The following is a 62,056-nucleotide window of genomic DNA, read 5'->3' as shown; positions in this document are numbered from 1 at the left end:
GGGCCGGGCCGCTGGGTGAGGAGGGGCCGCTGTGATGCGAGGGTGCGGGTTCTCTCCCGGAGCGCGGGGGTGGGTTTCCCTGGGGCATCCCGCGGGCGGGCTGTTTTCCCGGGAACCGCAGCGCTGTGCGGGCAGCGCGGGGAGTGAGTTCCGGGTGCCGGAGGCCTTTCCCGCCAAGCTCCCTGGCGCTGGGTGAGTCAGTCGCTGCGCTCCCTGCGGGGCGCTCGGCAGAGGGGTCGGTGGTCGTGTCGAGCCAGTTGCGGGGCTCGCCTGGGGAGGGTAGGCTTGCTGACCCGGTGTGAGGCTGCTGCGCTTTCACCCGGCTTCGAACGCTTGGGTTCCGTCTCATTAACGCTTGCCGTAATTTATAACCGAGAACGAGTGCGCTTTTAACAGGCGTTGAGCGGTATTCCTCACTTCAGAATGGAGGAGCTTTGGGTGGGGAGAGTAAGTTTTGTACAGAAACTGCTCTAGCAGCAACACCGGTTATTTTAAGGCTGAACGGGAAAGATGGGCGTTTGAGAAAACACTACAGCAGTTCGTGCCTCACAGCCCCGTTCGTGTGTGGCACCACGGAATGCGTGTTTTACAGCTCACCTAATGCAAGCAGCTCGGTCTGTCCAGCTGCACTGAGCTGCACGTACTCTCTGGTTTGAAATTCTTTAAACTTTCCTCACCACTTTGGAGCAGTGAAAACTCTGTGCAGTCATGGCACGTGCAGAAGTGGATGGAAAGGCACAAATTCTGAATACTCTGAAAGCTATACCATGAAAGTGCAGCATTGAAAGAAACTTCTGTTGCTTAAATGGTTGCTTCTACACTACTTGCTCTCATATTTTTCTTTTTTTTCACTCTGACCATAAGCTTCTTTTTTTAATGATATGTGCGGGTTCGGAAGGATCTCAGGCAGGTGACTTCTTGTTGATTTTTAAGAGCAAATTAATTGCAGCTGGCAAGTCTGTAGTGGATAGTGACGTCAGACTTCTAACAACTCGGTAACTGATGCATATGCAACAGTGAAAACATACTTTTCTGTACAGACTGGATTTCTACAGCTTTCTAAATATTTTTGTGTAGAGAGGCTATGGAATGCATTTTACAGTTTTGCTTCTGTCCCCTAGGCTAGGTATCTCTTTGTTTTGCTATGCATCTATGTGCCATAGTGAATTAAAATAATGTCCAAATGTATTGACATGGTCATCTTTATTAACTGTTTTATTCTGATAATGGGTTTTATATATAAAAATCTTGGAAAAAAAATCTGCTTTCTTTGTTCATGAGTTTCCTGTTTAACATCAATAATTTTGTTGTGCTATTGGAGCCTGTTGGTTGTGAAACACTAAGCATAAATAGTTGTGAGTGAATGGAGGAGACGTGGTCTCGAACTCTTTGGGGATCACGGTAGGTCATTTGGAAGAAATGTTTGTGGTGTTAGCTGTTGCTATAAAGGTACAAACTAGTGCTTCTTCATGATGATTGATTTACTTTCTGAAACATGATAGAACTGAGTAAGTGATTTGATTCCTATTGATTATTGGTGCAAGCAGTTATTCAGATATAAAAGAATTATATCCTCCCCCCCCAGTACTGGAGGTGAAGCAGAATCCTACTGTTATTAATTTTGATAATGTGTATTTTCTACAGTATATGTGAAGAGCTCCCCGTGCACCGAAACATAACTCTCACTGAACATGAACATCATAAAACCTTTTGCTTTGTCTCCCCAGATTCCTTAAGAAGAAGCAACTAGAAATACCCTTCTAGGAAAGGTGTTGTATTTATTGAAAACCTAATGTTAGTTTGCTGGAAGACAAAATGCCTATTTACACAGTTCCAGCCAGAAGCCCCTCAGAGGCACAATGTACTGCTACTTTGCAGAAGGCGTCTTCACACAACGCCTTTACCAGCAGCAAAGCATCTGGTCAGCAACTGAAATCACAGGTGTTGGAAGAAGAAAAGGATAGTCTACTTTCATGTTCTCAGAATAAGACTGAGGAAATAAATAGGACCTACGTTATTTCAGCCTGTAAGAAAGTGGGCGACGCATCAGCTACATTTAAACCTGAAGGCAGATTAACACTTCAGCGGAGAACTGGAGCAAGCGAGAAATCAGTGTCCAGTAGTGAACAGCTACATACAAACACAATGCAGAGCATGGAACATACACAGATGGAGAAAAGGCTTACTCTGCAGAGGCGCATGAGGACTGGCTCCATAGTGAAGGGTAAAATTAATCAGAATACTGTGCTCGGAATAGAAAATAACGACACTGCTGCGCAAAGAAATTACAAGAATGCACTTCTGCCAAATATGAATACTAATGATACTCGTGATGTTAAGCCAAGCTTTAAGTTAGCTGAGGGTCAGTCAGATAAGAAATTGCAGTGTAACCTGAAGAGCAAGGATTCCTTTGTCTCTGCTGATGGTCTTTGTGAATATAACTGCACGGGTTTAAAACACAGGTCAAGCGCTGCTGACACAACATTTCAGAACAAAGTTCCTAAATCAGAACAATTAGTTACCTCAGAATGTACTAATATGATATCAGGAGTGCAACTGAATGAAAAAGGTGGTATAACTAACTTAGCTGGAAAGCAAAGGTTGCAACATTTGATTATAAAACATAACAGTTTGGAAAGACCAAGGATACCAACGAAAGGTTCAACAGAAGGATTTAAACTTACACCAAAGAACAGCACTTCTCAGGATCAGCCACCTCTGTCCACTTCAAATAAACGAACACCTCATCTTCAAATTTTAGCCAAGAAGAAAACTAGTGTCTCCAGCTCTCCTTCTGTGAGTAGATGTTCAGTACCAAAAAAGAATGCAGAAATTGTAGCTGAAAGCTGTAACACCGAGAAAGATGTTATCAAAGTGGAAAACAGCAAAGTGATTGTAGCTGTGCGTGTGCGGCCTTTCAGTAACAGGTTTGTGTCCTGGACTTAGTTCTGATGCGAATAGTAGCTTTTGTAGTGGATGTTGATCACTGCTTTGTATGTTTCTGAATTGTTTAATCATTGACCCATTAAGGACATAATACATACTTTGAAATTAGCAGGTATTTCATACAAGATCAAGAGATTGAATTTGCTTTATAGGCATTTATGGTTATTTTTTTACATATTAGCTGAAGTATTTTGAGCTCTGTATTTTCATAAAACTTTTTTTTTTAACAATGGTCACTAAACTTCTTATTTTCCATAAGGCAATTGATTGAAGTAAGTGCCTTATAAAGCCTAAGTTGCATGTTTTAATTGTTTTTATTTCCCTCCCTTCTGTTCAGAGAGAAAACTGAAAACTCATTCCCTGTGATCTCCATGAGTGGTTCGGAGACAGCTGTACGAAATCCAGCCACAAACCAAGTTTACAGCTTCAGTTATGACTTCTCTTTCTGGTCTTTTGACAAGTGTCATCCTAATTTTGCAAGCCAAGCAATGATTTATAAAACTTTGGCAGTGCCGCTCCTAGAAAGAGCTTTTGAGGGATTTAATGCTTGTCTCTTTGCTTATGGTCAGACTGGTTCTGGAAAATCATACACGTAAGTTCCTAATAATAATTGTTAAAATTCTGTGGGAGCCAACTATTATGCAATGTAATGCCATGAAAAAAGGTAATATGGAATAGATTTGATAGTTATGAAATTGTGTTAGAATGTTTCTGGATGTTTTAAAAATAATTAAAGCAAGGTTCATAATAATTAACACAGTTAGCTGTACAATCTTTTATGTATCTGGCACCGACCTCTTTCTGCTTCTAGTGAAGAAAAACCTTTACCAATGCTGACAGCTTCTCAGACTCTCCCAGTGCTATTGTTCACCTGTTTGTCATTCTCTGTGTGAAATGGCATGTTTTTTGGACAAGACCATTAAGAGATCAGTCTAATTATAGTCTTGACTGTGTCAGAACTTAAATAAAAAAACCACAGGTGTTTGGCATTGCTCATTTGAAATCTAATCTTTACATAAAACAATCCTAGACAAACTTTGAGGGTTTATAACCAATTTTGTATATCTTTTATATGCTTTGCAACAGAATGCCTAGTGAACTGTTTTGTTTCCAAGCATACTTCTATTAAAATCAGTTTTATGAGCTTTCTAATTTCCCTGAGGTACTATAGACACATATATGTAGCTGAGGACCAGAAATGTTTCTGTTCAATGTATCACAATTTGAATGTTTCTATTCAATTTATAGTAGATATAGAACTTACATGGAGGTATAGTATTTTCCTTTTTTAAGTGGGAACTCAGTTTTTACTTACAAGGTTTATTTACCTTGGCCTAAAAGAGAGAGATGCTCTGTATTAAAATTGCTATCCTTTTTGTAGGTTTGTTGTTGTTTTCTTTTCCTCTGCCTTAAGGTAAACAATTACTTGCCTTCACCCCTTTGTATTTTAAGCAGGGCTGAATTTAATACCAGTAATAATTGTGTCCTCAGGTCAAGTGTACAGAAAAAACTTCTGCTGACAGCTGTGTTGTGCAGCTGTGTGTGTCTCTAGGCTGTAGCTGAACTAGTCCGGTACATGCATGTTCTGCAGTGGCAGAACTAGGCAGGAAAAAACAGTGCCAGAAGTTAGGGGCTTAGATTACTACACTGGCAGTGTGCAGAGAACAGAAAAAGCATGCATCTTGGGATATGAAATGTCTACAGCTTTACTGTTTATAGTATAACTTACTCTTCAGTTGCCTTGGGGTTTTTGTGATGAATTAGAAAACACCTCTGGACATCATCTTGTCCAACTCCCTGTTCAAACTAGCACCAGCTTAGGTCAGCTTTATTTCTGTTGCTTATTACCTCTAACTTAGAAGCATATGACATTTCAACTTCGGAACTATCCAGTTAATACTAAAACTAGTTGTAGGGTATTATGAAACTTAACTAGCAGGTTTTCTTGTTACTACAGGATGATGGGATTTGATGAAGACCGAGGAATAATTCCCAGGCTTTGTGAAGATCTTTTCACTCAGATAGCACAAATGGACAAGCAGCAGGCGGTATGCTTCTGCTATTGAGCTTACACTGCATTATGAGCAAACGGATACGTTTCAGTGTTTTGAGATTTCTTTAACTCTTTTTGTACCTTAGTGCTGATCCATTTATTAGTGTCTGTATTCTTTTGCTGATTCAAATCTTTCTTCTGCGAGTAGCTCTAACAATAGAGTTCCCTAAATAGTCAAAATTAACAAGTTGTCAGTCTTTGGTGGCAATAATGTAAAAAAAAATTAACCCATGAGCATGGTATTTCTGATGTGTTGCTAGAATAGGCTTCTTTCCTCTAGATACCATGTCTTACAAGACTGGTCTTCTGAGAGGGGGTGGGAATGTGTCATCTGATGACAATGTATTTTGATTTGAATTCCTGTCCTATGGTATCTGTGTGGATTTAAAAACAACAAAGTGGTAATCCCTTCCAGAGTGTTTCAATGAGAGGTTACGTTCTGTTTCAGCCCCAATTAATTAGTGTAGTAATGGTAAATTTAGAGAATCTTAACTGAAGACACAATTAACTTTTTTTTTTTTTAAACTATTCATTTCCTGTCTTGTAAGATTTATGTAAGGAAAGGTAAAAAGAATTCCTAGTGGATTCCCTACTTAGAGTGGAGGCATATAAAATAGATAAATCCATATTTTTGAGTTCTATCTTAAGAAGAAAAGATCCAAACTTAGAATGCAGGTATGCAGGAAATTTGTTTGTGGGAATTCTTCAGGATTCATCTGGGAATGATGAAATGGAATTCCAATAAACTGTAGTCTTGGCAATAGCAGATTCTTGCTTTTAGATATCCTTTCTCTTGGGAAGTTGCTTCAGTACAAATGCTTGTAACATTGCTGTAACAACATGATCTAGTAATCTAGGCTCTTTTTTTAAACAGTATGATCGAAATGTTTTGTGGACTATATTAATAACTTCTGTTATTAATTTTCTTAGGTTTTGTATCATCTTGAAATGAGCTTTTTTGAAGTATACAATGAGAAAATTCATGATTTGCTTGTCTTTAAAGATGAAAGCGGACAGAAGAAACAACCAGTAAGTTGCTCGCAGAAACAAGTATATACATAATCTCAAAGTAGTGGCATGTGTTCTGTAAACAGAAATGCTCAAATCGTCCATGACAAGTACCTTAGATTGCTGTGAATAATGGGGTTCAATCAAAAACAAAAGTCTCACTATATGACTTCAAGTAAAATGCTTGGCACTTCAGAAATGCTAAGCAGAAAAAAAATCTTGCTGAAATAGAAACAAAACGATGCACTAGAATCTCTCAAAATTAACATCTCTCCTTGTCTGCAAAATGAAGATGGCCTTTTCAGCTTTTATAAAAACTCTTACAATGTTATTTATCTAAATTTCCAGATTACGTTACAAGTCTTCTGTGCAATATACTTTGAGTTACAATCTTGTAATTTTGATGTAGTTCTAAAATGGAAGTATGATAATGACACTTCTCATGGCGTTTGAAGGGAAAGAAAGAAGAAAAAATATTTGCCTAACTTTATTTGATCCATCAGTCTCCTCAGTTCTCAGTGCTACTGGAATGTCTGTTCACTTTCTGAAAACTGTGTGTTGTTTATCTACTGGGACGCCCGTTTGCCCTGGGATGGATAATATCCTTCAGATTCTTTGCCCTGGGTTATTCATAGGTTGGAGCCATGGGATTCTCAAGGACTTCCTTTGTTTCTGTTGATTGTTTGTTTCTCAAGAAACTGGAGGGAATCAGTGGCTTGACTAACTAGTTAAGGATCACTAGTTAAAACTAGTTTAGTTGGTTTTTAATGCTTGTGCATTAGAATATGTAAAACCATAAGTTAAAGAAATTTTTTGTTAAGTAGAGGATGTAGGGAAGGATTTTAACATGTTTGGTTTATTACTGTACTTTGACATTGAATACTATATTGTCCACTTGTGTGTGAACTATGAGTATTAGTTTGATAAAGAAGATATACTACATTCAACTTGCTGTTGAAGTAAGTCCTGTATCCTAAATTTGGGATTTGGGTTGACTAGTTATATAGAAGGAAAGACTATACTGTCTTGTTCGTAGTATGAGTGCTTTCATCTGGATTTTGTCAATGGTTTTGAGCTAAGCTATGTAACGTGGAAACATAATAGTCTTAGGTTGCAGAAAATATTTTTTTTTTTAATGTAAATATCTTATACGAGATACATGTTCTTACAGTTAGCTCTGTGAGCAGTGGCTGGAGAAATTCAGTTGTAGGTATTTTCCTGAATATAATTGTTCTAGGTGATTCACGCTAAATTTTTTTCATGATAAATGTCATATGAAGGATGTAGATAGAATTTTTCTTAATTTTAAGAGATTCCTGCGTGTTAGGTCTAACTAAAACACTCCTAATAATAACTTTTTATTTAAAATTATTCTCACCAGCTTCGTGTACGAGAACATCCAGTGTCAGGACCCTATGTAGAAGGCCTAACAGTGTAAGTTTTAACTGTTCTCATTAAAGAGTGTGCTAGTTATCTTGAGCTCTGTGAAAGCTTGTGTTGCAGTAAATTAGGCAAGATCTTAGTATCACATGGTTTTACAAAAACACATACCCATGTCTAGCTGGACTTGACATATTTCCTTTAGTGTATTGCTTCAGTGAAATAAGTTTGTGGAAGTCTCCAGAAAACTGGAGCTTTTGAGGTATGTTTGCCTTTTGTCTGTGTGCTAGTTATCTTGAGCTCTGTGAAAGCTTGTGTTGCAGTAAATTAGGCAAGATCTTAGTATCACATGGTTTTACAAAAACACATACCCATGTCTAGCTGGACTTGACATATTTCCTTTAGTGTATTGCTTCAGTGAAATAAGTTTGTGGAAGTCTCCAGAAAACTGGAGCTTTTGAGGTATGTTTGCCTTTTGTCTGTAACTAGGGAAATGTTTCAGAACTCGGGCAGCGGGAAAACTGTAGGAAGAAAACAGTCTGAACCAAAACTTTTCTTTTTCCCCCACCCTAGGAATGTTGTCAGTTCTTACTCTGATGTACAGGTAAGAGTTATTTGGTTATTAAAAGAGAATACAAATACTTCTACTTGCTCCTTTGTTGTGGAAGACTAAATTCCATGAATGGGAAGAAAATGCTTTACAGACTGCCCAGTAGTCTATGATATTTCAGCTGACCTTGTAAAAGGATAACGAAAACTAGTCCTATATAATGGATCTAAGTAGATGCATATGGGCAAGTCTCACTCTCTTCACATGGCTGTCTCTTAAATTTAACTCCTCCCTTATAGAGTCATTATTTGTGTTAATAACAATTTAATCTTCAGTTAACTACCCAAAGTAGGTTTTGGTTTCACACCCTGGCTCTTATGTCTTACAGAGTTGGCTTGAACTAGGAAATAAGCAGAGAGCAACAGCTGCTACAGTACTGAATGACAAGAGCTCTAGGTCTCATTCTGTCTTCACCCTTGTCATGACGCAAACCAAGGTATTGCGGGGTGTTTTACATCAGTTCAAATGGGGTAGTAAAAACCTCTGTGTGCAGCCTAGAAAACCGCTGTGAGAATATGCTTGAAGATGAGTCAACCACAGGTCACTTAACGTTACTTTTTTTTGGTGCCGTTTCTAAATAAAACGGCAAAACATGTTTTATTTTACATGCTTTGAGTAGATTCTGGTGTCTCTGTGCTACGTATGTTTACAGCAGCAATATAAATGTGTCTAGACTGGCAGATCAAGGAGTAGTTCCAAACCTCTGAATGTGAGTTTTGAGGTGTAACTGGAATCCAATTGAGGCCAGACCTAATTTTACACTGCTGCCAAAACATCTTTAAGCCTCTGAGCAGGTTGTCTGTGCTGAGTTCCCGCAGGTGATGAGCTGGGACAATGGTAGGAGAGATACAGTTTCTGTTCAGTTTCAACATGGTTCACTGGGTAAATGTTTCCTTGCTTCAGGATGCCTCTCTCACCCGTATGTCCCCGGGATACAGGGACTAACAACTCCTCATCTGATTTAAGAGATAAAACCTGTGTAAAAAACCTTGTCTCTGTGTAAGAGACAAAACTTGGCTTGGTGACATGAGCCTGAAAACAGAAATTAAATAGGTAGAGCTCCTCAGAAGTCTACAGACTACCAGTGCAATGCTTCTACAGACTATCAGTTTTCTCCGTTCACAAATAACATGGGTTCTGTTTGTGGTGGTGTTTTTTTTTTTTTTTTTTTGTCCCAACTCCCTAATCTCCTTCCTTCTTCCCCTCACTATTCTCACCACTAAATTATTTCTTTTCTCCATCAGAAGTAGTCCTGAGTCTTTTCCACTGACTACTTAACTGATCTTCATTGGCCTAAGTCAGTAACAGCTTACTGATTCATATGGTTACTGGATAGCCGCAATAGTCAAGCTTCAGACCCAAACCCATAGCTTGTTGACTGGTGTTTGCAGTTTATGCTTCTACAGTTATTCAACCTCAAACGATTGATACTATGGTTAAAAGTCTGAACTTCACCCCTCGAAGGAGACTTACATGAAGGTATCCTGTCAAAAAGTGTCAATTCTTCATGTATTTAAAGTGAACAGCTTGTTAAATTTTTGCTTGTCATCAGGCTTTTTATTTTGGTTCGAATGCAAACATCTCCCTTTTTTCCAGGTAGAGTTTGTGGATGAAGAACAATGTGACCGTAGGCTTACCAGTCACATAAATCTAATAGATCTAGCTGGCAGTGAATGCTGCTCAGCAGCTCAGACCACTGGAGAAAGGCTGAAGGTAAACAAAGACTGTAAATCTGCAGAAAAGGATTGACTTAAAGAATACCCTGAAGCTCCAAAGCATCCTCACCTACCAGGACTCTTGGGCAGGAACTGTAGTTAAGAAAGGATGCGGAGCCCTTTTCCTTAGGAGCATTGCACAGCTCTTTGCTAGTGAGGGTGGATGGCCCTCAGAAGCTGTTTTGACTGTGCAGTATGGCAAGCCAGATCTTGCACAGGACATCTCTCCCCATGCTTTGCAGACTTAATGATCCTTTAGAAAGCATGAGGAAAAAAACTGCCCACATGACTTTGCAAATTGTGAATTGGATATTGCACGGAGTTGAGGATTGCCTCTGTTTTTTTGGCATATAAGTAAATCAAGTTTCCATTAAGAGACTTTCTTTTGAGCCGCCTTCATAGGTTTGTTGGTTCGTAACACCTTTTATTTTAAAGCCACGGTCTCTCCTTTCTAAATAAGTATCTTCTAGGCTACTCTTGAACCTGACAGTTTTTTAATCAGTAACTGTGGCATTTAATATGGTACAGCTCTACCATACATTGAATAAGCACGATTAAACCAACAGTACAGTCAATAACGTCACACAAAAAAATACAGCTGTATTTTTATTCTTTCTTTGTGTAGGAGGGTGTGAGTATCAATAAATCACTGTTAACTCTTGGGAAGGTTATTTCTGCACTTTCTAAACAATCCCAAAATGGAAAGAAAATGTTTGTTCCTTACCGGGAATCTGTCCTTACTTGGTAAGTACACTTCAGAATTTTTTTTTAAGGGACGTAAAGGTTCTTTCTCAGACTGTGGATTCCTTTTCTATTCAGGAAGCATCACTTTCTGTCCTTCCTTCCCACACTCAAATGACCTATGGAGGGAAGAAATAAGCCTGTTGCATCAGCTAAAGAACAAACAGGACCTTGGCTTGATTTTAAGTAGCTAACACTCACCCTCAAAATAGTAGCAAGACCCTAGGTATTTTGTGTGTAATCTGTTCAGATTGAGAGGTTTAATTTGTTTTTCAATGTGAGGGTTTGTGGATTGACTCCTACTCTCCTGTAAAACAAAGGTTGTTAAAGGAAAGTCTTGGTGGAAATTCCCAAACTGCCATGATTGCCACAGTAAGCCCAGCTGCCAGCAGTACAGAAGAAACACTCAGCACTCTTCGCTATGCAAAACAAGCTTGTTCAATTATCAACATTGCTAAAGTAAATGAAGATGTGAATGCCAGGCTAATCAGAGGTGAGGTTGATATCTGCACTGTTTGAGGGTTTTTCATTTGCATGTGTGTTTAACTTACTGCTCCATAAGAGTTGCTACTGCTAACAATCTATTGTGTTGACTGACCACTGGTCAACTAGCCTAATACCAACCCAGTTTATCTTACTTTTAATACTTTTCTTCATGTGCTCCACCCCAAATTCAGATGATACCTTAGGCTACATTTGAGAACCTGGAATGGGGAAAGGTGTTTAATTAAATAACAGGATGAATTTTTAGTGTTGTACCTAAGTGTCTAAACCCTATTTTGTCTTCATGTTTTGTGTACTGTGTGTCTGGTTTGTAATGTAGAATTGAAAGCTGAAATTGAAAAACTGAAGGCAGCTCAGAAAAGTGCTCTGAACACTGATCCTGAAAAAAACAGACATTATTTGCAGGAAATAACATCTTTGAGGGTAAAATTGCACCAGCAGGAGAAGGACATGGCAGAAATGCAAAGGTCAGTCTTACTTTAAAATGAAATGGTAACATTTATATTCTGTAATTTTTCTCCTAATGTGTTGTGTTATTTTCCTCTCATATATTAAGGGCCTGGAAAGAAAAATTTGAACAAGCAGAAAAAAGGAAATTAGAAGATATAAAAGAATTGCAGGTATACTTGCTTTCTTCTCTTCCCTTGCTATAGGAGATAGTACAGAAAATGTAACATCAGCAAGCCTTGCAGAAGAATTAGAGTAGTTGTAAGATTTGGTTGCCTTTAATGATATTCTTTTAACAGACTACTGACTTTTTAGAAAAAATTAACATAGATATTAGAATGCACAAAGTAAATTGGTTTTTTATGCAGAGCTCTCTTTTTATCTAGAAAGCAGGAATTGCATTCAGAATGGACAATCGTTTACCAAATCTTGTCAATCTCAATGAAGATCCTCAGCTTTCTGAGGTGCTGTTGTATATGATCAAAGAAGGAGAAACTACAGTTGGAAGATATACACCAAATTCGAAACATGATATCCAGCTTTCCGGAGTGTTAATTGCTGATTACCACTGGTACGTAGTTTGTTTTTATACTTGAAATGAGACCCAGCAATATTTCCTCTCGCCCTTACTTTTCTTTTGGAGTCACTCTTTCTGGCAGTAACAAAATATGTTGTTTCTAAGTAGGAAAATACTCTTTAGGGTTAATTTTTGTACTGTTCTATGATAAAGGCAAATTCCTTCCGTTTCCTCTAGAAATCTGTTAACTAAGGTAGTTTATTTTCTTTGTTCATTTCATTAATTTAGTAAAATCGTGTATTCATGCAGAAATACCGGAGAAAGATCTGATAAAATGTCTCTGATAACTACTACACTAAGCTCAGTGGAAAAGTGAAATGTGACAGTTCTTACTTAAAACTAAAAGAGAGCAACTTGGCTATATTGCAGAAATACTGTGTGAAGTGCGTTCCATGCATATGATCCTAGACAAGATGCTGAAAGAAACTTAAATAATCAATTACTAAAAACATGGAAGATGTGGGTGTGTTGGAAAATTAAGCATTATCCAAGAAATGCTCAAATGACAGGGTATTGTAGTATTTTTTTTTTAGCAGTGGATTCTTTTTAGATTTAAATACCAATTCCATTCCAAAATATAGGTTGTCACTCATTAATTATGTATGTTGTAACTAAATAGTATGAAGACAATCCACACCTGGACAAACAGTAATAGACTAGAATTCGTGCTTTAGATAACTGTCCTATTAAGAAACGTAATTTGCAGTTAACGTGAGCTACTGATATTGCAAATGTTTCTTGTTTTTAGTGTTATAAAAAACATTGATGGCAAAGTGAGTATTATTCCAATGAGAGACGCGAAGACATACATAAATGGGAAATGCATTTTGGACCCAACGGTTCTGCATCATGTAAGTAATGGATTTGGCAAGAGTAATGTGTGCACATGTGGCTGTCTTAGATTTGCTAATACTGCAGCTTCAGACTGCAGGGTTTCTTAGAAGGCTCTGAAACTATACATGTTTCTCTTCCTCTTGGATTTCTAGCCCCGCCTGTTATGTTTTAAACACTGTACATTTGCTTTTAAGTTTAAAAGGTGTAGAACAAACTCTTTCCTCCCTTTCTTAATAGGGTGATCGAGTAATCCTCGGTGGAGACCATTATTTCAGGTTTAATCACCCAGCAGAAGTTGAGAAAGTTAAAAAGCCATCTTGTGGGACTATGGTTTTGCATGATGGTCCAAAAGATTTTGAATTTGCAAAGAATGAGCTGCTTATTGCACAGAAAACGCAGTAAGTATTGTATCTTCCTGTTATAAAAAATACAGTTGTTAATGCAACTGTGCAATAAGTTTAAGAAATAAGATTATTAATTATTTCACAATAAGGAAAAATTGGAGAATAGCAAGGTTATTGTTAGCTCCATTTATAATGGAAATGCAAGTCCCAGACTTAGCTGAAATGTGTAACTCTAAGGGGTGATTACCACAGTCTAGTCGGGTTGTCAAGAACATAGACCACTATTAAAGAAACGCTGAGCTCCAGAGATCCTCCAAGTAGTGTGTCTTTTCCATTGCATTTCCCTCCAAGCACATACTGAGCCTGAAATTGGCTTTTGATGTTTTAGGGAGATTTGAAGGCTGAAGAGCAAATGCCTTAGGAAAATGAGAAGAATCTAAACTTATAATCTGGGTTGTCTTTAGTGGTGGAGAATTTGAGACAGTAAAGTGTTATTTTACTTGCTTCATTTCTGGGAGTTATTAAACTGCAAGACTCCTTGACTTAAATTTTACTTTTCTGCCTCTTACTGTGATTTAGTGAGTTTCTATTACAGTTCTTAATTTTGTGAAAGGTGCATAATAAAATAAATGTGGGTTAAATCAAGTAGTTCTTAAAATTCTGAAATGTCTTCTGTCTTTACCAGTGTCTACATTTTCTCTGTGAAATAAAAAGTATCTAGGTGAATTATAAAAGTTATTTTTGAAGAAGCAAACCAGACCCTCATATTGTTACTGTTAAAATTGGAAGCGCCTGTCACTATAGAAGGAAAGATGATAAATTCTATGCAGCCTGTAGGAGACTAAAGCCAGCAGTCTAAATGTGTGATACTTCCACCTGTAGGCTTGAATCAGAAATTGAAGAGGCACGACTCAAAGCCAAGGAAGAAATGATGCAGAGTGTCCAAATAGCCAAAGAGATGATTCAGCAAGAACTGGCCTCACAAAAAGAAGCTTATGAAAGCAAAATAAAATCACTGGAAGCAGAGGTGGTAAGTTGATGCTGTATCATTACATGACAGACATCAATAAAAAGCTGTAGTATGGGGTTTCTGTTGGTGTTTTTTGGTTTGGCTTTTTTTTTTTTTGGTCTTGCATATTATAGCAGTGTCTGGGGGAATGGTAAACGTCATTCTTTTTGTGTTAGTAAGGCTGATTGTTATTTATTTTCTTTTTCTTTTTTAAGAGCTACAAAACAGCTAACCCTTCTAGGGGTTTAGGTTTACAGAATTAGCCAGGAACTACAATGTTCATCCAGTGTGAATTTGATGAGGGTGTAACCTGTACGTGAAGAAAAATCTCTACAAAACCTATCTTTGAGATATGTTATCGCAGTATTTTAGTTAATATGGCTGTGTTTTCCTTTCAGGTTTGCATACTGCTTTGTTGTTAGTCTTTTAAATCCTTTTAGCGTACATAAGTCTACATAGAATAGTAAGTACATAATGGTAAAACAAAAATAATGGAGTATCTTATTTCTTAAATGTGCTGTAGAAGACAATGTGATGCTTGTGAACTGGGCTCTAACCTTTTATTACTGACACCGGGCTGAGTATTCCCCAGGAGCTGCATGTTTTAAATGTATTGAAGTGAAAATAAATCTTAATATCCGCTGAAGGGGTGGATCAGAAATGCTGTAGTAGTGGAATACCTCCTCTCATACCTCTTCTATGATTCTTTAAAATTTTAGAGAGAAGAATCTCGTAAGAAGCAAATCGAAGAACTGAATAACCAAAAAGCTACAACTAAAATACAGGAGCTGGAGAAGGCAAAGCAAACTCTTGAGCTGGAACTGCACTTCAATAAGAAGCGTTTAGAAATGGAGACCTTAGCTACCAAGCAGGTAAATTAAAGCTTTTTTTTTGGTGGCAAACTGGGTTTTGGTGGTGTGTTTTTGGTGTTGTGTGGGTGTTTGGTTTTTTTTATTTTAATAAATCATTGTAAGTGACATGCTTCTGAAGCTTGTTATTTTCTTCTACATGGTCTTATTCAAAAGAACAGATGTTTTGATTACACTCTGAATGTGATAGTTTATCCCCGAGTTTAATGCAATAATGCTGACCTTATTTCTCTGATAACTTGGACTATTTTGCTTGTCTACCTAACTTCAGCAACCATTGCCTGTGTCAAAAGTTACGACTCCAAGCATTAATACAAGTAATGAATGATTTTTTTTTTTTTTGGCTGGTACTCATATATATATATATGACTGCTGCAAGAAATATGACTTAAGTTTTTTAAGAAATTTTAATTCCATTATTTCCTTTAGGTGTGTCAATATCTAAGCAAAAACAGACAAGTGTCAGGATGTGAAGATGAAAGGTTTAATATTGATATGGCAGGTGTACAATATAAATTTTATTCTGTTCTGAGTCCATAAATGACAGCAACAAAAAATTTTGCTTAAACAGGAATAAGAGTTTAGGATATTTTTTTTCTTTTTTTTTTTTTTTCTTCAGGCTCTAGAAGATCATACTATTCATCATGCAAAGATACTTGAAGCTCTGGAAGCTGAGAAGCAGAAGATTGCTGAAGAAATACACGCCTCTCAGAAAAAACAAGGAAGTGGGAATAAACCTATGACTAGTATGTATATACATAATGTTGCAAGGGCAGTGCTGACCTGGAACAGGGTGCCCAGAGAAGCTGTGGATGCCCCATCCCTGGAAGTGTTCAAGGCCAGGCTGGATGAGGCTTGGAGCAACCTGGTCTAGTGGAAGGTGTCCCTGCTCATGGCAGGGAAGTTGGAACTAGATGGTCTTTAAGGTCCCTTCCAACCCAAACCATTCTGTGATTCTATGACTTCTCTCTTGCTTGGTGCTCTTAGATGTCATGGATATGGATCCATCTTCTTCTCTTCCCCTAACACTTCTCTAATGATCCTGAACAAGAGCCTTTTAGCTGCTATGATCCTTTCCATTCATAGCCAAATATACCAGACAGTACTACAAGCTCTGTTTTAATCATGTTTGGGCTGGTTAGCTGGATATACATATCATCTGTATTTACCCCGATTACTTAGTTCTTCCCCAGTCTAGCTGAACTGGTTAGGCATTAAATCACTGGGGAAGCTGAAGTAATAGAATTAATGGTTTCCTATCTCAGATTAGTCTAATATATATAGTGCCTGGTGTTATGCCTCTATTTCTGGAATACCTTCTACCTGACCTTTATAAAGGGTTATCTTGGCTGGGAGAGTCATTCTTTCCAAATGTATTGGGAATTCACAGAAGTGTTGTTGTTTTTTCGTTTGGGGTTTTTGTTTCTTTTTTTTTAATCCTGGAGTTGTTGCATCACATTGTTTGATCCACTTAATCATATGTGCTGTATTCTTTATTAGTTCCACTTAACTGGAATTCTCTGAAGCTATCTGTGATGATCAAAGAGGCCAACACCATTAGTAATGAACTGGGGAAAAACACTGTCTTCTATAGGTAAATATCTGAGTTAATTATAGGGGAGTATGTATAATATATATAAAAAAACCTGTGGGGTGGATTCTGGATGTGCAGTGATGACCTGTTGGCTTTTCTTTTCACAGTTCTGTTGAATTGAACATGACAAATCACTTTTCCAAAATAGCTTCAGTTAGGTGTGTACTTCAGCATTATTAGTTAAGAACGTGAATTTCTAATTTTAAATCAAGTGTGTCTACAGACAGTTTTGGTTCGAATATGCTTTGGAGATGAGTCTTGTGATGCCCATGTCCATCTTGCTTTGGTTCGCATATTAAACGGCACTAAAGCACACTAACAGCATTTCTCTCGGGCAGAACTAAGCTGGGGAATTTGTGCTACCCACTAGGAAGTGTTTGTTCACAGAACCGGGAGAAGGTAGCTCGAAGGGAAAACCTCAGAACGTGCATAAAGTGGTCTTAGGTGCTTGGGACGAGTTATTTCACAGGTCTCTTGCTATGCCATGCTACTTGCTAGTCATAGCTGAAGAGTGTTCTAGAAGTGGAACTGCGTATTGGTCAGCTATTCATAGTGTGAGCAGAGATGTTAGTGCAGAGGAAACTGTAGCATATAAAAAAAAAGCTTCAGTAAATGCAGGTAAGCTGGGACTTTATAGTAGGTGTAAGTACTGCTGTGTTTTTCAGATGTTGTCTTTTCATATCCTTTAACAAGAACTCTGCTAGTAGAGTTCTGTAGCATACGGGTCCCAATCTTGAGAGCCAGGAATTTGTATGCTAGTATCTACTCCTATCTCTGAATGCAGGGATTCCTTTTTTCTTTATAGGAAAATAACTGCAATGGCTACATTAATGTATATTTTGAGATACGTAATGTCTGAATCAATTTCTGTGTTTGTAATCCAATTTTTATTCACTGTATAATGCTGTTTACAAGTACCTTTTTTATTCTTGCAGTGTGAGTAATGGTTTTGTCTTTTTCTTTTTTTTTTTGAACTTTCTCATTCTTAGGCATGACAAAATTAATGACAAAACAGGAGCAGTATCTTCTGTTCAGGTGCAGGTTCGTAACATTAGATTGGGGATAGTAACTTTCTGGAGCCTGGAGAAATTTGAATGCAAACTAGCAGCAATGAAAGAACTCTATGAGGTCAGTAGTAACAGAAGAAAACCCACCAACAATCAGTAATATCTCTGTGAAATATAAGATTTTGATAATCATACAGGAGGGAAATCTTGGGATTTTTTTGTTTACTATCTCAAACACCAAGGCACATGGTTATTTTTATTAAACACATGTACATGCATTTGTCCAACATACAGAAAGAGGACAAATCAATGACTTTGGGTCATTTTGTGTACAGAGGGTGAAATAGTAAATCAAGGACTGCTTTGTGGTTCTACTTGGCCGTTCAGATGCTAATATGTTCTAGAGGAAACCTGATGCTTTAAAGGTATCACTTGAATTTTCATTACTACGTTGTTCCTGTTTTTTCTTTGGTTCTGGTAATTTTTTTTTTTACTATTAGTTACTTTTGTCTGTATGTGCTTCAGTTTCTTCAGTGGGAGTTTTCAAGGCATTTTTCATCTTTTTTTGTTTAAGAAATTGACAGTTAAGGTGGACATGAATCCCTCTAATTACATTGCTTTTAATCTGACAAATTGGATATTTTTGTACTGTACTTCTCTAAATATGCAGTACTCTTTTAAGCATATCATACTATCTTTTGTATCGAAGAGGAGGATGTAAAATAGAGGAAAATGAGAAGTGGGAATAGCACCTACATTTGATTCTGTATCAACCAAAAAAAACCAATAACCATCAGCTAGAATCTTTGTAACTACACAGAGTGTTTCCAAATTATTGAATACAGAAAAGATTACTGTATCAGCTCTTATTTGCTGGGAGACTGATAGTTTGTTAATCTTATAAAGAGGGAAATGTCAGGAGAAATGGATTTATCTTTATTGACTCCATGTGAGCATTGTTTTCATTGCATTCCACTGCAGTTTTTATTTTGTTCTAGAGCTGAAGGCTCAAGAGGTGCAACAATTACCTAGAATTCTTTTTTAATCAGATCAGGTGGCCCTTAAAAGTACCTTCCTTTTGTTAGTGGTGATAGAGTATTCTGGGATTTTTCCAATTCCCGTGGCTGATCATTGCATCTTATTTGTGTGTTTTGGTTGGGTTCTTGTGTGTGTTTTTGTTTTGTTGCTGCTGTATGCATTCAAAGTTGTTTTAGACTGTAGTGATATAATGAAGGGTAAAGGAAGGAAAGTTCTGGGAGATGAGAGAGCTGGCTAACATGAAGGAAGGATCCAAAGCCATCCAGTAGAACCAAAATGATCTTGTATTTTATGCTATACTACTTTTGTTGGGGTTTTTTTTGTTTTGTTTTTGTTTGGTGGGTTTTTTTATTAATACATAAAAAAATATAAGACTAAGGTTTTAAATGAAGAGAACAGCTTGTCTGTTTGTTCTGTGCTTGAATTTGTGAATCTCCTGATCACACAAATTCTTTTCATTGCAATACCTGTATTTTGAATACCTTGGAGCAGTATTAAAGAATGAGTAGAAATTATTGCAAATATTTACTTGATGATTGCCATTTCTGAATGCAAGTCATGTTCTGGCATAAATAGCATACCTGAAGTTTGCAGAGGAAGGATTCTCAACTGTTGTATCACTGAAGGTGCTGGTAGGGAAAAATCTGAGAGCTTTTTTATTTTTTTCCCTTTCTTTAGAAAATAATTGCATCTCATGAAATAATCATGTTTTGTTTGAAAGAATAACTTAGTCATATATGACTAGATATGAAATAAATATTTTGTCCAAAGAGAAAACAAGCCACCAAAGAAAAGCCAGGAAAAAAAGAGGAAACACTCCTTTATGATACAGCTCTGTAATATGCAAGTATTTCCAGTGACAGAACAATATTTCCATAGTTATTATTAAAAACTGTTCAGATCTTGGCAAGATCAGAGACTGGATTCTGTTTCCTGTAGAAAACTATTGCTAAACTGTTAGACAAATCCAGATGCAAAAACTGTAAATTATATGCCCAGGTTTATAACAAATCTGGCATGTGGAGGTAGCTGTGAAAAACTTCTGTCCCTGCTGTTCCTGTATTTCAGATGCTAGGTGTCTTTGCTAAATGTTTAGCTTGTTTGAGTTTGTTTTCAAACACTTACATCTCCAGTTGGCTGGCAGTCAGTTATCTTCTAGAATATGTGTATGCTAACGAAAGAAAAATCGTTAAAGCTACTGTTTTACCGTTAGAATGTGTTTTCATCCGTATGTTGTATGCATCATTATGACTTTGTTTAACCCTCCTCCTCCCCATGTTTGTTTTTTTTCAGAGTAAGGATAGCAATAAAGCTGCTGATGTATTTTATGACCCTGCTGATGAGTGGGAACCTGACCTTTCAGATGCCTCAGTTTCCTCTGTTTCCAGAAGAAGGTGACACTAATTTTGTAACTTTGATCTACACTTAAAGCAAAAAATTTGTGCCATTATCTAAACATGCTTCTGTGCCATGAGTGTAGTCTTACTTATTTTTTTTAACTTACTAAAATGTACTTCGAACTTAGATGAAAATTAAATGTAAAAGTTATGTCTACTTTTGCAAGGAGGGTGGAAAGTTTAATTAGGCTGCCTTACTAAGCTTTACTGGCTTCACTTATGGAATGTGCCCTCCAATCTGGCTTTCCAAAAGCCAACATGTTTGCTTTGTATGGTCCAAGTAGGTAGGAAAGAAATGCATTTTGTCTCTAGTTCTGGATAATCATCCAGTAATAAGAGTAGCTTAAAAATGGGAATGTGGAATGAAGATCCTGCTCTAAAGGAGCAAGAGCCAGAGGAAAGTGTAGGATCCATCTTCCAGGCTGTATTGTCTTGCTTTTCACTCTGGTTTAGGTTTTTTGTTCCAGTAATTAAAAGTAGATGTCTGTGTTGTTTGCCTGATGTGTGTTAATATTCATTGAACTTTCAGGGGATGTGGGTGGAGAGATATTTTTTTTTTAAGTGTTTTCATTGTATCATCCTTTCCTAGAAGTAGAAGTTTTATGAAGAACAAGAGAATTTCTGGATGCTTGTCTGGGATAAAACTACAACCAATTCATAATATACACACTTCCTATGTACCAGGTACTTGCTGTATGGCAGAACACCTTTCATAGTGAGAATTTGAAACTACTACATGTATAAACTATATGTACTTCTAATAGTCGTTAAGAAAAAAATGTACGGGTTGGAAAAGAAAATGAAAAATGTCCTGTTCAAGTTCATGATGTCAAGCTGTTAATAGGAGGTTTTCTTTGTGATTTTGATTACACTTCTGTAGAGCAAAAACTTTCTGGCCAGCACTTACGACCCTTATTTAAGAAAGTTATATAAAACATTACTCCGCTTAACTCTGCAGGTAACTGGAGAAAGACGATGGTTCATGTAACAGATTGCCAGAGGCTGAATCTTAATAAAACAATTTGGAGACTTTGAGGTGTTGCTATTCATTCAACTACTGAGGTTCCCCCAAGCTTTTAGTTAGGTTTCATAAATATTTTTTGCTGTAATACTAGTTTCCTCAGTCTTCCAAATATTTTTATGCATTCAGTTATTTTAGATGGTTTAGCTTATATTCTGTCTCTCTGTAGGTTGATTACTGAAGAAAAATGTATTCATGTTAAAAGAATTTCCATATGGAATTTGTCTTCATACTATGTAGAATGTTGTACATACCTTTTTTCCTGACTTGCTATCTTGAGTAGTTGATCGTGGCTGAATAAACAATCTAAAATAGTCATTGAACACCTGCTGACTGCTTACTCCTGTCAAGAATTTCTTGCATGTATGTTTTGTTTTTACATCTCTCAGGTTCACAAAATAAGTCCAGCATATGTCTAAACTTTTCTGAATCACTTCTTCCGGGAATTTGCAAGGAGTCTATAAATTCAGCTTTAGATTTACTGGAACAGAATCATGAAAGAGGAAGGAGCATAGCAGATAGTCTCCTAACCGATTTGTTTATCATTTTCTCTGGAGTTTCTGCCCTTTCAAAAGCCTATGAACAACAAGATGAAGAATGTCAAGAAAACTGTAAGTCTCTTTTTTTTAACAGTTTAGAGTAAACATTACTAATGACTTGTCTTTCAGATGCACAAACATTCATATATTCGCATATCAGATGAATTAACATTCCTACTTTCATTTGTAAAGGAGACCTGACAGACTTCTCTCTTGTAGTTTTCTCTCTTGGTCATGCTGCTCAGTCCTACAGTATCAGAATAATCTCTGCTTTTGACCAACTTGTGGTTCTAACCAAACTCTGGCTTAACAATGTCCAAAAGTGCCCTGGATCTATAAAAGTTGAAGAAGAAATAAAACAGGAAGTCAAGAACTTGGGAGGCTATTTACAGTTACTATTGCAGGTATAGTATATTAAAGAACTCATCTGTGTACATAGAGAATTTCTCTGTAATATTTACTGCAGACTTGTTAAAAACACTTAAGTGTCCAACATATGCAGTGACAAATGGACACACCTAAGGAAGATAGACAGCAAAGGGTGCATTTTTCTTGTCTGCAGTGGTACTTTCACATGCTAGTTCAAAGTTAATGCAGATCTTTCTGACAATAACATAGGATCTTAAATATAAAAGGGGAAAATAGAACATGCAGTGACAAGAGCAAATGCCAGTTTAGGTTGTGAAGTGCTATTGCTTATGAATTTATGAACCAGTGGCTAGTGAATATTACTCTTCATGCTAAATCCTTGTAAAGAGTAGGGTGGTGTTTTGTTTGTTTTCTTTTTGGGGTTTTTTGTGGTTTTGTTTGGGTTTGTGGGTGGGGTTTTTTTACTGTGTAAGTATAGTGGTATCATTCTTACCTGTGATTGCAAGGTGTGGTCTTTTAGCTGTGGTAGATAAATCATTGGAAGTAGGAAGACATAAAGCTAAAAACGCGTCGAACTACTGTGTCTGTGTGCTACCAAGTCTTGCATTATAGACAGCGTGTGCTCTTTAACCAGAGATGCTTTCTAGCTTCAGTGAATGCTATGCTATTATTTCTTAGGGATGTTCTTCAGATATACCCTCAATGGTAACAGAAGCATGGAGCAAAGTAAACCAAACAGTAAAACAGACAATGAAATGCATTGGTCACTTAGCTGTAGTCACAAGAGCTGATATTTCCTTTACTGAGGAGAGCAACATTCCTGCGACTAGTCTACAGGTGAAAAAATGCTTATTAGAAATAATAATTTGCATGTTGACATCACACTTATTTTCATTAACTGTGCTCAGAAGCCAATTGTTATATGTAACAATTTGTTCAACTGAATTAAGTATGTTCAGAGTTTATCTAATAACTCATTTTTATGGTGAAAATGGATATGTGGTAATACCCTTGATATTACTGTTTTTTTCCTTAAACTACACTTTAAATCTGTATAACTTTCACATGTAAAGACAAACAATCCTGCATAGTGTTTCTAACTGCACTGAGGTTCTACAAGTCTACATATCACTGAAATTCAATACTAATTTTGGTAATCTGTGTTTAAGTACCACATAACATTTTCAGAAAACTGAAAGAAAAGAAGGTTGAAGTGGTGAGCCATTGTGATCCAAGAATGACATGAAACTGAACAGACCAGCACTGAACAATGTGCTCCAAACTATAATTATGCTTCTAGCTCACTATGGAAAATTTGTTTTAATTCAAGGCTGTATCAATTTCTTTAATGACTGTTTTGAACTTTTATTTTAAAAGGACTTTGTGCTTGCCATTTATGATGGAGTGGGCTCAGGGCTGGAGTTTCTCATTGATACTGTACAGGAAAAAGCAAGAATGATGCAGAAAGAAGTCATGAAACAATATCCACGAAATGAGGTGAGATGACAGATTAAAACTAGCTACTGTATCTTAGGGGCAGTTGATCATATCATCTTATTTTTCAGCAAGTTTCTCTAGAAAGCTTGTAGTAGGCATGCAGTTATGACTACTGACACAGGTTTGAGATGGGTGGGAATATTGACCATAATCTTGCAGAATTTTTTTACAGTGTCTAGCCTTTCACCCATACAGACTTGAACATTTGAGTGTTTTACTCAGAATGATTTCTTTGTACATGGGAAGGCATTTCATGTAAAATTTCGGAGTGTAACCTTGAAAAAGAGAGAGAATATGAGAAAGTGGTGCAAAGGAACAACTGGACCTCTTATTCTGTGTACTACTGTTGAGTTTGTTTTGTAAAATGATGGCATATTAAATATGTAATGCTTTATGGTCCTGAAAGTTAGTTGTTACTTTATATTAATAATGATCACATCTGCTATTACTACACTCTCACTGTCGTCGTCAGGAAGATTATTAGAAAGTTTGAAGACTTCATTTTGTCATGCATTGTTCTTACTGTCTTAGTCCTAAACAGTATGCTATCTAAATATGAAAATCGTTCGGTGTTACATTTTACGAGCTAGTTTTCTCATGTGCTTAATGCTTGGGCTATGCTGAAGCTCTTTCATGCCCTTGGCACTTTAGAGGGGAATTGCTGATTAAAGTAGTATTTAATAGCACAGAAGTCAGAAATGTCCTGCTTGATTCTGTGTCGTTGCAGAAATCTTAGCTGTCCTTCTAATACTTTACAGCTTGATAAGCAGCAGTGGTGTTTTAATTTGAGCATCTTCTTTATTACAGTTTATAGGAAAGTTACAGCAGGTTGTTTATATTGTATTAATGAGTTGTTAGCATCATCTTTCAAATCTATTGTAACAAGAAAAGTAATTAGGTCAATGGGAAACATTTATCTCTTACAAGACCTCAATTTAATTATTCTTGTAACTTTAAGAAGAGAGATTCCTACTACCTCATAATGAACAGAGATGTGCTTACTCCCCCTGCCACTTAGAATGACAGCAATACAAAAATTACAGGACCGCCTTTCTTTAGCAAATACTTAAATTTGCTCATTTGATCCTCTTGTATTAAGTGTTTTTTAAAACGTTGCACATAGTTAACTTCTACTAGCTAACATGCAGTTTTTCAAATTAAACGTTACGTTGCAGAAAACATTACTTCAACTGTTGAGTGTTTTTATCATTAGTATGTCAGTGTTCGTTGTTATCCTTCTAAAACATCAATGTACTTTTTACTTTGTCTTGAATCAAGTGTACAATGTAACTTGAAGTTTCTTTGTAGATTCAAAATCGAATAAAGGATAATGTTGTGGCATTAGCTAGATTCCTTGAAAATAACATCTCTTATTGCAGAAAGGTAAGAGAGATGTTTCACAAAATGTGTTCTTTGAGATAGGGCTTTAAATTTGAAGAAGACTACCTTCTGTATGTTTACAGTTGCATGATAACAGTTCCTGCCTCAGTGGCATTCTTGTGATTGGAACATGAACTCTTCTGGCTAGACCGTTTCCACCCAAAATGACTTGATTTTAATTTTACTTAACGTATTTCTGGAGGTACTTGTATCTGCCTTCTTTTCGTGTTCATCATGACCAGTCTAACCACCTGTTTTCTTATCTTTTAAGATGAAAACCTCAAGTTCAGTAATGCAAGTATAATTGTGTTATAACTACCGCAAAAGCTTATGGCCATATTTATTGGTGTTCTGAATTAAAAGCTAGGCTAGTTGATTGAATCAATCTTTGTAAGAGCCAAGCCTTTTCTGGATTTTACAGCCATTTGTCATCCCTCCCTCCCTGCCCCTCTCCCTTTGTGCTCCTGTCAACAATCTGCACTTCTTTCTGCAGCTTTCTTAGATTTTGTAACTTGACATCACTTTCATTTTGTGCCTCAGCACTGGCCTGTTTTATGTGACTGAATCCATAGTAGACATATTTAAATATGATGATGAAACGATGGAACCCATAGTAGACATATTGAGTCACACAAAACATACTGTCACGTATTTGATTCTTTTTAAATTGCTCTTTATTAATACAGAAAGAAGTAGAATCTCATTTACTAGAAGAAGAATCTCTGTATCAGGAAATAAAGAAAAGCACTGACATTGCTGTGAAGTGTTTGGAGTTGGAGCAGTGTCTAGCTGAAGTCTGTCAAATTGTTTCTTCTACGCTACAGGGTATCTATCTGGGGTTTTAACTGTCTTGGTAGTAACCTGTGGACTACCAGAGACCTGTAAAGGGAGAGGGGTGGGGGTTGTGGGTGGGCTACTGGGTCTGTCGTGGCAACATGCTGCATTTAATTCTTCATGCTCTTGTTTTTCACAGGGTCGTACAGAAACACAAGCCCTCTCAGGAGCTTTGCAGAAAAGATTTGTGTCGTAGCTGGATATTTTAACAACTACTTCAGTTTATTTCCTTTGTTTCCTACCTCTGCGAACAATCATATCCAGGAAATACCCATGCCTTTTATGAACTTGGATGAATTGGACTCTCTGGTTGATTCCCTTATTACAGATTTTGAACTTGAACAAGGACAGCCATCACTGAACTCTCAAACTCTTCGTAATGAAACTGCTGAGACGCGGGGAGGACAGGTTGAAACGGGTCAAGTTGAATTTGCTTGGAAAGAGAAGGGGATTCCAAAACACTCTCAGAAACTCCTATCTTCACGTCCGTTTCCTACAGAGCTTTCACCTAGTAGGATACAATGGGTATAAAATGCCCATAATATCAAGAAATTTGAGGAAACTCTTCCCCTTCACACGAAGGGAAAGCGATGTAGCACAAAAATCTAAAATTTATTGCTGGTGTTACTAGTAAGTGGTAGGAAAGTAAATGACGCGATTGTAGGAGGAGAAGTACCTTAAATTTCACGAGAAAAAATGGAATTTCCTGAGGAGGTGTTAGCCTTCTAAATATTGTGCTTTTTGTTTTTTACTAAAAGCATATTATTACCTAAGCCTATAAGAAATACTGTATTTTTTGTGGTTTTGTAAAAAAAAAAAAACCACACAAAAAAAAAAAAAACCAAAAAAAAAACCTTTTGGCGAGAACATGAATGGAGAAACAAAAAACTGGTGAGGAATAACAAAGAATCACAGTAAACACTTGGTTGGACATTCATATCTCTTCATCTTTAACCTTTGACCTAACTCTTGTGTAACAGTGGAAGGAGATTCCTTTGAGGGGTGTTTGTAATGTAAACTTACATGTTAAATACAGCTGGATAAGAAAACTGCCTTTCTCTCTTAGACACTTGGAAGATAGATCATGTGGGTACCAATTTTTTTTTAAACTGTTGCTTCACCTCTGTGTTCTGATGTAGTAGTGCTACTGCAACTTAAAAGTGTGGTGTGGTTTTGCTTTCATTTTTTTTAAAATGTCAACCTCAATTTTTTAAAAAAACAAAGCAAACACATTTATTTTTGTAGGGGAAAACTAGGAGATGGTAAAAGTACTTTACAACCTTATTTGAGTGCTGCTTTTAGTGGTTTTGTACTCCTCTGAAAAATCTCAAGTGTCAGTGATGGTGCTCTTCAACTCAGCCTGAAGTAAGGTTGTATTGAGTGTTGTTGCTAGTGAATGATCTTTTGATTGCTCGAATTATTTTCAGTACTATTCATAGGGGATTAGAAGCATAGCTCTTTATAAATAACATGTAAGTCATCCTATGAGGTTGTAGAGAACTTTCCTGGCTAACTACTACTTTGTGCTTTTTATTGTAGTCATTGTTTAAACTCTTACATTTAGTCTGGTGGCTGAAGCCCATGAAAATTGATACTAAGGCTGAAAACGGATCTGAATTTTTATTCTTTAATATTGGGTTATAGGAGGCCTGGACCTAGAGCATTTTACTCAGAACTTGATAAGCTAAAACCTAAGCGTTTTTTTCCTATGTATCAGAGTTTACAAGCCAGATTTTCATAGCTATCACCTTTTCCTTCTGGAGGAAGATGCTCAGCACCTTAAGAACTTAAGTCTTTGAGAACACATTGGGCTCCTAGAACTATTTTCTGTAAAAAGACTACAGTAAATGAGAGTCAATCATCCTTTTCCTCTGAAAACTTTCACACTATAGTTGCAATTGGTGCTGTTATACAGTGATTTTTCTGATTTGGAGGAGACAGCAAAAGGTAATTATACTGAACCAGTAACCCACATAAGACGAGTATACCTTAATATATTGTCAAAAAAGTCTTGCAGTGCAGTCCTGCCTCAAAAATATTCATGTTTTATCACAGCTAATAATTTCCTTCCTACACGAGGAAGGAAATTAGCTGCTTATTCGCTTTCCTATGGTAAAGGCCTTTACGAGTGCGCTTAAGGGTTAACAAAGTATATTCAGTTGCTCAGATTTTTATGCTTTAAAAGTGACGAAAAACCTGGCATTATTTATACTTCTGTAAATTTTGTATTTGGCTGAAAGTTTTAAAAATATAACTGGTTCTTCTGAATTGTGTATGGAAGCATGAGTATTGTAAATAGTGAAACATTGTGAAGAGTGAAACAAGATCACGTAATTTATCACAAATTTTAAAAACGTTAAGTGTAAATTCCTTGTCATTTTTCTTCTGTATATAGTTGGTTTTGAGACCTTCCTTTGTACTGCTTCCTTGCTGAAAGTATTGTGGTGTAAAAATCTGAAATATTAGTAAGAAGTGTTTTCTGTAGCTCACAAGTAAAACAAACCAAACGACTACCTAGGTTTCTCTTCTCTGTTAAGACACTTAACAGCACCCATTTAGAGGCTGAATACTCATGAACTAATTTACACTTATTAATGTCAGAATACTCAATCCCTTCCAATTTCCGCTAATAAATATTGTATTATTATGCCAAGTCCCCATTGCAGAATTATTCAAGTGGTACTGGTGTTTCATCTGACTAGATAATTAATCATGTTTGGGTTTTTTCTTGTGTTTAATGAGAAGCATTGCTCAGAAAACATCTTGGGTTTTGTATTTCTGTGTGTTATTACGAGAACCTTTTCTTTACAAACTTGTAGCTCAAACTGACTTCAGATTTTTAGCCTTTCTGAAACTTAGGAGAAAGACCATGCAAATAAATGGGTTTCTGATACACTTCTAACTGAGGTATCAGGTGAGCATCCTTAATTGTATCAAACTTAGCTTTTGCAGGATGAGTGAAAATGCTGCCAATGGCTTCCTGCTGCTTAGACGTTTAGGTGAGGGTGTTTTGTTTGTGTTGTTCCGTCCGCCCCCCCACAACTAACCATGTCTAACCAGCCTCTTATTCACATTGCTGTTACTCTAAAATGGGAATGTAATATGTTAACACACCCAATTTGTGCTATTGTTTTCTTCAGCCTTGTGCCCTTGTTACAGTTACACATCATTGGAGTACTTCATTACGATTTACATGGTTGACTGCACATCGTCAGAGTGAGTTAGTGCACTCGTAACATTGCATTAATACATCAACAAGCCTAGCTGAAGTTCCAGTAATCGATTAGTGTAACATACCATAAGGTAAGGTGTAACTTTAGTCTAGGTCAGCTATAAATTATGAATGTCAGGGAATTGGGATCACAGCAGGCAGATTTTGGGGTGGATTGACTTGAGGTGGTATGTAATTTTACTAGTCCTTCCAAAGAGTTGGAGGTAGGTGTGAGTTAAACCCACATGTCAGCAGTGGAACAGACGTAACACATCTGCATCACCTGCTAGGCAGAGTGGTGAGGTGAAGTAGACCCTGATATTGCTGAAAGGGATGTGCAGTATGGTCCAGATGTTTTCACCATCTTGTGTTTTTGCAGATCTGACTGTGAGGTCAGGGTCCGGATAGCTTCTGGCACATAGCAGTAATACACGGAAGAGTCTTCTCATAGTAGTACTTCTAGAGTTTATTCTAAACCATGAAATAAGACAGACACCAAGACAGTGCAATTTAAGTAGAGTTTTTAATTCGGTACGTCACAAAGTTAATTACATCTGTGGATATCTATTAGTGTAAATTCCTCTGATGGGGGAATTGAGATGAAAGTGGGATTGCAACCACTATTTATTAGAACCTTTCATTAATTAACTGTTAATAAAGTTAAGATATCTACTTCCAGCAGATAACTGTTCACACAGTACATTCACTTACTCTTTCAAGCTTTGCTTGCCCACACGCATAAAAATCTCTCATAGCTACGAGCCTGGAGCAAAAGCTGTGAGCTGCTGACTGAAGTGGTTGCTCCTGTTGGCTTACCTGTGAGTCTCTGTGCTATACCCCTGAGCATGCGTGCTTCCTCTCTTTAGATAATGTTTTCTAGTTACTATTTCTCTATCTGCAGCCATAGGTACACTTGCATTACTGGGGCTTTTATGGCTTTGGTTGAAGCTTTGTTGCTGTAGTAGCTGATGTCATGCTTCTGCAAAGAGCACTAAATAGTTTCCTAAGCAATTTTTCTCTAGGGTTCTCAAAGCTGTAGTCTTCATCTCTGTCCCTGAAAGAAATGTGGAGTGAATGCTCAGGAGCATGCGTGGGGCAGGAGTGGGAAGCGTTACAATGAAATGTTGAGAGACCTGAACGGGACGTATTGTTTCCCAAAGTTGTGATGGCTTTAATTTGTTCTATGTATTGATATAGTTTTTGTTTGTGGGTTGGCTCTTGTGGTGTTGCTTTTGGTTTTGAGTGGGGTTTGGGGTGGTTTTTGTTGTTTGTTTCCTTTAATGTCCTCTCTTACTCCCTCAGGAAGATATTATTTGGTCAGATTTCAGGTAAAAAGTAATTAGAACTTTATTTACTTGACCCATGTATTTTATTCTGTAATAAAAGAAAAAGGAAAACTTTTGTTTTGATTTTAAATATGAAGTGGTGAGTTGGGGTATTCAGACTTCTGCACCCTAGTTTAATTTGAAAATACAAAACTATGAAACATCTATTGAATGAAATAAAATCTCTTTATAATACAAATCACTTAAGAAATGGCGATTTCTTTAGTTCAGTACTTCATTTGAAAAATAGTACTACATTAATAAAAATACATAATGATTTTGAGAGTACTGATCTGCTACTTTACTGCTTTTAAAAACTCAGCCTCTAGTTTTATTATTTTAATGGGAGGAAAATAAAATACACTTTTTAACATCATCCAGCACATACATGAGGTAAACTACTGGGGGGAAAAAAAAAAAGTAAATAGATTTTTGTTGTGGAAATTGGTGAAGCCAATCAAAGTAGGTGTGATTAGGCAGTGAACTGTGGTGGTTTTTTTTTTTATCTCTAAACCCAAGTAAGGAACATGATAAGGATAACATCCAGAATATGAATCTTGCATTAACTGAAAAGCCTTCAAACACCGTTAGCCCATCTTTTTTGAGACATGTTCTGGGTAAATGCGGTTTTAGAAAAAAGTGCATACTAGCTGTGCTTTTTTAAGAACATGTACTGGTGTTAGAAGCTAAAGGTAAGTAAACTCTTCTAGCACTCATCAACTCATGAGAATGCTCCAGATACAGAAAAACAAGCTGCAGCTTAGATGTAATTTGATCCAGTAATGGCATCTACAGGCAGAAGAGGAGACTACCTCTGCAAATACAAGCTATTATTTTTGGACAGGAAATCTCTTCTCATTCTTTATATAATCTAACATACTGTGATTAGATGAGTCCTGTTGCTTTTGTGTATTTTGAAACTTTTCATGGTAAGGTGGGTTTTTGGTTTGTGGGAGTTTTATTTTGGGTTTTAGGACTTGAAATCAGTATATGTAACAAGATGTGATTACTCTTGACTTGTTTTTTCTTGCCTGTTCTTATTTTGTTCTTGTTTAGTATGTCTATGTTCACAACAGTACTGGTTCCTAGAACAGGAGATGGTGCATGTCATCATCTAATAAATAATTTGGTTGTTGCAGTGAAAACAGAATGAAACTAAAAAGAGGTGTCTGAGTTAACATTTCATCAGCAGCAAGCGCCACAGAAAGATACTTGCAGTGTAATATTTTTTTAATCAGAGTTACTTTTTAATCTCTCCTAATTAAAGTAGATCCAAGTAAATTGTAATCAGAAAAATGTATGAATAGTTGAGGCGAAGGAATGGAAGTATTAAAAAAAACCTTAGGGTAATCATCTGCAATTTAAAAACAAACAAACAAAATCCCAAACAAAACAAAAAAAATCCTCCACCAAACCACAAATAAAAAAACCTAAGCCACTCCTCTACCCGTATATTCATATGGAGTTAAACTATATTTGATGTCTTCCATGCAGATTTCTTAAGCCTATTGCAAGCACTACTTGACTAATCTTTACACGACTACAATGGCTTAATAAAAAATACTTCACTTGGGTTGGTATATGCTATTGCCTAAAGAATTTGATTTTTTTTTCTTTTTTTTTTCTTTTTCTCTCCTATTGGGTACATATGGCTGTTATGGTAACCAGGACAATATCTTGGAGGCAGACTTCAAAGCTTAAAATAACCCAAACAGATTAACTGTACTACTTTGCTTTGTTATTTAAAAAAGTTAAGTCTGTGGATTCGTTAAAATATTTTGTAATGATTTAAATACATTTAAACTTGTAGTTTGGCATTTATTTTAACTGCTACAGTACTAGTTTTGGTCTCATGGGCTACCTATGTATTTGTACTATATATTGGTATAAACCTTTTCTACTAAATTATGTTAAAATGTGTGTTAATTATCTATGGTAGGAAATTACATTGCATTAATGCATCTCTACCTCTCTCCCTAATGTGCAAACAATGGTATTGATAGAGATTGTTTATCTTGGCAAAATGAGAAGCTATGTTGTATGCTGACACGGTGTACCAAATCTTGCACTCAAATGTGAAGCTAGCTAAATATGTAAGTATAGAAAGCATGTTTGTAAAATAGTAAAGGTGCGAGAACCCGTCATAGTTGTGAACTAAAATGTTTTTCCCAGAGGCTGAAGAACAATTTTTGCTACTTTGAGCTCCTGAAAAGGAAACAGGATGGCTAATGTTCTGTACATCTTTGCTGTCGTGATATTTGAGCAACCTGGTCTAGTGGAAGGTGTCCCTGCCCATGGCAGGGGGGTGGAACTAGATGGTCTGTAAGGTCCCTTCCAACCCAAACCGTTCTGTGATACTTATGTTATACTTTTCTATCACCTAGTTGTGTCAATGAGTGTGGCTGCCTTCTAAGGATTTGTTCAGGCTTTGGAATTGACTTTTTAGAGAATCTTTTGAATTTTTACTTTGAGTGTATGTATTCATTCACATGAACGCTTTAATGGCTTTCTATTAAAGTCTACTGCTGCTTTTTATTTTAATGGTGTATTTCATCCTCATCCCTAGTCCTGAGAACCTGTTGTGCCCTGTATAGACTGTAAACTACCTGTGCTAGAACAAACTGGTTTGGTAAACTGCAATGAAACTTTGATCCTCTGCTAAGACTATGTGCCACTGCAATAGCTTTTACTACAGTGTGTTCCGTCAGGTTTACTAGTGACTAAGGGGAATTTCTCTGTATATAGGAATAATCTAATGCTAGCGTCCTTCAGGTATCACGAGCGCAGTTCTGAGATGGAATTCTGAATTGTATTCTTGAAATAAAATATGAAAGTAATGATAGAATATTTTTAAGAATTAAGGTTTTTGGTATTTTTTTTCACGGAACTTGGGGAAAATGCAGTAAATGTGTAAAATGGGTAAAATGAAAATCTTATTGCTTAAAAAAATGAATGTACGATGACAACTAAGTGTGGGTTTTGTGAAACATCAATATTTGTTCAACATAGGAGAGGGGAAAAAACCACGTAAATCAGCTTTCTAGCACCAAACTGGATCTGAAATTCTGTACTGGTAGTTTTGTATCATAACTTTGCTATCTATTCATGTATACAAGGAGACAAAAAAAACTAAGGTGAAATGATAAAATGTGAAATTGAAATGTCTAAATCATATTTAATGTTAGATACTTTGCTTCAAAAGCCGTCCCAGAGTATGCTGAAAGTAGGTGTCCTAAATGCCTTTTAAAAGAGCACTTGACAACAAGGGACTTGACAAAGCCAGAAGGGTAAGCGTGACATAAAACAAATGCTCTTTTTGACCCATCTTCAACAGTGGATCACAAAGTTGATAAATAGGACAGTTTGGTCTTCTGTTTTGCCTGTCCCCTTACAAAAATTCAATCAGTTTTACTTACCTCTAAAATCTCAAACTATATTCTTAAAAGCATTTGTTTAAATATCTTTTATGTGCTCTTACAGCTTTTTCTAGGTGTTATGGACCCCTAAAATACTGTGTTGGTGTGCTGCTGTGTTCCACAACTATTGCAGGAGATAGCCGGGGTGCTTCCCGGCTTCGTTCGACCATCAAATTAGATAAAATCTGGTTTGGCTATAGAATTACTGAATTGGCCCTGGCAGCAACAATCTGTCATTTATTAACACTTGATTCTCATAACTGTTTTAATTCTGCTACTTGCCAGCGCCGTCCCTGAACAGCATTCTCTGAAAAATATGGACAATAACAAAAATGTCTAGACTCATAGTTTGGATTTTTTTATTTTACTTTATTTTAAAGTTCTGCTGTCTTTACCCTGTGTTTCCATGGTTTCAAGAGGATGGGTATATGACGTGGTGAATTCCATCCCCCGCTAAGGCGGTAGGAAGGCTTGGTCAAATACTAACCTTTTGTTAGAGGGCTGTTTGCTAGAAGGTGGTGTCAACTGGTTGTATTCCCCGTCGCAATTCCTTCGGCAGTTAACTCGTGGCATTCCCGTTGCAGCCACTAGATGGAAGTGTTTGACAAGAGTGTACTAGTTCTGCGCCCTTTCGGCAGCCCCTCCCAAGCAGGCATGGATGGAATCTCATTGCCACTTCACGCTCATGCCATATTCGTGAAAAATTAGTTTCTACGTAAAAATCTGTTTGGGGGATCATGTAGTTTATTGGGTAACAGTTATATGTTCCCTTAAGTAGTTTTATGATACCCACTGTAGCTGTAACGATGCAGATAGCTGTTATCGCATGCAAAAATATATACTGTCCTAGACATTTTTCACTTTGTTAGTTTAGCATTTTCAGTGCCTTAAAGTTACTATTAAAAGAAAGTAATTTTTTTCCGTGCAAAATATAGTCCAATAACTGTTTTTGCCAGTATCACAACTATATTTCTAAAATAGTGGGCTTAACTACATAATTGATCTCAAGGAACGACTTTTCCTATGATGTTCACACGGATAGCACACATGGAGGGGGAGATGGGGGGAACCTCAGATGTAATGTTAGAAACTGTAATGCTAGGAGGGATGATGGCCCAGTGAAGTAAATCTTATGCCTGTTTAACTTCAAGTTCATTCTTCAGATGCTTCTGATCACCAAAATGCTTACCAAAACCCTAATTTTTTGCCTCACAGGAGTTTGGATAGCTCCTTATTCCTCCTTGTCTGTCCCACAAGTCATGTAGTGGGTTGAGGATGGAACTTGGAAATGACGATGTTTCCTGTTGTGACTGGTAGGTAAAAACCAAAAGATAAGCTATTTTTTAACAGGTTAACTTTGTAAACAGAAGTTTTAAATGTGTTCTCGTGGTGAAACAGAGGTTTATTAAGGTTTGTATTTGCACTGAATAAGATGGAAGTATCATTAGGAAAGCCTGTCAATGTCTTCAGAGAAGCTCAGTACTCAAAAATTGAGTAACTTCTTTTGTTCCCTGTTTAAAATAATCCCTGGTGTTGGTTTGCATGCCTTACACTGTATTTTCAAGTTGTATCCAAATGTCTAAGAAGACCTGATATATAAACTATACTTGTCTTTCACCAGCCTTGGAGAAGTCTATGCTGCTTGTGATAATGAGGTTGTAAATTGGGGGGGAAGAGGGGGGGGCTCTTCTTTGAGAAGGAGATTCTTTGTTTAATGAGCAATCTGTATTTACTTACAATCCCACCACTCCAATATAAGCATAAAACTCTGCAGGAAGCAATCCAATTTGTCAGTTACTGTGTTTGCAAAAACTCAGACCGTAGGTTTAGAAACTATTTTATTTACTGTGTTTTGGTAGTATGGGATTCTTCCCAAATGTTTTTGCCTGCACTTTAGTGTCATTGCAATAGAATAAATGAATTAAGAAAACCAATGAGTAGATTTAAAATGGATGCAACAATTAAACCCAACACCCCTCTCCTTCCCCTCCCCTCCCGCCCCCTTTTTAATTTAAACTAATGTAAAATATTAAATATGCATTTTGCAGAAAGATCAGTAGTGGATGTATCTCCTGATGTGTATATATCAAGTCATGAACTTAAAGTTGGGGGTTCCTTTTGGTTTGTGGGGTTCTTGTTTTTTTTAGGAAGCCGGAAGTAGGTACATTTCTTGATCAGATACAATTTAAAGACAGGATTTCTCTTTGCAGAGTACTAATGTACTTGGATCATAATAGCTGTGGTTTGACCTCTCCAAATTCTGATGCTATTGAGTCATTGTAAAACTATCTCCTGATCTGCTGTGACTGGAATTGCATGAAAATCTGCTGTGTTTCTCATCTAGTAGATCTCAAAGTGCATTGCAAATGTGAGAAACTATTTCTTACTCAACAGATGGGGGGTGAAAGTATTCAAGTAGCTTAGGTGGCTCCTCTGTCTTGGCTGCAAAGCAAACCAGTGGTCTAATTATATTTTTCTGAACTGTGTTTCTTTAAGAATTCATTTGTTAACTTCAGGAGGGTCTGCTGAGGTGGTATTTATTAACTTTCAGGGAATGGCCAGTGTATTACTTGTTGCAGGAGTTTAATAGACACTTAGGGATACAGTTATCACAGAATCATAGAATCTTTTAGGTTGGAAAAGACCTTTTAAGATCATCAAGTCCAGCTGTTAACCAACTTTACAGCTGGTTTATAACTTTACAGTTAGCATAGTAAAGGACCTTAGTTAACCGCAAACCGGCTGTAGACAACATCCTTGTATACAGAAACAGGTGAAGCAGGCTTTATCACTTGAACGGAGGAGCACCGCATGCAGGCAAGCCCTGCCGTTTCCACTGCCTGTGCGTTTTAATACGTGATGTTAGATGAACGTGTGTGGCTGTTCTTACAGCACCTAGAAACACAGTGGAACCTGCTTTTTCATCTGTTAGTTCAATGGCCCCTTTTCACTGTGCTTGAGACTGGGCTCCCATGCTGTCAGTTTACGGCAGGGGTCTAGGACAGATGAGACTTCAGTAAGACAGACAATACACAAAGCACGCTTGTGACACGTTGCGGTGGCAACACTGTATTGGTAGACTGTGATGTCCAGAGAATAAAGATTGTGCTGTGCTGCACACTTTAACCAAGAGATGCTCTGTCCTGAGGGGGTGTTTACCAGCATCCTCTGCGTGGAGAAGTGAAGACATCAGTGACCTGTTCCTCACAGATGCACAGAGGTGCAAAGCAGCACAGTTAGCTCTTCTCCCGTTTCTCAGATAATTGGAGCTTCAGATTAAAATAGAAAGATATAAGACGACATCCTTGAAGGAATCTGTTTGTGTAATCTAAAAAACTGTCTTGTAAACAGTACTGAAAATCACCGCAGTATTTTGGAAACCTTGAATGTTGCATACAAGCAGTTAAACCTAAACATGGGTGCTTGTGACTAGTACATTTAAGATCACTTAAATTGGAAAGTTTCTTTGAGGCTAAAGGCATAATGTGACTCTGAAATATTTTTCTGCTTTGTCTAGGTGTTAGAATGTGGAAGCCATATATTTGCAGGATGTTGACACTTTTTACAGTTATAAAGCAGTAGGGTGACTCCTGCTTAAAAATTGCCCTGCCACAAAATGTTTTTATTTCCTAGGTCTCTTGTGAGGACGGAGTCACCTGCCAGCATTTTCAACAGGAACTTAATAATTCAGTAGGCGGTGCAGGTGTACCAGCTCCTTCTTCCATTTCTGTTTGGGCTGTATAGTCACAATAAATAGTAATAACACTTCTGCTTCTATAGGATTGAAAATATAACTTTGAAAGCACAAAGTTGGCTTTTGGATCAACTAAGATTATTTCTGTGGTCTCTTTTTCTGATTCTAATATTTGAGTATTTGTTTACATAAATCAGGAATTGTGCACATTTCTTTTGACAGCTTATCAATGCTCTTTTATGATCAAGAGGTCAATAAAAGCCAAATTAATGTAGAATAGTAATTTATGGCTGTGTTATTAGACTTCTGTTAAGTTCTTTAAACTTGGTATGTGATGGATTGTGCTAGTTTGTTTTCTTTATTTATGAAGAGTAAGTATATTGCAGCTTTCCAGTACCTGAAGGGGCTACAAGGAAGCTGGGGGGGACTTTTTGCAAGGGCCTGTAGTGACAGGACAAGGGGTAATAGGTTTAAACTGAAAGCGGGGAGGTTTAGATTAGATATCAGGAAGAAATTCTTCGCGGAGAGGGTGGGGAGGCACTGGAACAGGTTGCCCGGAGAAGCTGTGGATGCCCCATCCCTGGAAGTGTTCAAGGCCAGGCTGGATGAGGCTTGGAGCAACCTGGTCTAGTGGAAGGTGTCCCTGCCCATGGCAGCGGGGTTGGAACTAGATGATGTTTAAGGTCCCTTCCAACCCAAACCCGTCTGTGATTCTATATTCTTATGTGGAAGCACATCTGATATTTTCTATTAATTTTGTACTCTCAAATGTCATGATATTCAGAGCACATCAGTATATTCCACCTTCATGAGATGCAGACCTCTAGGTTGATACTGTCTGTGGTTTCTTAGCCTGTGCTTTATCTGCTGGAAGCAATCTTTCCCCCTTCAGTTTTTCTTGTTTATTTTTACATGAGAAATATATAGACATTTCTATTTTAGAGCAAATGGAAAATTCTATTGTAAAAGTAGTTTGAAAAGGGTGAAGCTTTTTTAGTTTGCCACTGCAGAGGCTGCATCAGGAATTTCCTTAGGTAAAGCTATATGTTGTTGTTTAGATTGTGTAAATACTCACTGTTTGGTAGGCATTTTCCAAATGTAGGGGGAATCTACGGAGTTTAGAGCTCAAAATAAGTGTGTGTGGGGGAAATTATAGCAGGGCCCAAGAATCAAAATTCCTTTATATTACACAGGTAACATTTTTACTTTATGCTATTGTTCCTAGAAATGCCATCTAGAAGAGTGAGTTGTTGCTCGTTTTGAAGGGAGGTCAAGGAAGGAAAAAAAAAAAAGAAAGAAAATCCTTAAATCTCCAGTATGATGAAGGTGACAAAAGGTAGGAAGGTAATGGATGTGAAAATGAATGGCAGCTGTCATACTTCCCATGTTTTTCATAGGGTTAGAAAAGTCATCACCAATACCATCACTTACATTATTTGGTTGTTAATCCAGAATTACCCGAGCATGTTTATTGTGTCCATTCTGCAGTGCCAATGCATACAGTGTAGTTATCTATTTGTAAAAATGATTTTAATAATGAGCGTAAAAGTAAATCTTATGATATTACAAGTGATATTACATAATAATATCTATTACATGAACAGCATAGAGGATCTCCCACAACTTCTTCTTGGTAATAAGAGCTTTAAGTCTATCATGAAATATCTCTTTTGACACTTTGATTGATATAAAATAAAGGAAGAATACAGAAGTTAAGCGAATTGCTTGCCAGTGGTGTGAGCCACTGCTTCCTTGAATGACTAATATAAATTTTGTTGTTGTACAGCAATTATGCCAGGCTCTCTTTAGCTTGTATATCAACTAGAAAACTGTTGATGCTGTGTAAATAATAGCAACTCTCTGCAAATACGCGTGTTTTGAAGTCCTGTAAATTGCATGCACTTGTAATGCGGTGTTCAGAAAATACCTGTGCCGTTCTCTGGTAATTAGTAAAATTGCACAAATGTCAAAACAGGCATCTAGTCTTGTAAACCCATAACGCTATTAAAATACACACCTTTTCATAAAAGGGTCGAGTACAAGTCTTCCATGACATGACAGCTGCATAAATAAGGAAGCTTTTAAAGTGGTGTATTGTGATGTTTTCCAAAACCTGCCATGCACTTTCAGTGCAGATATACCACTAGACAGTAGAGGGACTCTGGCTTGTAAATCTATTTGGTTATTCCAAAAATCTCCTTCCAAGCTTTAAACTGACACTGCAAAGAGATCGACAAAGTGAACTTATTCCTTCGGAGTGGTAGCTTTAAGTAGCCAGGCTTCTGATTAAGTGCTTTCTTTGATGACCAGTTGAGCTTAAGCTTCTGGCCTGTCAACACCAGGCTGAATTCTCTGTAACAGAGAAGCAGCGAGAGACAGAAATTCAGGTGTCTCCACTCCTTTTTCCAAGAGATCTCACTCAGGCGGGTTTGCCTTCTAGATTCTATGGAAAGGGGTTCCCGTGTTATCCTTTAGCATCTCGTGGAACTTGCAATCGGTAGAAATATTTCTATTTGATCTGCTTTTAATTAATTGATGGAATATTCTCTGAACCTGTAACTTTGTTTTGGTGTGGACAGACCTGGGGTCAACAAAAGCAGGAACTGTAAAATGCATTAATGACTAGAAAATTAGTGATCAAGCAAAGAAATTGCAGAGCTGGTTACTCAGTTGTTCTAGTGAATGCGTATTACTGCCATTTATGTATTGAACAAATGAGACTATTCCTTCAAAACCTGCAGAATTTGCACATCCAGGTGAGCAGGTGATGTGTGTAAATAGTGGGCAGTGGTGTCCCTACAGCCATTTGCTCAGAATACAACTCATTCATGATAGCTTTAATGTCAGTGGAAAGTACAATTATTAAAACCAACTTTAAAATAATAGGAAACCTGTCATCAACTAGAACACATCTAATTATGTTCCAATTAGTGCAGTTTGGGGCATTCTGTGTATTTGTGCATTCGGTCATTTTAACTGTAACTCTAGTTTTAATTTTTCTCATAATGAAAACTGTATTTAAAGAGACCCCTTTTAAAGGATAGGGTGGAAACTATAGCTTGTTTTGAAGATACAGACCTATTGATCTACTGTTGACCTAAGTTCCCTAAAATTAGTATCTATGGCACGATTTAGCAAAAACAGAAGGAAAACAGTTTCTTTTCACTTACTTGATTTCTTTAAAATTAAATTTTTAACACTTTTGGAAAGAAAGGCCTGTGGATATATTTCAACTGTGGCTGGATTAAAAAACCCCAAACAAACCCTAAATATAATAGAGACTTTTAACATAAAGTAAATAGCACGGTCCCTCTGACACTTTTTCAGATGAACAATTTTCAGGAGGATTACAAGGCTGAGTAGTCAGTTTTTGAGAGGTGGAGTATGGTGTAGTTGGTGGGCCTGCTGTGATTGGAATTGATTAATGGGTGTTGTGATAAGCATAGAAACAGATCAGTGGCAGCTTATCCTGCTCTCAGCTGTCACAGCTGTGCCTCTTCACTCTTCTTCTAGCCCTATCAGACTCGCTGGCAGCCTTTAAAGTACCTCCTTCCCTGTGGAATTTCGGCAAATAATTTACTCAAATGCCAAGATACCATAGAAGCAGCTGTTTCTGAGGAAAATTTGTTACATATTTGCTGTGATAAAGAATATTACATTAGCGAATCCTTTCCTACCCCACTAGGAAGCAGGCTGTGCTGTACCCCGGGGGGGTGGGGGGGTTAAACAATGGTTCTGATGGGCAGGTGCACTCCTTACTCAAGAACTTTCAGCCCTGGCTCGCGCGGTGACACACTTTGCAAACCGGCTGGCTGAATGGTATTACCATTTCTGCTTGACAGTTGCAGTGAATAATCACTGATTGTTCATTTTATTGCTAATGGCTTGGTAAAAGCAGTGCTACTGTGTGTTTAAAATCCTGGTAGCTGCCTTTTTTGTTGTCATGTTCTGTAGGTTTTACAGACTTTTAGAAATGCAAGTTTTAGAAGTTCCGAATATGTTGTGAAGATACTTCCCTGGTTTCCTTACTAGGATCTGTCATCTCCAGCGTGATCACGCACGCAGCTAGGTAGGTTGATAAGAATAATGCCGTTTTAACAAAAAAACAGAGGCATGTGGATTTTATACGAAATTAGGGCTGGATCCAAACTTTGTAGGTGACTGTATGATTTTGAGGAGGACTGCCTAGTAATGAAATGGTTTGCAGGATATAGGAGACTTAATGTTCAGTAAGATCTCTCCTATTAGTTACAAAAACCTTATTTTTCGTTTTATTAGAAACTGAATAAGCCTAGAGCATGAAAATAATTGTACTATTATTTCTGGACATTCTCTAGATTATGATACTTAGGTGGCAGATAGTCTTTTTATGAAGTCTTTGGGTGTAAATCACTGTTGGCTTATCTGTAGGCTTTAAATGCCCGAGGCAGCTGCATCAACATTATTCATAAATAGTAAAAAAAATCTTGATCAAACTCAGGCAAATTAAAGCTAAATTTAAAAGTAAATGATGCACACAAAGTCCCATCTTGGGCTAAATCTGCAGGATGTCTAACTGATCCACTAAGGCAGTATACAGTTTGTGGCAGTCTGAACAAGAATAAGTTCAGACGATTTTGGAAAATTAAGACATACAACCGAAAAGGTTTGTTAAGTTTCTGTTATATGTGCATGTACAGTTCCTGTGTTGATTAATTAGAGTGAACTAAGTCATTAGTGGAAAACTACTTCTTAGAGGGTTTTTCTAAAATCTTTTTTCTTTCCATTTTTAAGTATATATTACTGAGAGGAACATACTGAAGAACCTTATTTTGTTTTAAAATCGTGCTATTTATTTATTCTACAATTACACTGCGTTTCAGTTATATCTTGTAATATCTTCTGTCATACAAAAGCAAACAAAGTCATGTTACGTTAATGACTCATCTGAGATCATATGACTGCCTGCCTATAATTCCATGCTCCTTTGCTATAGAAAAAACATGACCCTGAATCTTAAACAGGTTTTGAATAAGGAACATACAATTATGGTATGGTAAAAGGTTCATAGTGTTTATGAATTAGTTATTTCAGTTTTCTCCTTTTTGGTGGCTTTGGCTTTAATTTTCATTTGAATGTTATGCAATTAAAAAAAAGGCATTTCGAAAGCCCTACTCTTCTGAGAATGCTAAAAAAAAAAAATAGTGGACAAATAACACTTACAAACTTGTATCTGTGCTTACCCAACTTAGAATTAAGTGGGGTCTTTCTCTGTACAGTATTTAAGGTATTTGAGTTCAGCACACTTTAAACATGTTCTGTTTGTTGTTATCTAGTGCAATGGAAAATGAAGATTTTAAGTGAGAAGTGATCAATAAGAAAGTGTAGATATGATTAAATATTGTTCACATGAGGTGTGGTGGTGGAGACTCCCACATCTTGATTTGCTACAGGACTTGGTGATCCAGCCTGCGTTTTGTCCTTGCAATTTCTGATTTCAAGCTGGATAGAGAAAGCATCCACTGCTGTATCATTTCATTCACTGCTAACAGCTTTTATTCTCTTCAACAAGTGTTTACAGAAAAGTGTTGATGCTTATTAATCTGTTTCTTGTCTTACAAATGTGCTTATGCATGATTTGTGGTAAAACTGGCATTTCTGACAGCTCTCAATGTGATCTGCATAGCACAAGGCTGTTACATTGAACAGATGTGGTTTGGAGTTGTTATTCTTTGTAATTACCATCATTAAGTGAAAGCATGTGTCAATCAACTTCGTGCCTTAAACACACCGATCATTTGCAAGACATGCATCTGCATTTCAAATATAAATATGCAATATTTTGTTTTGAAAATTTTCTGTTGTTTCTATTTAATGTAATAGTCTGTGAAACACAAAATGACCAAAGATGTCAAAGCAATAGATTGTCAAGTTAAAAAAGGCTTTGCTGGGGGAATCATCTGGATACTTTTATACATTTTTTGTTTTTTGTAAAAACAGACTCATCTTCCTTTTCTGATATAAAAGGTGTTTAGGTTTAATTTTATATATTTTCAAAGTTTCTATGCTGCTTTGATCTTAGAATATGACTTTCTTATTTGAGGGAAGGAGGTCTTCAGAGGGAGACCCTCACTAATCATTTAGGATAAGTTAGGTTTTCTGGGAGTTTTTCCACCCCGTGCTGCAGCATTTCTTCTCAGTGCTAAGTAAGATTAACCTGTATATAGGCCACTAAATGTAGATCATCATAGTGAGATGGAATGGCCATCAGTCATTGAGGGTATTTTAGCCTGTAATTTTACAGTGGAAGTGGTGGTTCTATGTTGAGTGGGTTTTTTTTGTCACAGTTTGCCTTTTTTTTCCCCCCGGAAAAAAACTATGTTTTTACCCTTCAATTTCCACAGGAATGGATTGTTTTAGAACTTTGCCTGCTGTGTGAGTGATGATTCTGGTATCCTGTATGTGCTGTGTGACTGGAATTTGCCTTACCAACAAATCAAGTATTGCATAATTATCCCTTGGTATCTTTCATGAAAGTACATTGTTTAGATCCTGCTGGTGGCACTTAGGTTTTCATGTGGATGTTGATTGTTTTAGACCTTAATCATCTGAATCTTAGTGAGTCTTCTGCTAGAAGTACTGAAATAAAAATTGAGGAAGCTTATCTGGAATTTAGAAGCCAGACAAGATACATCCTTGTTAAGAATAAATGACAGAGAACTGGAAAATAACTGTTCTTCTTAAGGAACTGAGAAGAAAAAGATGATGTTTGCAGACCAAGACTAGTGTGAGAGATAACCAGAAAAAATGTGGAAATTACACAGCAGTGCAATCTGACAGATGCTGAAATGTGTGTTATAATCTCAGCCCTTTCAGATACAGAAGAAAACTTGTGAAAGCAACTTGCAAATTATCCAATAGCTCTCTAAAATCATTCATGGGGACACACGATAACCAGGTCTACTCATTGATTAGTACTGACATGGTCCCTGACAATTCTGAGGTCTTTCTGGGCAAGGAATGGCATTTTGGCAATTCTGTGCCTTTACTTTCCCCACCTGTTAATGGGGATAATACCTGGCCACTTGGAGGTTATAACCATGCTTGCAAATGGGTTCAGAAGTGTTAAAATCCACACAAATGCATATTGCAATCTGCGGGCAGAGGAAGGCTGTGCAGCTTTAGTGACTGCTTTGGATAATTGTCCATTATACTTGTAGACTTCCAGCTGCCCTATGGAAGTAGCTAGGCTTCCCTTGGAGCAAAGTGCTGTGAAGATCCACTCATATGTTTTAAAATTAATGTAAACACAACTACTTTAAATGTGGATGCACACACAAAGTACTCTTCATGGCACCTTCTTTGTAATCCTCAGTGTTCAGTGGACTAAACCTAGAAAATTACCATCCATATTTATAGGAATTTCCAACATACTCACCGTTTGGACCCAGAAGTGCTAAAGGTAGTAGTAAAGTACTCCTAAAGGTAGTACTTCTGAGCCAATCTGCAGTTGAAGAATTTCACAATCACAATGATCTATAATACTCAGGACTAGCAAATTCAAAGGGAGTGATCCACAGTCACATTTTAAATAGAACCCACTTTTGCTGAAAGGAGTGCTTTGGGAATACTTCCAACTATTGATACTTGTACTCGCTTTCAGCCAAAGGATAGGACCAGAAATATTTAACTGATTGACTTAGCGGTGTTGTTGATTGTGTTGTCAGATGCACATATGCAAATGCATGATTAAATATGAGATCAACATGTGTAATTAGTGAACTTTTTTTTGCTTTGTGTTTTGGAATAGTGGCATCTAACTTGGATGCATTATGGAGAGGGGAACTGAGTTCATGGGATTTTTGTGTATTGTTTTACATCACAATTTGAATTCCACTATGAACGTTGTCCCTTCTGTCTAGTACACTAGGCCTGCAAAAAACCTGTACCCTGAGGTAAAAATTACTTTTGTAAGTAAAAAGGCCCTTAGAGGTATGGTTTGATAATAGAATGGGCTCACTGGTTTTGATTGCTAATGAAGCAGTTATTAAGGTGTCCAACCACGAGTCAAACATCCATAAAACCCGGAAGTTGATCTTTGCTCCAGAGTGTCCCTGGATATTCAGACCTTGTCTTGTATATTACGTGCCTTTAACCTTCCTCTTATCTCACCTATGGAGGGGTCCATGGAGACAGGCAACACTTTTTAAAAATTCATTGTTAAACACAATTTTGAAATAATGCACTGGTGTGGTTCCCAGGCTGATGGGGAGGCTTTGCGTTGGACCTTTGCTCAAAATAAGGAATTGAACTGTTGTGAGTGTTGGAGTTGGAAATTCTTCCATCACTAGAAGAACTGTTTCGTTACTAATGCTAGTAACTTAAGTGTTGATCTGCGATGTAAAATACATCACTGAGGAAGAACTAAAGCATCTTGATGTGATCCAGATGTATGAATTTTAATTTTTCTTGCGGGGTGCCAAATAGTGCCTGTAATAGACCCAGCTATAAACTGACACTTGAGGTGACAGAGCAGCTTAAAATGCTGGTGTGCTAATCACATCGCTCCCTTGCATGATGATGGCTGCAGAATCTCGTATGTTCTGATTTATCTGCACCCAATCCTCTGGGCTAGGAAAAGTCAGGGTAGATGTTTTGATGTTTCTTACCTGAATGCATTGTCTTTGAAGTTCAAGTGGAATATAGGAATACTGAAAACTTCCCACTTTCAACAGTGTAAAGAATTTTAGATGTAATACCATATGAATGGCAAATATCTATTATTACTTTTTTGCATATTGTCCTGCTAAAAGAAAACTTGTTTTCAATTAGAAAACACTTATTTCTAGTGCTTTTTCCTAATCAGTAGTTTTCTTGGTCTTAGAGGTCCACGTAGCACCTCTTTGTTGAAGACTGTAGTACATATACTTCTGTTTGGTTGGATTTTTTTATATATTAGAACATCTGCTTAGCACTCAGTAAAGAACTGTAGGACTGAACCCTGCAATACACAGTATGCAACAGACATAGTCTGCTTCTGTGCTGAACCCCCAACATCTATCTAGATTTCCCGTGGGCACACCTCTTCTTTAGCACATTGTTATTTTAATTGTTGGACTTCCCAAGAAACTCGTTTTTTGGCATCTCTGCTGCCTGATACCAGCTTTATCTTACTTGTTCTAGCATGCATTACTTTCCACTAATTGAAATGTAAGGAAATATTACATAAATGATAATTATCTTTAAACAGGGGCACATACATTCTGACAGGTTTGATTTTCTTTTGACAGTTTACTTAGATTTCAAAGATAAGTTTAATTTTTTTGCACTCTGCTTCAGAACAGGATGTTTTATTTCTTGAGGTTTAGGACCTTCTAGTTATTTACATGTATAAAATAAACAGTTGCTTGAACAAAATGTTTGCTCAGAAAGAAACATTTTCAAGGGAATGATGGCAGAAACGTGAAGAGAATAAACTAAATTTCATACTTTAAATGCAAATGGAACAGATTTTCAGTACAGGTTTTAACATGCTTCTATTTTTGGGAGGTTTTACTGTTTTTCAGCGAAGAGAAGGTGGATTGTAGATTCTTGAACTGGCTGAAATGAAATATTTCAGTGTATCTGAAAAGATAGGTAGATTTCTAGCCTTATGACCGTTGAGTTCCTCTGAAGACAAAGCTACATTATGAAGAAACCTTTTCTCCAGATGTTCCAGAAATTATTGTTATTTAAAACAAGTTGAAGGCATATTTTAAAAAATTTTTGCTTTGGGTTCATAAGAAACACTGTACTACAGAGCTATATTTCATAAAATTCCTGTGTCTGTATGTCAACCCAAAGTGCTTATAGTTTGGAAAAACAGTTAACACTAAGATCCAATATTTGATAATTTAGAGCTTGGAAGAATAAAGAATGAAGAAAGGTTTCATACCTTCCCATGGAGTTTATATATCAGTCTAAGTTGCTACCTTTTTTGTTAGATAGTGAAGTTTTTAATTCTATATACTAATCCTGGTTTTTTCCTTGCTATTGTATTACTTAAAACAAAAACCAAGTATGTTTTCAGCTGCCTTTATCCATTAAAGGTTAATATCAGAGTAATTTATCATACTCTACCTTAATTAGAAGTGATTAAAAAAAAAAAAGTTCTTTAGCCGGGGACTTCTTATTTTATCATTATCTTGGAAATTACTGAGCTTATTTGCTTTGCAAATGACAGCAAAAGAGAACATAAAGTAGTATCACTTTAACTTATTTCCAATACATAAAATTAAGAGGCTGACAGTAATTTAATTTACTCCTATCTTCTGAAGCTATACAGGCTTAGAAGTTAAGGCAGGCATAGAAGAAGGATGTTTGTAAAGATATTGCTCTGTTCCTCATGTGCTCAGAGACAGGCTGTTGCAATCAGAGTCAATGCTATTAGTTTCTCTTACACATGTTTTATTTATCTCACTTTTTAATGTACAACTATAAACAAATTTAGCAGTAGCTGTTTAGGGATGTTGTATGTCTCTAAAAGGGGATGTGTTTGAAATCTGGAACAGGCATATGTTGTGTTGAGAATAGTAAATTTCTTGTAACAAATCAACATAGCAGGTCATTTTCTTCTCCTGAGGTGCATATATAGTTTTCATAAATGTTAATGAGATTTATAGAACTGCAAAGGAAAATGTAGACCAGAGTATATGTTCTATGTATGATATTAACATCCCATACGACTTCTGTACTCTCCTTTACATGCCATAGAGCCCAGAGATACACAAAAGACTTTGAGGTTTTGTTTGTATTTGGCACAATTGCCTTTGAGCGTAATCAGCTACTTTTGACAAATCTGCTCCTGTCCTACTATGGCGGTGGTCTAGTTATTTATTGATAGAAGTATGGGTAATGAACATCAGTTGCTAAATCTGAATTGACAGCTGAAAGAAAGCTGGCTTTCCTGATGGTTTATGCTGGGCTAAATGGGCATTAGTAATTATTTTAACTCTACGTTGAAATTTAACTTTTTGTGTTCCCATGAGTTTAGCTGTGCTTTGCTTGAATACTAGAAGGATCTTCGGCATATCCATCGAGTGCCTTGAATTCTTCATTCGCTAGCTATCACTCAAACAGTTCTGCTCGGATTTAAGATCTATTCCAAAATGTGAAGGAAGCGCTTTAGCTGTGGCTGATGATATCTGGCAGCACCTGAGCTGCAGGAGGAGATGAAATCACTATCTATAGAAAATAATATTTTTTCTACATATTCAGGTTAAATGTGTGCACATCCTGGTAGCTGGAACATCTGTTTCTAGCTTGCTGTTCCTCATGGCTGCTTCTCAATTGGATTTCCTCAAGCAGGTCCAAAGCTTGTCACCTTAGCCAGGGTCTGTTAACTATCACCACTGGCCCCACATTAAGTAGGAGGTTCAGGGCTAAGCTAATAACTCTCCTGCCTTTCTGACTGATCACAGTGATTCTCCCTGTGGCTACTTATCATGCTGTGCTCCTATGGGAGGGTTATCTTCTTTGTCTGTACTTCAGCCGGGAATTGTTTTTGTTTCTTTCATTCCTAAGTTTTCAGGTGGCTATGCTGAAAGCGTTGTTGCTTTCTGCAGCAGCTGCTTGATTACTGTCCATTATTTCTCCCTTTCCAGTTTAATTTATGCTTTCTCACCTATCTGAATTTTGCTGCTTTTCTTTTCTCTGGCCACAAATGTAAGTGCTGATTTTCAAAGCAGAGATTGTAATATTTTAACGCTTCTTGTCTAGCACATTAGGCTGTACCTGCCATGCACCTTTTAAGAGACCTCAAGAGAGTTGAGAGAAAAGAATCTGTGAAACTTCTCACCTACCTATGGTCACTGACTACCTCTTAGCTTCATGTAAAACGTTACCGAAGTGGAACATTTGAAATTGAAATCTATAAAAATGTTGTGGTTGTCTTTAGTGGGCATTGAATAAAGCCCAGAATTAATGTTAGGGTATTCAGTGGAGGCTTGTTTCTTTTTGACAATTTTGAGAGAAGATGGTGGCAGTGCAGGAAATCCATGCATCTCCCCTGGAGATCCTTCTGTGGAATTGAGACTGTTGTCCTTAGAGTAAAGCTAAGATGACTGAAAATAACGACTTTACTCAGATTTGAAAAGCGCATCAAGCTGGATGTAACCTGCTAACATTTGGAGAACATGGGCAGTTAAACCTAACTTCTGTTAGTTCTCACACTGTTGTCCGATGTGCTGTGTGGCTTTTTAAATTCTTCCTTTCTTAGATGTGATGCTTTACCTCACTGCATTAACTGTTCAGCCAATAAATGGAAGAGACGCTGGTGTGAAATGTTTGAGGGGAGTCTGAGTATCAGTATGGGAGGGAACCTGTGTGGGAAAGAGAAACAAGGTTGTTATCTTCTGGATTTAGGTCTGCAACAAAAGCATCCTCGGACATGAATAATACCATGGAAGAGCTGAAATGTTGTTTTACTGAGTGAAAGTAATCTGTCATCCAGTGCTCAGCTTTGGGTTTTGTTAGTATGTGGAGAGTTCAGCACAGAACTAGGGTGTGCCACCACAGTGGTAGCTTTTTGAATTGGAAAAAAGGGTAAACACTGAATAACCCTCACACAATTGTCTTTCTCACCTTTTGTCTTTTCTGTACTGTGGGATCAGTTAGTGCATAATCGTAAAACTTGGCATAAGCGTGGATGTGGAATACCAGCAGCTCGGCCGACAGCTAGTACTTGATCCTACTGGGATCTGCTTGCTTTTGTTTTCTCATGCCAGTAATTGTGAAGTCTGAACTAAGTTATTAGGTGCTCTTGAAAGACTGTAATGATTTAAAATAAAATAACATCTCTCTCCAAATCTATTCAGCAGCAATTGTGTTTTCACTCCGTGAGGAAGTATGGGTGCGCTTAGATGTCTTTCAGGAGACATGAAGTGAAGGAGAATCGGTGACTGCAGCAGCCTTCCCTGAGACACAGGAAGCAGCAGATGAAGATAAACTTGAGTTGAAATGGAGCCTAACCAGGAGTGATCCCCAGACTGACCATGAGGCGTTTTGCAAAGTAGTATAGCTTATGTCAGAAGTAGTTTGAAGTGAACACAAGCGAACAACAATGAGAATGACTGCACTGGAGACTAAAATGTGAAGAAAATAAAGGCAAAAATGAATAGAGATGACTGCAAGAAGATGACAGGAAGAGGTAGGGATGCCTGGGAAATATGAGAAAATATATAAACAAACTGAAAACAAATGAATGCCCAAACCTCTGTGTGATAGTGCACTACAGACAGATGAGGCAGACACTAGGAGAATAGAGTAAGGATTGTTACTGTAAGAATTCTCTTGCTAGTTAACAAATTCATTAATTTATTCCTCACCTAAGGGTAGTAATTTCATAGAATTTCATTGTTTCTTACTGTCTTTTAGCCAGTGTCCTTTTGAATCTCACTGTTCCTGGCCTGTCCTCTTTCTGTTCTTAATTTTTTCTTCTATTTTTCCCCAGATATCTAATGCTCTATTCTTTAAACACCTTATTTGGGTCATAAATGGTGTGAAAACCTTGAACTGAAAGGGGTAGTGGAGGAAAATTCTTATAAGATTTTTTTAATTAATGTTCTAAATATTTAGAATCTTATGTAAATATAAAACATTAATAGCCAAGTTCTTGTTATAACTTGCTGTCAGTCTTATTCCTAGCAATTAAATTACTGCAGTGATCTATGTGGTCAGCTCAGTTGAGCACCAGTAGATGTGAGATTTATTATTTCAGTCACTAAAACTTGCTGGAGAATATAGTGAAACTCCCACCCAACATAAGGGCTGTACTTCGGTTTAAGTTACAGGTAGTGTTATTTTCTTAACAGGAAGTCTGAATTAGACCACTTAAACAAAATTATGAAGCTGAGAAGCCCACATCTGCAACATCAAAATAAATTTAATAGGGATAGATACAGCATTAAAAGCTAATAATGGAAAAACAAAAATATTCTTTGTCTTTCTGTGGTACTAGTCTGTATTGTCATTTAAGCAAACAAAATACTCAAAAATACCGTTCAGAATAAAACAGAATATTGCTTTTTAAAACATTTTAATTCACGCTACAAATATCAAAAACGTGACTGACTATGTAGAGGAAAGCAAAGAAGAGAATAAAGGTAGAGAAGAACAGGCAGAAAAGTTATTAATAGGTCTGTAATGATAGGAAGTTTATTCTAAGGTTGAGGTAAAACTTAATGGTTCATAAATAGCAAATTCATTATGTTTTTAATACTCAGGTTATATTAACACTATATAACATCTTTATGGTACCATTAGTACCACTTAATCCTAAAGTCAGTTTAGAAATAAACACTTCAAAATCTTTTTTTCATGGAACAATTGGCTAAATAAATTATTTTTAAAATAAATATTGTCTGATTAGTGCATGGGCTCATTCAATCATAAACAGACTTATAAATGTTTTATGTCAACTCTTACACAGAGTTCTTAAACGTTAACAAATTAATTTATTTTAAAGGCCATATCAAGGTGAAAACACCAGGGCCCTAGGCAGCAGGACAATACATCACAGAGCCATTTCTCATTCAGTCACAGTAATGGCAAAGGATATGTTAAGGCATAAAACGTGATATGGTTTGTTAAATATTCATTTATAATTTGCATTCATTATTAAATCATGTGTTAGAACTAATCTTTAATCTCAAAAATACATGATGTGTCATAAAGTCTATTAGAAAACATAACAATAAATATTTTATGCTTTTCATGTTGCTTTTTAAAGGTTGACTAGAATATACCAAAATGCTTGTCGTTAATATCGTTTAATTATTCCAAAGAGATTTGGTCTACACTGATGCTGATTTCAATAATTTATTTCAACCTTTAGGTCAATATAAAGTAAATACCTGTTTGGGAGATGGTCCGTTCTATGATTAATGACAACCCAGCTCCCCCAGCACTCCATGGCAACGCTGTAGCTCATTGTCTGAAACGTTTGCGGCGCAATGCCGTAGCTCCAAGAGGCTCACCTTACAGGGGTCCCTAACAGTTTGCTTCGTGCTAACAGTGACGCTCGCTTTTCTACACCTCCGATTTCGTTGCCTGCGATTGCTGGAGGTTTGTTATATGCTACAACAGCTTAAACATTTTCACTGGTGGGAGGTGTACTGACTAGAATGTAGTATTTGCTGAGTTTCCATGGATCTGCTATTCGATTTGCATTTTGTGCCCTGAGAAGAAAGGCCTGTATGAAGGGGCTGAGTGTGACAGAGAAGTAATTTTTGTTGTAGGAAACTCAGAGCTACTGAACAAACCATATCATTAAAGTGTTTATGTGCTTGGCTGGTTAATGCAAAGAAAGTTCTATTGCAGTCCGATAGAACCCCAGTAACTTCAGGCTGAAGTCATACCAATGCATTTGTAATAATTCAAACAAATGCCCAGCTTGGGTTAAGAACCAACAAAAAACCATGGCAAGAAATGGTATTCCTGAAGTCTGTCTTCCTAAACCGAAACACATTTTAGCATTTAACTTCTACAATTACAGAACTGCCTTACTTAACGATTTTTGGAAAGAGTTACCATCTGTCTAGATTTTCCTGGATCTCTTCAACCCTGAAATGTCTGTTAGGTCGAACCTGAGGTGTCTGGACACTTGCTGAATCGGCAGCACTTGTGCCTGAGGCACACTGGATATATGGGATGCGCTTCAAGTATGTCTGGTGTCCCATACGTGTGCTGTACACCTCACTTTGTATACAGTTCTGGGAGAACTGGGGTTATCCTATTTTTGAAGAATACAGTAAAGATAGAAGCCAAGCCCCTGAATTATATTTCCCATTGAACTGTTGACCTGTCCTATGAGTAAGCACTCATCTGAAAATCAGGATGTCAGTAAAATGGCCTTTTGTTTGGTTGGTTTTTATCTAGGCACAGCAAGTTACTGAGAAGGTCCTGAACAGACTGCCACTGGCCTAGTTAGATGCTATGGGATTAATATTAATAAAAATAAACCCCTTGTAAAATAGTTTCCTGCTGCCTGTCAGAGAAAGCTACCAAGCTACAATTAATTCTTCCACTAGCTTAGCAGGCTACTAGCAAGGAGTGTCTGCCAGGAAGGGGACATCCTGGAGATTCTCCAGAAGGTGCCAAGTCGGCCTGTGTGTGAACCCTAAGAAGAGGAGGTGGGCCTGTCTGAGAAACCATGCTGGGCTACCTAAGGATGTAGGAGGAGTTGGGTGGTGCCTTTGATTAATAAAGTAATGAAGCAGACCTCCCTCCCCTAAAAGCAATACCTTAGCTGAACAGTGGGGAGTCTACTCTTATTACTTGTGTTCTCCTGAAAATAGTGGTAAGAGAGGAAAGAAATCTCTTTGAAAGGCATAGTTAGAGCAAACCCCTGATTGCTAATCAGCCACATCCTCTCCCTATCCTTCTGGAGAATATGTACCATCAATTTCCCCATAAGATGAAGGGGAGGCAAAGCAATAGTTTAGCATCCTATGCATTATCTCTCTTTTTATGATTACAAATAGAGCACTTAAGTTCACTGACCCATATCTCATACCAGACATCAGTAGCCAGGTCCGGATTCAGGTTATTGTTCCAGCGCTGGATTAGGCCATGCGATCAGAATCCAATCCATCTACCAGGATCGCTTGATGGTGACATTTCTTACGGGCACTGTGTGTACACTCGGCCGAGGCTTGAAGGCATAAAGCAAACGCCCCAGTCCCGAAAGAAGAGCTGTCCTGCTGTTACCAGCCTTCAGAAAGGTTGAGGAGACAGCCTCGTTTGGATTTAATTAAGCTGTCTTTTTGCATGCAAATTTAAAGGGGAAAAGCCAGTTTGCTCCCCATGCGGCTTTTCCAAACTCTTTCAGATGTAGCTGCAAGCGTAAACGACCTGCAGTCCTGCAGCCTATCAACTTGATGTCTATAATTGATCGCTAAACATTTTTTACAGACTGTTAAATAGTAAGGCTGCAAAAAAAAAAAAAGGTAATACACAAATGTTGATTAAAGTGCTTTTGTATAGCGGGGTCAGAGACATTAGCGAGTTGAAAGGAAAGTGTGGGCTCTGCTGTGGTACTTCTAACCCGTGTGCTTTATTCCACATAATTGATCCCACATGCCTACCCAAAGGTGTTGGGGTGTTTTCTGTCAGATTTCAACGTGCGAATATTAAAATGCATTTAGAACAGAGTGCGCTTCAGTAAGGACACTACGCAGAATGCTCAGCAATGTAGATTGCTGGTATTAAAATGGCAATGATTATAAAAGGAATAACTTAAATAAACACAGTAGCTTATAATTGTGGGGTGAAGTAGGAGGGGAGAAAAATCAAGGTGTAATACCTCAGAGTAACAGTAATCTGAAACGGATTAAGATAGACATTCAAATGATAATTGCTGGTAACTTTGTTTTCATTATAATTTGTGGGTGTTTTTTTAATACCTGATATAAGACATAATGTATTTTTCAGGGTTCTATGACTGCTAGCCCACAAAGGGAACCTGTCACAAGATGTTTGCAGCTCCTGTTAGTGAGAAAGGTATGATTCTGTCACAAGTACAGACTGCGCTGAGTGCACATCCGTGAGGATTTTGGCTTGGTAATGTAATGGCTGGGTATCTGCAAAAGAACAGATTGTTTATCTGTTTGTAAAAAAGCAGCTGATAAATCCTCGTTCCTGTTAGGGAAAGGCGGCCTCGAGTGTAATACGTGTAACTTTTTAATACCAATACCATATTCCAGATTTCTTTCTTTAAGTCATTAGTACTGTTGCTAGAGTTGCCCTGCCAAGGTCGCTATCCATGAATTTCATAGGATAAGAATATTTTGGTCATTACTATTTCTCTGCTAGTTATGCCTGTTAATGCCAGTTACGAAAAACATTCACTATGAACGGTACACAGACACATCTGACTGAATATAAACAAAGAGCTTTGTACACAGTACTGAACATCCAATGCATAAAAGCAAGTTTTAGTCTCTATCAATCCCACGAGGATTTGAAAGTCATTTAGGGGTGAAAAATTCAGTGTTTCAGGTATGGAACTCTACATAGCTTGGTTGGTCTGTTTTTCCAAACAGACCTATGTTTTCTAAATATAGAAAATTTTTATTTTCTTGAATCTGTTCTAAAATAGATTTAAACATCATTTAAATTAATTCTCTGGAATGTGGTGGTTCAGTTCTTATTTCATAAACAGGAAATTTCAAGGGATGTTTTCCTTGTATCTTTGCTATTGGAAAGTGGATACAGTATTTTTCTGGATAATAAACTCTAGCAGGTATTTGATTTTTTAAAAACTCTAAAGTTATTTCAATTGTTAATATTGCCTGCCAAAGATATGTGCCACTTCTAAGACATGCTAAACTGAAATGAGTTATTTAAAAAATACTGCTCAAGGAGATGGAATTCACTTTTGAGATTTCTAAAGATGTCTTTTTCATGTAATCTAAAACGATAAATTCTAGTAGCATAACCTTCATGTTATTTCAATTCCCCCACTTACCTCTAAATAGGATCAGTATTCTTGATGCTGTATGGGATTTTTAGACTTCTAATTTTTTTAAAGAGAAGCCAAAATGGATTTAATTAAAAGTGAACCGGTCATTATTAGGATAGTAGTTCTGAAATGTTTCAAGCATGCCACAATTTTTCAGACGCATAGGACAATATGGATTAGTTAAAATTCATTTAGAATTAAAACCAGAAAAAAGCTCCAAGCAATATATCCTATTGTAGTGGTAAAATGATAGGAAAAGTGGCAAGCAGAAATGAGAAAATAATACCTTTCTTAACAGGAGGAGAGGTGTGTTTTATTTTTCAAATTTTGCAGAAAATTATCGGCAAGACTTTTTTTTTTTTTTTTTTTTACACTGCTCAGTGTCTTGTTTATACGGTATTAGCGACGTGCCCGACTTTAACTTGAAAGCTGTGTTACTTGGACAAAATATTTCTGGAATAGGTTTCATTTAAGACAGCACAACAACACTGAAGTTAGAAACATGTTTGTGTCTTTTTTTCATGACTAGCCCATGTCTATTCTCTATGAAATTGATGTCAAAAAAGTATTATATATTTTCAGTGGGAAATAGAAGGCTGCCCTCTACTATCCTTGTCAGGACGTCGTATCCCTTTAATCATACTTTTCATTTCAGTACATTGAAATTTCCGTTACCAAGGACAACATCATAAATAAAAGTGTTTGTGAAATTTTTACCTGCAGCTTCCTAACTTTGTGCATTAAGCATGAGACTAGCAGAGAGGTGGTCAAATGTGAAAATTTATAATCATTTATTACGTACGGCTGAAGCGAGAAGGGAATAAAAGCGTGAAGGCATACATCTATAAACTGGAGCAGAAAAGCTTAAATGAAAAGTAAAGTGAATTTCTGTGTCTTGTCATAAAGTAATGAGAAGCTAGAGCTTTATTCATAGCAACCCAAGATGCATTTACTCTCAATCTAGCTTTAGCAGTAAATGCTTCCCTGATGTATTGCTTTGGACTTACAAAGAAATATTTGTGCTCTACATAATAGTATAGTTAGGAGAATTACTGCATGGCTGAGGAGATTCTATAAAGGTTTATAGCTGGTGGTGTTACTGTAATTTAATCACAATGTAGCTAATGTAGTACTTTAATATCACAGGTTACTTTTTTATTTACCATTTATTAGTAACTGACAGTCAATCATCACCACATCATAAACAAATCATGCAGGATTCTACAGAAACCCTGAAGTTCCAGAACGAATGCGCTGTAGCTCTGAAGTGTGCTCCGTAATGAGCTAAACATCAAATTATCTTTTAACGGAGTAATCATGTAAGTCGGGGTTCTGGTTTTCAGTCCATCAGCCAAAGAAAATGTTTCATGGCACAAATTCAATTAGCGTTGCCTGTCGTGCACACGCGTGCGAGGTAACGCGCCAATCGGTTACAAGCAAGGCTGGAGAACCTTCTCAAAAATACGAAGGAAAGCACACGGTGTGTAGGAATTTTCACATATCAATGAATAAGTTTATAGAGGCTAAGAATTATGCCCTCTTCGTTTCAGCCACCTTTTTGTTTGGATTACTCTGCTTTGTGAATTGAGCAAGTAGATGTGGTAGAGTCCATCCAGTGCTCTCAGGGCACTGAAATCCCAACATCATTTTGTGAACAGAATAATTAAATCACTTGATTATTGTACGTCTTTGGATTGACTTCCCCCTGTCTTGTGTTTGTGATCAGATTTTAGTACACAATCACAGCAGCTGAAGTTGCTTGGGTTAGCAAAATTAAATGCTGATTGGAACTTTGAAAGTATTGCCTCTTTGGGCTGAAAATGGTGGTTCTCCCAAGACCCTAAAGACACTGTGGTCTATTAATTGCAATCAAAATTTTTGTTTGTTTTTCGGTACTCTCTAGCTGCAGGGGAATGGCTAGTAACCAGCATCAGATTGCCATGCTGATTAACATGTAGTAGTAATAAGCCACACAAAGATGTGTATCTGTGGGCTGTTGGTGTGAGTCCTGCCCACGCTGCAAAGAGGCTGAAGACCAAGTGCCTTTGATCACTCAAAAGGCTCGCCAATAAGACTCGTAAGGCACAGCCTGGCATGGCTTATTGCTATTAGACTATGTCTCTTTAAATTAAAAATGCATGCCATCTGCCCTTTATAGTGAAAAATACTTCCTGGAAGAAAAATGTAAAATATTTGGAGGAGATATATGAAAAAAAAACCAAACCTGTTTTGCTGTTAGATTAGAATATGCAATCTCCTCTTCATTTAGCATTGCATTGTTTGTCTGCAGGTTCTCCAGACTTTCAGTGGACATTTCCAAGTCTTAAATCTGATGTAAAAGGAGTGTTGTTGACTTGACTTTTCTTAGCTGATTAACTTAAAAACCAAAGATAAACAAGAAAACCCAAACCAATACAACCCAACTATTGCTATTAGAAGACCCTGTGACATTGCTTTCCATAAAATGACTGTACAGATTTTTCAGGTCACAGTAAACTCGAGTTTATTTACATATTTATTGACCCTTTGATGTAAGAGGTTTTCAAAAGGGACCTGAATCGCTATGGTCTGCTTTCATAGTTAGCTCAAGTAAATTAACAGTGATGCCCTGCACAGCCAAATGCAAATGGCTAGTGAACTTCACATATAGTATTATTGGTAATATGTAAAAAAAAAAAAAAAAGTAAAAGGAAGACTCTAGTAGAAAACCACATTAATTTCTGTCTCTATCTTCCTTCTTGGTTTTCAATGGCTCTCTGTCTGCAGCCTTTGCAGCGCTTTACTGAATAGTCAGTGAAGATCCAATTTAAATCTCACCGCATGGAGATGAAGTCTTAGACATTCTGTGACATTCTAACTGTCATTCTTTCTTTTAAAGGCATTTTCTGGTTAGATTAACAATGGATTGAATTGGAAATGCTAACCTGTATTTAGAAAGGAGGAGTTAATACCACATGCATTCAATCAATACCTTCCCTGTGCAGATATCCTATTCATAGCCTAGATTGAATCTCAAAAGCTGTAGAACCACTGTTTCTTTTCACAGTTATCTGTTAAGAATTATTCTGCTGACTAGATTTGGGACTACGTTTTTGATGCCTATGTTTTACCCTGGTTTTATTGCACCTGTCTGACTTTTTCCTTTCCTCTTGGCCCCCTTACCTTTCCTCACAGACCTTCTGATAATGTTGCCCCCGTGTTACTTTGCCCCTCATCTAGAGTTACTGCTTTCCCTCTCTTGCTGACAACATGGGTAATGTTAGGGACACTATGCGAAGGGTGGGAAGGCTGGCATGAAAATGTTCCATGTTAATTACGGGTGGTCAATAACAACTGAAATTGGTGATGTAAAGTGGCTGCTTTTCATAAAATATGTTACTAGAGCATTTTGTCTCATTTGCAAACTAATGTGGAAATAGACCTCTTTTTTTTTTCCTCCTTACCATCTTAAACTTACTTAACTGAATCATGAAACACTTAGTGCTGGGCCAAAATTGAAACTTAGATCAGCAGAAATGATGGATGAACTTGCATATTTTCAGACTGGTTTTCTCAGAAAGCATCTTGAACAATGTGGGTTGGTTTTAGTTGTAAATAATTTCTTTTAATATGCTCATCCTTTTAAAATACACCATTTTAAAGTATCATTTTGCGAGGTCTTTAAAAACTCCAAAAAGAAGCCAAATGAAATTTAAACATTTCTTACCCCCCCAAATGTATTTTGTTTATTTTGCCGTGAAAGCTAAGAACATACACATTTTCAGTTAAACCTGAGGTAGTCATTAATTTCAGTGCCTATTTTCAGACAGTGGTTGAAAAATCAATTATGTATGCAGCCCGACAGTGAAATGGGCTTTTTTGTAAGGGAACTGTTACAAGTTCTCTTTATTAGTTATACCTGGGGTACTGTTTTCTATTTAGTGTTCCTCAAACTTTTTCTAAAAGTCAACTATTATCATCAACAGAGAAGTTTAAGGCTTTATTGCACAGTATGCAGGAAAACTATGAAGCATCCTTCTAAACTATGCAAGCGTAGTGGGTTTTACTCCCAGTTTCAATAACACACGATTGAAAGCAAAATTTCAAAGGAACCCAACATACAGTATAAATTTAATAGCTGAGATAGCTTGATTATGCATAAGCTATCAGAACTCATCGTGGCTTTCACAATCATGGCAGGGCTGGATCATAAAAGAACTTAAATTGTAAGCTGAACATATTTGCTATGGAACAATCAAGAGAATGTAAGCATGACCTTTGGAAACTATTTTCACATGAACATTTTTAGACTTGAATAAATTTTGAAGTTTCTCTCAAAACAATGTAGTGTATATTTGACACCTGGACTTCTGGTTTGGAAACATGTGGCTTTTTCTTTTTTAACTGAATTATTATCCTTTTGAAAATATAACTTGGAAGTTACTAATATTTTATACTTCATATTTTTATGAAAAACAGACCGCATCTTGCAAGCAACAATTAAAAGAGAGAAAAACAGGCAAGGGAAAAAATCCCTCACAGCCCTATTTTTGAGTAGTGGCTTGTTCTGCTAAGAGTTCAGATCCACAACCATAAGATCAGTAAGTCATTATGTGGTTTTGAATATGATGGTGTATTATCATGGGCCTATGAGAGACTTCCCAGGCCTGCAACAGTAGTTAGTCTAGAAATCAGTGCTATTGAGATGTCTGAAGACCTCTGCAAATCCAGACCTAAGTGATTATGACCTCTCACAGAAATTCAGAACTAATAAAATGTGTGTTATCTGGTAGGATGTAGTATTTAAATAATTTCTGATAACAGGATATTTTTTATGAACATGATTTATATGTATTTTTTAAGGCAGTTATTCTTGCATCAAGAACAGGGCAACAGTAATAACTGAAAGGCCACAGATACAGTGATCTCCCCCTAATATTAAAAGGTATTGTGCACTGACCTAGCACTGGAGGAGCTACAGCCAGCACGTAAGGCTCTCTTGTCTTCATGCCTCTTCCTAATTATTCAAGGAGCTTGTACCAGTAACTGTACTGTTGTGTGCCAATAACCTGCTCTGTACTCAGGCAAAACTCCCATTTGGAAGCCTAAAAGGGCTTTTGCTAATAGCAGCATCAGGAACCTAAAGTAACAGGAAAAGATGTATTTGGAAAAAGGCCTCAAATACTGTGTTTCTTTCGCAGTGTATCTCCACGTCTAATCCAAAAAGAATTGATCTGATGTGAGAAATGGGGGGGAGAGGATGTGGCAAAACTGTTCAGTCGCATAATAAGGAGATTAGCTCTATGGAAAATTGTGTCTATTGTGAATTCATCTGACTGCAGAGAATTTAGATGGAAAGTTTTTATGAAGTTTGTTTTTTTTTTTTTAGGCTAGTAATGACATCTAGGATGAATAACACTCCATCCAGGATGTTTGAAAGTATATGTGTATCTGAATATCTTAAAGGAATATTTCAAGCTATATAGATTCTGTCTAGAGTTGTAGCTTTAAAAAAAAATCCAACACAATCATTAATCATGACTTGCTATTATTATTGTACAGTTTTTGCTATAGTACAATAAGAATGCTTACGATGGAGTCTGAGCAGCTGTTCTAAATTCTTTCAAATCTGTGGAAAAGATCCTTTTGGTTAGAATGGGCAACACTCAGGTGTTTTTTAGCTGTTGGCTGTAGGTTTATAGGGCTCTGCCTATTATTTCTGAGGAGCCTGAAAAAAGAAATACAGAAAAGCAGATACTGGATTCAGTATAATTCACTGAAGTCTTTCTGGAGTGTACAGATTTGGAGAGGCTTAGGGTTTAAACTACTATGTCGTGAAAAGGAGGGCAATACTTATATATAGCAGCTAGTAGAAAAAAGAACCAAAAGAACCTACAGCCTTAGGTTCTTTTCCAATACAGGTTCCTGTTTGTCTGTATGAAGTGGAGAATTACTTGCAACTATAAACTTGTAAATGACAATAATACCAGGATTACACTTTGATGTATTTTAACTTATATAGAGATGTTAACAGTGATTCTTATGGTTTAGTCTGCACCGTTTCGATTCTACATGTTTTATTTCTGAAGAGACAGGTTTTTTTTTTTCTCCCCGCGATGCACATTTAACACTACTGTATTGCCTGTGAATGGCCTAGGCTAAATTGGCTAACAGTGTTATGAGATGCTAGTAAATGTAAGGAATACAGAATTCAGCTGGATGGGGGGTGAATCAAAATAT

At 37.0% G+C, this 62,056-nt stretch overlaps 1 protein-coding gene across 1 annotated transcript; it reads left to right on the top strand.

Moving 5' to 3' along the window:
* Window positions 1–1,815: 1,815 nt before the first annotated feature.
* On the top strand, window positions 1,816–26,244 carry KIF14 (kinesin family member 14). The gene is made up of 29 exons (XM_010157940.1): window positions 1,816–2,927; window positions 3,284–3,538; window positions 4,904–4,991; window positions 5,930–6,028; window positions 7,389–7,441; window positions 7,961–7,991; window positions 8,326–8,433; window positions 9,594–9,710; window positions 10,338–10,456; window positions 10,774–10,946; window positions 11,277–11,424; window positions 11,514–11,577; window positions 11,791–11,975; window positions 12,730–12,832; window positions 13,053–13,213; window positions 14,042–14,189; window positions 14,888–15,040; window positions 15,657–15,783; window positions 16,538–16,631; window positions 17,621–17,759; window positions 19,970–20,070; window positions 20,663–20,757; window positions 21,484–21,705; window positions 21,853–22,037; window positions 22,681–22,839; window positions 23,380–23,499; window positions 24,808–24,882; window positions 25,566–25,704; window positions 25,853–26,244. Exons 1-29 carry the CDS (start codon window positions 1,816–1,818, stop codon window positions 26,242–26,244), a joined length of 4,965 nt encoding a protein of 1,654 aa, XP_010156242.1.
* The last annotated feature ends 35,812 nt before the right edge of the window (window positions 26,245–62,056 follow it).

Source organism: Eurypyga helias, unplaced genomic scaffold (assembly GCF_000690775.1).
Source record: "Eurypyga helias isolate BGI_N326 unplaced genomic scaffold, ASM69077v1 scaffold14218, whole genome shotgun sequence".
NCBI classification, from domain to species: Eukaryota; Metazoa; Chordata; class Aves; order Eurypygiformes; family Eurypygidae; genus Eurypyga; species Eurypyga helias.
Note: the sequence above shows the minus strand (reverse complement) of the source record. Positions and strands in the feature narration are given on the sequence as shown.

What these genes read in the sequence shown, in the direction of transcription:
- KIF14 (XM_010157940.1), top strand. Translation starts at nt 1,816, where the DNA reads ATGCCTATTTACACAGTTCCAGCCAGAAGCCCCTCAGAGGCACAATGT. An exon ending in GGTTCTGGAAAATCATACAC is followed by an intron (nt 3,539 to 4,903) that starts GTAAGTTCCTAA and finishes TTGTTACTACAG; the next exon opens with GATGATGGGATTTGATGAAG. An exon ending in CCACTGGAGAAAGGCTGAAG is followed by an intron (nt 9,711 to 10,337) that starts GTAAACAAAGAC and finishes TTCTTTGTGTAG; the next exon opens with GAGGGTGTGAGTATCAATAA.